The sequence below is a fragment of the Camellia sinensis genome, chromosome 6, assembly GCF_055761805.1.
Source record: "Camellia sinensis isolate YWXY chromosome 6, ASM5576180v1, whole genome shotgun sequence".
NCBI lineage: Eukaryota > Viridiplantae > Streptophyta > Magnoliopsida > Ericales > Theaceae > Camellia > Camellia sinensis.
In genome coordinates this window covers 132,511,031-132,583,119 of record NC_138966.1, presented here as the reverse complement: position 1 = coordinate 132,583,119, position 72,089 = coordinate 132,511,031, and the positions used below count along the sequence as shown (strand labels likewise).

The window sequence follows — 72,089 nt, the reverse complement described above, 5'->3', positions numbered from 1 at the left end:
CCATTTCTCATCACCTACAAATCAAACTTTTTGGGTCTTTTTACCATTGAAACTTAGAGGGTTTTTTCGTGACAAAAACCATGTTTTGAGGTCCAAAATAGGAGGGGTTGGCCTCCCCTCCTTGTGTCTTGTTTGCATGAGTAGATAGCCTAACATGTGAGCATGTTTTTCTACCTTTTTGTGACTTGATCTCAGCATGTTTTTGCTACTGATTTAGCATGATTTAGTTCTGTTTTGGGCTGTCTTGGTCATATGAGCCTTGTTTTGCATAGTTGTAGTGCAAATAGCTTCACTAGCTTAGCATTCTAGCCCCTCGGTCATGTTTTGCATGAGATGATTGCATGTTGTAGCATTATTTAACATGTGATTCCAGTGTGTATATCTCTGTCACATTCTCACGTACTTCACTCTTTCATTGCTTTTGAGAGTTGTGCTTTGAGCCTTGTTTGTAGCCTAACACATGAGCATGTTTTTCTTGCCTTTTATGCTTTAATCTCAGCATGTTTTAGCCTTTTTTTGGCATGTTGTAGCTATGTTTTGAGCTGGTTTGGTCAGTTGAGCTTGGTATTGCTTGCCTCCAGTGTAGTGCTCTTCACTAGCTTTAATGCTTTTTGGCTCTTAACATGTTGTGCATGTGTTGCTTGCATGTTTTAGCATTATTTTTCATGCCATTTCAGCACTGAAAAGTTTACAACCTCCCTCATTTCTTCATTTTTCCATTTGTTTTGAGGGTTGGCTAACCTTATAATTGTGTTTAAGCTTGAGATAGAGCTTGTGCTCAATGGCTTTAACCCTCTTTTGATAGTTCCTCCTAGCCAAATGCATGATCTCTCTCATGTCTTAAATCATCCTTTGGTTAACCCCTCTCTCAATAGAGGACAATCACCTTGGACTTAACCGATTAAAGAATGACTTGGTAATGCTAAAATGAGTAAATAAAATCGGACAAGTAAAACATGACCAAGATAAGCATGTTGTGTTTGCATGGCATGTGTTCAATCGGACGTTATATTGAACATAAGGTAGATTGGTCCATTTCATACTCGAAGTGATGAAATGAGCCAATTTCCTTTGTCTCCATTGCCTTTGATCATTCATAACAAGGTAGTGGTCTAGAGTCTTGTTTTTGTGCATTTATTGAAAGTGTACAACTTCGATCTTTGGCCATCATGCATTGAAAATGCTTGATTGGTGGTTTTGGATCCAAGAGTGCCTCTCATTTGATGTTTTGAGATGATAAGGAGGGGCACAGTATAAACATATCCTTGGAAAAGCCTTCATTTTCCTCTGTTTGTGCTCTATTGTAGTGTGGTGATTCAGCACACCAGTAGCTGGCAGTGGGTCACTGATGGCCGGCAGTGGCTTTATGCTTGGCCGGCATAGTACACTTTTGGCTGGCAGATGGCCGACAGCAACCATTTACGACCGGCAAGCCACTAGTGCAGTCCTCAGTATTGGTTTGGTAAGGTGGAGCAGAAAGTTCTTAGAGCAAGCTTAACCCTGCAAACAGAGCCTCTCAAGAGCAAGCCGGTGGGCTTTTCAGGGTGAAAATCGAGTGCATGCATCTTCTACTTTCCAAAGCAGAGCTAAGGCAGTGTAGTTTAGTGCTTTGCATGTTTTAGTTAGCATTTGTTTTGTAATCTAATTAATTAGTTTTCCAATTAGTTAAGTGTTGTATTAATTAGTAGCTTGCTAGTTATTCAATTGGCTTGCAATAATTAGTCTAACTAGTTTAATTAGATTAGTTTAATTAGCTTAGCTTATTTATTCAGATCCTCCTTCGTGAGGGCACAATGTTGTAATAAGCGTGCATGCGTGTGTGCATGTCTTCCAACCCCACGTCTTTCTCCCTTTTATTTACCAGCTTTCGCTGGTTAGATTAGGGCACGTTTCGATTAGCATACCTTTATGCTTGCATGTTTACATCATTCATTTGTCTTGCACGCACCGAGCTCGGTGCATCATTCAAACTGCATCGCAATTTCAATACACATATTTGAATACGTGTTTCAAAGCATGTTATCAAATTGATGCATTCATATGCCATCTTAGATAGTCGAGCCTATTAATTGCATTATTGCATGTGTTGCATTAGGCATCTTGCATAGTTTGGATCATGCATATTTCTAACTGGAGTACACTGTAAGTTTTACGCTTTAGCATACTTGCATGAGTGTGAGTGATGCCATGTTCAGCATGCTTGCCATGAGGCTATTTGCTTAAGTGATTAACTTCATGAATGCCTGTGGATGAAGGCTTTATTGCTTGAATTGGAACAATTCGACGAATGTATGTTTTAAGCCCACTTTGCGAAGTGGCAAATCATTATGTTTTTAAACCCACTTGAGGGTGGCAAATCCACGCTTTAGCCCACTTGAGGGTGGCACCTTCAAACCATTTTCGAAAACAAGCATGAGTTGAATTCGTTTCAATTCTTGCGATTTTAGTCTGTACTTGCTTGTCTGCGTCACATAGTAAAGTTAGCTAATAACCGGAACAAGAACACATGGGGTTTATAAAACAACATATCATGTTAGTAGAGGCCGATCTTTGATCTGGCGAGCGGGGGTGCTCATTTCAGGACCTTCCCCTCTCGTACCCAAGTTCCTGAGACGAGGCAACTTTGGTGATGACGGACACGTGGCCTTTGGCACGAGTCAGCGTTTCCTAAATTTCCCAAAAATAAAATATTTAGGTGGCGACTCTGTAATCTAAAAAAGTAGTCCAATTTTGGCATTATTTGATTTAAAATTGATTTTCCAAAATGATTTGTCAGATTGGACTCTTTGGTGTTTATCAGTCTCACATTGGACTTTGTGAGATTAGATTCAGAACCGTGACAGGAGTCCGAACTATAGGACCAATTCGAGCTCTTCGAAAAAGGGCGCGAAGAAAGTCGAGTTTACAGTTTCTGGCGACTCTGCTGGGGATTTAGAGAACTTGACTCGAACTCATGATATGTTGTTTTATTTACACTTGTATGTTTCTTTGCATTTGCATTTGCATTGGTGCGCCTAAGTCACAGTGTTTGCCATCTGCTATTCCTGAACGGTTTGCGGAGGCTTGCTTGGAAAAACGTACCATAAGGCTGACTGGTTGCGGGCTCTGCCACGATGGGAACACAAACCTTGGATCTGGACTGCCGCCATACCGTTTGATCCTCCTTTCACTTCTCAGTGTTAGGAGTGAGAGGTATATTAGGTGGTCTTGCTGAGGCACCCTTTTTGACCAATTGACCTAGTTGCATATCAGAAGCCTTAGAGACTGTTCCAAACTAGGATAGGTTGCTCACCCGAATGCAGGATTGTTTGAAACCACATGCATGCATAGTGAACCCCTAGTTCCTGACGATACTAGGACAGGGAAACCCTACCCCACCATAAGGGTGTTTTGGCTCTCACTTGCTTGATACGTGCTTTTAGAGTGAAACTCTCCAGGAATGTATGTATCAGTTACAAGTTTAGGTATCAGTTTTGAGGCAGAAATTTGGGGCAGAATTCAGTAGAGAGCACAATCATTCAGCTATGCTCATATCTATTCTAGTGAAATCAGGCAGAGGTGCTGTCTGTTTTCTTTTTTGCTAGCTAGTCCAGGAACCATAGCTTCAGAAGGCTCCAATATCCCCCGGGTACATTAGACTTGTGCTGATAAACTTTGTCAGGTTGGAGATTTAATTCAAGGGCAGCTAGTGTTTCCTTCGCCGGTGGCAGGGCAAAGAAGAGCCAAGCAGGGCTCATCGATTCCACTATTCCAGCATTTACCAACTAGATCACCTTTGTTTAGAGCACGAGCATTTACCTCTATCATGGCGCAACCTCTGACAAATCTAGAGGATTTGCTGCAGCAAGATATGGCTAGGCAAGCTGAGATATTGCAGAAGCTGATCTTCAACTTTACGGACCTCAATGACATTGGGGTTCAAATCAAGGATGCCATCCGACAAGGGCACATTATGGAAAGTAATAAGCTTATGAGGAAGAATGTCGTTCGTACTTCCGATGCTGCTACCGGTGGTAGCGCAGTTTTAAAATGCTCAGAAGAAGTAAACACTACAACCATACCCATCCAAAATCTTCCTCCCGATAATAGCCAAAGAACAACCCCTTCAACTCGACACCAAGCCCGAAATTTCCATCCTCTTTACATGAGTCTCTCTCAAGCTTTGAAAATGTTACGAGAAAAAGGGTACCTAGAACTCCTAGAACCCCAACCCCTTCCAAATCCTCTTCCACCAAGATATGACCCAGCTAAATACTGTGCTTATCATCAACAGCACGGTCATGATACAAACCATTGCATCCGCCTCCGTCATAAGATTCAGGATCTTATTGACGAAGAGATCATAGCTCCACCAAAGGGATCTCAGGCCACCACTGACCCGTCACCTCCACATCTTAATCTAATCCATACATTGCCATCTACCTATGACCCCAGCATATACATCATCTCAGCCCATTTACCAAGCCTGATGTGTTCATTCCAGTCAGCATGGACTTATGCATGATGGATGCACTTGAACCCCAATCATCTCAAACCCGTGAACCCACTACTTCTGAGCTGATGAAAATGATTGAAGATCTTTAGAGAACTATGGCAGATTTAGCCTTTGGAATTTTGGCTCCATTATCGACCACATCACAGGCTAGAAATTTCAATCCAAAAGGCTCCTCAATCTTGGGGCGAGCTGCAATTGAAAAGGGCCAACCTGAAGGCATCTCAGATTTGGGCAATGACATTTCGACAATAACCAGGCTCCACTCTGATATAGCGACCCAATCCCTTGGCCAAGCTGAAGCAAGTGGTAGGAACAAAACTGGGACAAGTATTGATCCTTATGCACAACTTCGGTGGTCTATCAAGGCATTGAAGGACAAAGGGCTGAACAGACAGCAAGTGCTTACAGTTGTTGCAAAAACTATGGAGTACACTTTTATCGCTCAAGATGAGAGCATTCTGAATCAGGGGGCAAACAATGGAAAGGGATGCTTTACCAGAAATACCCATCCTAATTCCGGTTCCAAGCCTATGGATACCCGACCAACACCTGCTACTCCATTTGCCAATGTTTCTAAACCTAGTGCTTCCTCTTCCCCCAAACGAACCTTCACCCAACTCCATATGAGCCTAACATGTGCATTAAAGGTACTGATGGAGAAAGGGTATCTCAAACCGCTCAAACCTCGGCCTCTCCCGAATCCCCTTCTAGCTAAGCATGATGCTACCAAGTACTGTGTCTTCCATCAATAAACCGGTCATGACACTGATAGTTGTTTTCGTCTTCGCCAAAAAATACAAGATCTGATTAACAAAGAGGTCATCATCACGCCAGGCTCTGCAAAGTCTATCGGCACTGGATCAGTGAACTTGGGGGATAATATGACTATGTGATCGGGGGATGAACCACCAGCTGATGGCGCTCATTTTACTCCAGATTTGGGGATGGCATGCACTTTTTTGAGCAATGTGCAAATGCTGTTTACTTTATTTTCTGACTTGGGTATTGGGTCAGTCTTGTTATGTTGTATTGAGTCAGTCTTTTTTTACTGAGTTAGTCAAGTCTGTCTTGTTGTATCGAGTCAGTCCTGTTGTGTTAGAGTCGGGTGATTTCGAGGGTGTTACCTCATGCATCACTATCTTATTTTGTGTTTGTCTTTTACACTCTTTCTTTTGAGTCTGTTTCTACCATTGAGCCAGTTGCACCAGAAGATCTGAATGAAATGGCAGTGCTTTTCACCTACTTTTCTGTACCTTGAAATCATTGCATTGACCTAAGTTTTCAAAACTTTTCGAACGTTATGGTGAAAGAATTCCTCGGGATTTGAAAAAATTTGATCAATTGAGAGAAAGAGAGGCATGCTAAGCCCTTAATGAATGAGATCATGTTTGTTAATGTGAGTACTGAGAAGGATCCTGTCTTGATCCAGATTGGTTCTACATTGTCTTCAGCGCGAGCGACTAGTAGTTTTCTTAAAACATTTCAAAAAACGTTTTGTGCGGTCCTGCAAAGACATGCGTGGAATCGCTTTCGGGATTGTGCAGCATACGATCACTCTCAGCCTCAAGACTCGACCCCTTTTTCTTTCAAATCTTGAACTTTGATATAGAATGTTCAAATGATCAACCAGAACATAAGGCTTGTATGGCCAGATCAAAAGCAACCCTCGAACTAGGGGCAAGAAGGTCAGATCAGGAAGGGAAGATGTCATCGAAGGAAGCTTGCAAAGCTAGATCAGAAGTAGCCCTTGGACTAAGGGAAAAAATGTCAGATGTGCTCAAAGAGTCAAAGATGGGTCATTTCGCCAGCCAATGAAGACTGGCAAGAAAGCCAAATTTCAGCAGCTGGAAGAAGAAAATTTATTATTGAAGGACAATCGAGTTCCTATCCACAACACTAGAGGCAAATTCAGACCCGATTGGATGGACTCCTACATCATCAAGACTATTTAGTTAGCAACAGCAGTCATTCTCCAGGATTCAGATGGCTTCGAGATCTCAAAATCGATCAACCTGGACAAGTTAAACCTTTTTTATCCTTGGGAGGCTCGCTGGGCTGAAAACCCAGAAAGGCGACCCAAGCAAAAGTTAGAGCAGAGAAAAAGAAGAAAAAGAACAAAAAAGGAAAAAATGAAGAAAATGAAAAGAAGAAAAGAAAAAAAATGAAGAGAAAAAGAAATGAGAAGGAAAAAAAAAAGAGCTCGCAAGGTTGAAAACCCGAAAGGGCGGCCTTGGCAAAAGTTAGAGCACAAAAGGAGAGTGTCAACACCCGAGTGAACCTTAACCCAGAACTATATACGACCTAATTCCCATCTTTTGGATACGTAGGCAACTTCATGAAGTCCGGCCCCAATCATTTTTAGCCTGGTTGGCTCATCCATGTTGATTGGTTTATCCTTGTTCAAACTCGACTATCTTATCCATGTGCAAATTGGCTTGTCTTCGTTCAAATTCGGAATGTCTTATTCCGTTAGAAGATTCAGCTGCAAGACAACTCAAGTTCATATCTGAGGTTGTGCATCTCAAGAGTTAATTCCATGTTGGTCGAGCAGTGGCCATTTGCAAAAATAGTTTTTGAGAATTTTTAATGAGGTTGACTAATTCTCTTGAAAATTATTCCTTTTTTTTTTCAAAATTGGACCATTTCTTGGATCCAAAGAAGGAAATTTTTAGTGCTCACAACCTGACTTGCATGATTTCAAATCAGAAAATCGAACAAGTATGTTAATCTAACTCTCATGTTGGTCAAAATTGTTTTAGTAGAAAGCCAAAAAAACAAAAAATGGTCAAAATAATGAACTAGGGGCACAGTTGAGTCAGGTTTTCTGTCTTTTTCCCGTTGTCAACATACTTGCCAGAAAGGGCACCGTACTTGCTAGAAAAGGGCACAACTGAAGCTAACAGCAAAGGGCCAAAAGCTCTCTCATCCTCCAAGCAGTGAGGTATCAAGCCAAGTGCGAAGCACGAACTGGAAATGGAGCTGGATATTCGTTTCCCTCATCTGGGATGATCACGCTCAAATTGGCGTCTGACCCGGAATGGAGACGTAGAAAACGCAATGTGTGGAACCAATCAATTGAATACTTGGCCGGTAGGCCATGTTGTAGTTCATCTCGGTCAAGTTAAGCCATGGGCGTCATCAACTGATGACAGTTGCAGATATGCCGTACATCCAGTCGTAGCGTAACCCCTCTGTGGGAGAGCTCACTAGTTGTGAGCGTAAGAATGAGAATCTAGTAGAATACTAGGGGCAAGAGTCCATAACTTTCCGTTTATCCATCAACCACCCAGGGAAGAGATAAAAAAAAAAAAAAAAAAAGAAAAAAAAAAAAAAAAAAGAGAGAGAAATTGAAGAATAAAGAGATGTGCACTGAGAGAAAAAGTAAGGAAAGGGCTTTTTAAGAGAAAAAGAGATTGAGTGCCAGAGTGATATGAGAATCACAAATGAGAAAGGGTGGGAAACAATATCCGGAGAAACAGGCTCCTCGTGGATCGAGAGGTCTCCCACCGATGGATAGCAAAAGGTCCAAATGTTGTGTTTGTTGTTTTTGTTTGTCTCGATTCTTGTTTTGAGACGTTTCGAGTGTTACTAGATGTGTTTAGGTTGTTTTACCTTTGTTTTCCTTTGTTGAATCGCTTTGACTTTGGTCAATCATAGACTCAATACCCGATCGAGAACTCATTTCTCATTTCAATTTCAAAATGAATTGTTTTGTGCTCAGAGTGCTATGCCGTTGTCCACATATGTACAAAACATAATTCCTTCTTTCATAAACTGCGGGGTTCAACCCAGGTCATTGTGTGAACAATCAAACTAGGACCTATCTAAAGCTATATAGGTTCCGGACTGCAAAGCAAAAGAAAAGAGTTAAAATTTGGAGCATCTTAGCGTGTTTCAACTTCGGTAAGCTCCAAAACTGCATTCCAGGTGCACCCTCTCAGGCCTCGCCTTTCTCTAGAGTATGAGTGTATCTCGACCCCAAGTTTAAGCTTGCTTCAAGTCAGAATGGCAATCCAAGCAGCACCCGTGGTTTTCACATGCGGATGTTACCCCTCGCCAATATGAACAAGGTGTGTCCATTTTGAGCTGAGCATGTTGCAAAGTCCTCCGAGAGGTAAGTCGAAGGCACCGAAGTACATATTTGCCTCCCTTCTATTGCATAGAATGTGCACTTTCATATACACTTCTGTTGCATGCGTGTCGTGCATCGTTATGATTCATGCATAGAATATGCTTATGTTTCATGCATAGAACATGCTTTCATTCTCGCATAGAATGTGTCGTTGTCTTTATATCTTGGTTGTTTTTCTTGCATGAAATATATACTCATACTATATCACACTTGTTAAGTGTCTTTCTTTACATACACGATATTGTATGTACGGTTCATTTAGAGAAATTCTAGGTAAAACCATTCCTCTCCCTTACCACTTTGCTTCGGTTAGAAACATTCGAGTACGCCCGGTGTTTATACCACCTTGCCCTAGTTAGAAACATTCGGGTACTCCCGGTGTTTATACCACCTTGCTTTGGTTAGAAACATTGGGCCATGCTTCGATGTTTATACCTTTCCCACGGTCAGAAGTATTTGGAACGTTTTCCGATGCTTATACCACCCTGTTTTGGTTAGAAACATTGAGGCATGCTCCGATGTTTATACCGCCCTCCGACATTTACACTCATGCTTTCTTGCACATCGCACTTTCTTGTGCAGTTTACACTCGCGCTTTCTTGCGCATCGCACTATCTTGTGCATTCGTTCTCATTCGCACTGTCTTGTGCACTTTGTGGTTGTGTGCCACTCGCACTGTCTTGTGCACTTTATGGTTGTGTGCCACTTGCACTGTCTCGTGCACTTACACTTTGTATCACATTCGCACTCTCTTGTGCACCCTCCTGGTCTAGGAGACCTTAAAATCCTGCATTTACACTCGCGCTTTCTTGCGCATCGCACTTTTTTGTGCAGTTTGCACTCACGCTTTCTTGCGCATCGCACTTTTTTGTACAGTTTGCACTCGCTCTTTCTTGCGCATCCCACTTTTTTGTGCAGTTTACACTCACGCTTTCTTGAGCATCGCACTATCTTGTGTAGTTTACACTCGCGCTTTCTTGCGCATTGCCCTTTTTTGTGCAGTTTACACTCATGCTTTCTTGCGCATCTCACTTTCTTGTGCATTTGAATTTACACTCACGCTTTCTTGCGCATCGCACTATTTTGTGCACCTTGCATCGCACTGTCTTGTGCATTGTAATTCAATCGCACTGTCTTGTGCACCCCGCATCGCATTGTCTTATGCATTTCACTTTCATTCGCACTGTCTTGTGCACCCTGTATCGCACTGTCTTATGCATACTTGCATCGTACTATTTTGTGCATTTAACACATATCGCACTATTTTGTGCACACATGTATAGCATTATTTTGTGCATTCACCCTCACTCGCACTGTCTTGTGCGCATTATATTTTTGTATCATTCGCACTGTCTTGTGCATTGCAATTCAATCGCGCTGTTTTGCGCATCGCACTGTCTTGTGCATTCATATCTGTTTTGTGCATTCACTCTGCATCGCACTGTCTTGTGCACTCTCTGGTCTAGGAGACCTTAAATCCTCTAGAGGTGCAATTCCTTTGGTGTTTGTCATGCCCGAACAACTTCCGGTGGTCTGGTATAGCCACCTGCCAGTGTTTGTAGTGAGTTCCTAGGAGATCAACTGAGACGGTGAAAACTAGAGTTCGAATGGCCGATGCCTAGAACGCAAAAGTTCGGAATTTTTGAGACTAAAGTTTGGTTTAAATACCTAGGAGTGTATCCTTGGCTTGAAATCTATATGGCAGCCTGTAGACATGCCCAAACGCCCCGAGCTCCGCGCGCGAACATGGCGCGAAATCTGGTTTTTTCATTAGCTTACTACAGTTCGGACTCAATGTTACGGTTCTAAATCTAATCTTACAATATGTGATGTAAGACCGATAAATCACCAAAGAGTCCAAATTCGGCAAATCGTTTTGGAAAACTGATTTTTATATAGAAGTACCAAACATGGACTGCTTTGCCAGATACAGAGTCGCCACCTAAATATTTTATTTTGGGGGAAATTTAGGAAACCCTGACTCGTGCCTAAGGCCACATGTCCGTTATCACCAAAGTTGCCTCGGCTCGGGAACTTGGGTATGAGAGGGGAAGGTCATACAATGAGTACCCCCGCTCGCCTAATCAAAGGTTCGGCCTTTACTAACATGATATTTTGTTTTTGAAACCACATGCATTCTTATTCTGCTTATTAGCCTAGAATTACTATGTGATGTGCACAACACACAAGTATAGACTAAATCGCCTAAGTTGGAACAAAACATCTCATGTTTGTTTGAAAATGGTTTGAAAGTGCTACTCGCAAGTAGGCTAAATCAGGGATTTGATGAAATCTTCCAATTCAACCAATCCAACCTTCACCCACAAGCATTCAGGCAGTTATATCAAATAAGCAGCTAGCCTCATGGCAAGCATGCTTTCATGGCAATCAATAACACACATGCAGTATACTAAAGCGTAAACACTCACAGTGTACTCTAAGCCAAAACAAAAAACTAGTTAGAAATCATGCATGATCCTAGTTCATGTTAAGATGGCTAATGCAACACATGCAAAAATGTAACTCAGATAGGCTCGGCTATTCTAAGATGTCATGTGAAATGCAACTTGATAACATGCTGTTGAACACGTATTCAAGTAATTTTTTTGAAATACAATGCAGTTAGTATGATGCGCCGAGCCCGGTGCGTGCAAAATTGATGAATGGATGCACACATGCAAGCATAAGGTATGCTAATCGAAATATGACCTAGAACTAACCATCGTAAGCGGTTAAGTAAAAGGGAGAAAGATGTGGGGTTGGAAGACATTCACACACTCACGCACACTAATTACAAAATTCGCCCTCTCGACGGAGGGTCCAAATAAATAATACAAACCAACGAATTAACTAACTAGCCTTGCTAATTAATTATTACAAAATCCTTAACTAATTAAACAAATTAATTAAGTTACAAAACCGACTAAGTAAGAAAAGAAATAAGCTAAAACAAGCTGCCATAGCTCTGCCTCGGAATGATGAATGATGCCTGCTCGGTTGGCTTCGCTCGGAAATCCGTTGCCATGCCTCATGTTGCCTCTGTTTGCACTGTTTTAGACTTCTGAAAACTAAGCCAACTTCTGAAACACTTCTGATCCACCTCATAGACATTCTGAGAGGTCATCGACCAAGAGGTAAGGCCATCGGCCAAGAGATGAAGGTCATCGACCATTTTTGAGGCTTTGGCCACATATTGTTAGCCGATCGGCACACCAGATAGCCGATTGACCATCTCTTCCTGCAAACTGCTCCTTTTGCTGTAGCAGAGTACAAATAGAGGCATGGCAATACATTTGCAAGAAAATGTTGTGCAACTAAACCCCTTATCATGTTTGAAACTCAAAGGAGTGTAGTGCTCAGCTCTCAAGCCATCAATCACGTATTTCGATGCATGATGGCCAAAGAGGCCGAGTCGCACAGTTCAATGTGAATGAAATGCACAAAAACACCTAAATGCCTTAACCTCTATCATGCATGCTCAAAAGGGTCGGCGACCGAGGATTGAGGCACGTTTCATCACTTCAAGTATGAAACGTACCTCGTTCCTCGTGTTTGGTTTGACACCCAAACCAAACACAATGCAATGCATGCCAAATGCAATGCAACCTAAACATGCAAACAACATGACATGCAACAAGTATGCAACAATGTTATGTAATGCAACTAGCATGCAACAACATGCAATTTACCAAATATGCAACAACATGCAAAATGGAACAAGCATGCAACAACATGCAAAAGATGGACTTAAACCAAAATGGACAGACCTCAGCCATGCCCAAATTAGTGGCCAAAACACCGAAACTAAGGCACCAAAATGCAAAACAAACATGCACACGTATTGGTCCAAGAATTAAGGCATAAAGAGGACAACTCTCAAGAGCACTTAAAGAGCAAAAAGCATGCAAGTGTGACAACACTACATGCTCTGAAATGATGTTAGGAATGATGCCACATCAACCAAACAAAGCAAGTATAGCATATCAAGTGGCTCGAAGCTCAAGGTTAGCAAAGGCACTTGCACTAAGGCTATGCAAAACATGAAGCAAATGTCCTAAGCAAACCAAAACAGTCCTAAAACATACCAAAGTGAGTCTAAAACATGCATGGACCAAAGCCAAAACAAGTCAACATGAAAGGCATAAGGCACGATGCAAGTAAGGCCAACAAAGGGGTATTACACTACACCTATTACAACCGAACATGGCATGGCTTAACCAATAAAAATCAGAGTTATGGCATGTCAAAATAAGCCCTAAAACCCACTCAAATGGCAGCCCAAAGACCTAAGCATGATGGCATGCACAAAGGCCCACTCTTAAGGCATAAAACACAAACCTCCCAATGCATGGAAAAGTTGACAAATGTGAGTGCAAGACCACACCATGTGGATTGAAATCACATATGCGATGATGCCAAATCATGAGAATAGTCTAAGCAATGCATGCTAGTGACTTGGACACCCAAAGCTAACAAGCTAGATTGAACCACGGCTATACAAAACATGGCATATGTGATCAAGACAACACAAATCAGAGCTTAAGCATGGTAAAACAAGGCTAAAAGCTCCTTTGAGTTGAGACAAAAGCATGCTAGAATGATATGTTAAAGCATGATGCATGTTAGGCTATTTCATGGAATTGGACTACAAGTGCATAGAGCATGCAAAGGGTGACCAAACCAAACCCTAACAGAGGTATGACATGGAAAAATATCACCAAAAACATGCTGAAATGGACACAAAACAAGCTAGAATGATATGCTACTTCATGAAGCATACAAGACTAGTTTGTGTGATTTACACTGCAAGTGTATTAGGCATGTATGGAGTGACAAAACCAAGTAAAAACAGTAGCATGCCATAGCAAAATAACCCCAAACACAAGCTAAGATATGGCCAACATAAGCTTAACAAACATGCTCACACATGAGGCTAATGAAGCAAGTATTGAAGACATAAGGAGAGGGGATGACCCTCTCCTATTTGGGACCTCAGAACACCATTTCTGCCACTGAAATTCCTCTGAGTTTCAGTGGTGAGAAGATTAAAACAAGGTGGTCCCAATGGCTCAAAAAGAAGGCACAAAAGCAAGGCCAAACAAGGCTTAAGAAGGGGTAGACAACCCCCAACACAAAAGTGAACTTAAACAAACATTTTAAAGACCAAAATCAGAACTTTTTGCAGTAGGAAGTTAGTCTTAAATAGCATGCAAAAGGGTCCAAAAGCTTAAGCCAAAACAAGGGATTAAAAGGTAGTTAACTCACCCTTGAAGAACGCCTTCAAGAACACAACTCCAGCACCTTTTCTGAGCTTAAACCACTACAAAAACTCTAAAACCAACTCCTAAGGACCTCAGCAACCAAAGGACGGCGTTCTAGTAGGTGTTTGTGTGCAATAGTGTGAAGATTTTACACTTTTGAGCACAAAACGAGGGTAAATGAAGAGAGAGAGGTAAAATATATAGAGAGAGAGATATAGAACTTGTATATCAATTTCTCAGAACCTCTGGAAAGGGAGAGGGGCCTCCCTTCTTATAGAATTTCAATTCCCAAGCTTGTTGAACAAGCTTGAGTCTTGATGCAATCCCTTCATACACGTGTATGGAGGATGAGAATTGTGCTCACCAGCTGTCACAGCTGGCAGAAAAATATCTGCAAAAGCAGGTGGAAAGGTCTCGGCCAAGAAATATGGCCAATCGACCAAAAAGAGTGCCGATCGGCCAACACTTATGGCCGATAGCAAGAAAACAAGGCCGATGGCACAAGGCCTTAGCCGATGGGTTGTAGGGATGGCCAACAAGCCACCCTCTTCTCTCAGAAGCAAAACACAAGTCCTTGGCCCGCAACCAAACACAAAACAAACAAGTACAGAGATCCTAATGCAAGGCGCAGCCGAGACCTTTGGGAACTCAAAACGAACACGAGCATGGATGATCATCGAGTGTTCAAACGATGATGTCCAAGTCTTGAGGACGGTCAAAAATGGGGTGTCTACAGTTGCCCCTCTTTGATAGATCTCGAAAGTCATAAGATGACGGGAGTGAATGTCAAAGCCCAAAGACGACCCATTTTTGACAAGGCCGAAGACTTAGACAAGCATACAAGATAACAAAGATATGCGCCCGCAGGCAGGTGCATGATGCAAATGTCATGCACAATGCCGAACATAACTTATGATCATGCAAACAGAGCTGTAATGAAGCATTTATGCAAAATAAATACAACAGTTTAAGCAAGCGTATAAGAAAGAACAGTTCTACACATTTCAATAGAAAGGATGTAAGAAAATTAAGCAATTCTCACTGCGTCTCACAGGAGAGTGCACAAGATAGTGCGAGTAGAGAGTGAATGCACCAAAACAATGTGATGCAATGCACTAACGAGTGCAGGTAAGGTGCGCGTGAAAGTGCGAACAATGCAATGCACTAACAAGTGCAGGTAAGATGCACACGAAAGTACGAACAATGCAATGCGCCAACAAGTGCAGGTAAGGTGTGGAAGATAGCGCGATGCAATGCACTAACAAGTGCTACAAGCATTTTCTATGCAAGGTGAGAGCATGTAATAAATTGTACAGGATAGTGTGATGCGCAAGAATGCACGAGTATAAACTACACAAAACAGTGCAGTGCGCAAGAAAGCGCAAGTGTAAACTGCACAAAACAGTGCGATGCACAAAAGAGCGCGAGTGTAAACTGCACAAAACCGTGCGATGCGCAAGAAAGCGCGAGTGTTAACTGCATAAAACAGTGCGATGTGCTAAACAAAAAGTACCGTTGATGCAAAGGGCGACATATTCCAAACATGCTGGAATCGTGTGAGGAAGGGGACACTCAAACCACGCTGAAATCGTGAGAAGAGGTCCAAAACAACCAATCAGGAGCGTGCTCGATGCAACCTGAGATAAATTCCAAACACGCTGAAAATCGTGTGAGAAATGAACAAACTCTAATCACACTGAAATCGTGAGAAGAGGTAAACAAATTCTAAACACGCTGAAATTGTGTGAGGAAGGAACAAACTCTAACCACGCTGAAATCGTGAGAAGAGGTGAAAAATCGCTCGGGCTTGCGCTTTACGCGTCCTAAGATACAACCCACCCAGGGCCGCGCTTTACGCGTCCTGAGATAAATTCCAAGCACACTGAAAATCGTGTGAGGAAGGAACAAACTCTAACCATGCTGAAATCGTGAGAAGAGGTGAGGCAAATTCCAAACATGCGGAAATCGTGTGAGGAAGGAACAAACTCTAACCACGCTGAAATCGTGAGAAGAGGATAGGGAAGTTCCAAACAAGCTAAAATCGTGTGAGGAAGGGCACACTCTAACCACGCTGAAATCGTGAGAAGAGGAAAACAAGTTCCAAACACGCCGAAATCGTGTGAGGAAGGGAGCAAACTCTAACCACGCTAAAATTGTGAGAAGAGGTAAACAAATTCCAAACACGCTGAAAATCGTGTGAGGAAAGGGACACTCAAACCATTCCAAAATTGTGAGAAGAGGACCGAAATCGTGAGAAGAGGCCCGAAAACAATCCGCCCAGGTGCGTGCTCGATGCATCCTGAGACAAAACACGGCTAGGGCCGCGCTTCACGCGTCCTGAGAAAGTCCCGAGGAACAACGATCCTAAATGCTGCTCAGCGTAAAAGGATAAAAGACTCAAGATAGCACAAGATGCAAATAAATGCAATAAGCGTGATGATATGATACATGTTACAAGCAATGTAGAGCATGATGTTTAGGGAATGCAATAAACAAACAAAGTGGCGCTTTAGAAAACACCTCATGGGGTGAGTGGAGGTGAACCGCTCTACTCTGACGGGGATCTCCCCTTTGTGTTCTTCGAACACTTACCTTCAACTCACAATTCAAAGGTTCTGAAATACTGACAAGGAGTAACCTCTGCATGTAGAAACCACAAATGTCGTTTTCCTTCCTGATCATATTCACAACTTTCCCTATTCTCGAACGGGGTGACAGGCTACGTTAGTTCAATATCCAGAATTGAGGCGCATACACATGCTATCTCAATCTATGGGGCTGCCATACAGATTTCAAGCCGAGGATACACCCCTGGGTATTTAAACCAGACTTTAGTCTCGGAAATTCCAAACCTTTGTGTTCTAGGCATCAACCATTCGAACTCTGGTTTCCACCATCGTAGTTGGTCTCCAAGGAACTCATTGCAAACACAGCCAAGATAACTCTGGCGGGGAATGATACTCAAGGAGAGCACTTTTGATTGCTATTTTGGCATTGAAACTGTCAATACAGTATTCGGTTTACTTTGAACACACAGCTTGTACAGCAAACTGCTCACTCTGAACGCACAGCTCGTAATATAGCACTCTGTTCATTTTAAACACACGGCTCATACAAGACACTGCACATTCTGACCATACAACTCATAACACAGTACTCTGCTCACTTTGAACATACAACTCATGCATCACACTGCTCATTCTGAACACACAGCCCATAACACAGTACTCGGTTTATTTGGCACACAGCTCGTACAGCACACTGCTCACTCTGAACACACAGCTCATAACACAGTATTCGGTTTATTTAGCACACAGCTCGTATAACATACTGCTCACTCTGAACACACAGCTCATACAACACACTGCTCATTCTGAACACACAGCCCATAACACAGTACTCGGTTTATTTGGCACACAGCTTGTACAGCACACTGCTCACTCTGAACACACATCTCATAACACAATATTCGATTTATTTTGAACACACGGCTCATAACATAGAACACTGCTCAATCTGAACACGCAGTTCATAACACAGTATTCGGTTTACAGCTCATTCTGAACGTACGGAATGCAATGACGGAACTTGCAGAAGTTGAAACACACTTAGATGCTCGACATTTTCCCTCTTTTCTTTTGCTTTGCAGTCTCGAACCTATGTAGCTTCAGATAGGTCCTAGTTCTACTGTTCTCATATGACCTGGGTTGAACCCTACGGTTTTATTAAAGAACAAATCTTGTTTTGCACAAATGTGGAGAATGGCACAGCACTCTGAGCACAAAACAATTTTTTGAAATTGAGAGGAGTTCTCAACTGGGTATCGAGCCTACAACTAACCACGGTCAAAATGACTCAACAACGGAAAACAAAAGGTAAACAACCTAAACACATCGAGTAACACTCGAAATGACTCAAAACAAGAATTGAGACAAACAAAACAAAACAAAATATATGACATTCAGACGTATTCCAATGGTGAGATACCTCTTGGTTGACAGGGAGCCCAGTTTCTTCGGGTATTGTTTCCACCATTTTCTCATTTGTGATCTCACATCACTCGACCCTCAGGCTCTATTTTTCTGAAAAAAGCCCTTTTCTCACTTTTACTCTCAATGCACTTCTCTCTATTCTTCAATCTCTCATTTTTTTTTATCCCTCCCCTGGGCGGTTGATGGATAAACAGGAAGTTGCAGGCTCTTGCCTCTAGCATTCTACTAGATTCTTCCTCTTCTGCTCACAACAGTGAGATTTTCTGACAGAGGGGTTGTGGTGCAATTGGATGTGCAGCAAATCTACAGCTGACATCGGTTGATGACGTCCTTGGCCAGTTCAGATGTGACCAGACCTTCTCGAATAAGGGAGTGGAATATCCTGATCCATTCTAATTCGTGCTTCGCACTTGGCTTGATACCTCGTTGCTTGGAGGATGAAAGAGCTTTTAGCACTTTGTTGTTAGCTTCAGCTCTGCCCTTTTTGGCGAATACAGTGCCCTTTCTGGCAAGTATGTTAACAATGGGGAAAAGACAGAACACCTAACTCAACTGTGCCCCTAGTTCATCATTTTGACCATTTTTTGTTTTTGAGCTTCTGCTAAAACAATTTTAATCAATATGAGAGTTAGATTAACATGCTTGTTCAACTTTCTGATTCAAAATCATGCAAGTCAGATTATGAGCACTGAAAATTTTCCTTTTGTTGGGTCCAAGAAATGGTCCAGTTTTGGAAAAATGGAATAAATTTTCGAGAAAATTAGTCAACTTCATTAAAAATTCTCAAAACTGTTTTTGCAAATGGCCACTGCTCAACGAGCACGAAACGTACTCTCGAGATGCACAACCTCAGATCCAAAACAAAGGAAAATTGCCTCTTGTCTAAATGGCACTGCATGGCAATGGAAAGTTGCCCCTTGTCTGAATAGCACCGCAGCACACTGTAGCCAGTTCTTATAGTGAAGATCACAACCGAACTCTTAGATACAAAAATGACGAAGATGACCAGAACAATCACATGGACACTGTTGATTTGGAAGTGTTTATGGCTGGACTTCAGAATGAAGTTGCCTACGTATCCCAAACATGGGAATCAAGCCTTACGTAGTTCGAGGTTAAGGTACACTCGGGTATTAATCTCTCCTTTTACGCTCTAACTTTTGCCAAGGCCGCCCTTCCGGGTTTTCAACCTTGCAAGCTTTGTTTTTCTTTTCTTTCCATTTCTTTTCTTCTTTTCATTTCTTTTCTTCTTTTTTTTTCATCTTTCATTTTCTTCATTTTTTGCATTTTTTCTTTTTTGTTATTTTTCTTCTTTTTTTTGCTCTAACTTTTGCCTAAGTCGCCCTTCCGGGTTTTCGGCCCAGTAAGCCTCTCAAGGGTAAGAGTGTAGCTTTGTCCATGTTAATCGGTTTGAGATCTCGAAGCCATCTGAATCCAAGAGAATGGTTACTGTTTGCTGATGATGTAGAAGTCCATCCAATAGGGGGCTGAAGTTTCCCCTAGTGTTGTGGATAGGAACTCGGTTGTCCTTCAGCAATACTTTCTTCTTTCCTCCCTTCTGGGATTTGGCATTCTTGCCAGTCTTCATTAACTTAAGAAATGTCCTAATTTTTTACTCTTCAAGCACATTTAACATTCTTCGCCCCTAGTTCAAGGCCTGCTTCTTATCTAGCTTTGCAAGCTTCTTTTGATGACATCTGATCCTCTTGCCCCTAGTCCAAGGGTTGCTTCTGATCTAGCCCTACAAGCCTCACATTGTGGTTGACCGTTGAACATTCTGAATCCAAGTTCAAGGTTTGAAGGCAAAGGGGTTGAGTCTTGAGGCTGAGATCGATCCTAGGCTGCACAATCTCAAGAGCGATTCCACACAGGTCTTCGCAGAACCGCGCAAAACATTTTTTGAAATCTTTTAAGGAAGCGACTAGTCGCTCGCGTAGAAGACAATGCAAAACCAATCTAGATCAAGCTAGGATCCTTCTCAATACTCACATAAACAAGCATGATCTCATTCATTAAGGGCTTAGCACGCCTTTCTTTCTCTCAGTTGATCAAATTTTTGCAAATCCCGAGGAATTCCTTCCTCTTTGTTTTCACCACAGTGTTAGAAAAAAGTTTTGAAAAACTTAGGTCGATGCAATGACTTCAAGGCACAGAAAAGTAGGCGAACAGCACTTTCATTTCATTCAAATTTTCTGGCACAACTGGCTCAAAGCAGGAACAAGCACAAAAACATGAAAACCCACCGTTGTTTTATTCAAATCTTTTGGTGCAACTGGCTCCATGGCAGAAACAGACTCAAAAGAAAGCGAAAAGACAAACACAACAACAAACAAGTGATGTCCGAGGTAACACCCCCGAAATCACCCCAACTCTAACAAAACAGGACTGACTCGATACAGCAAGACAGACCCGACTAACTCAGTACAAAAAGACTGACTCTATATAACACAACAAGACGGACCCAATACCCAAGTTAGAAAGTACAAAAACTAGCATTCGCAAATGCTCAAAATAGTGCGTGCCATACGCCACATCTGGAGTAAACTGAGCGCCAACCGCAGGTGGCTCATTCCCTGATCACAAACTCATATTATCCCCCAAGTTCACTGATCCAACGACGATAGACTTTGCTGATCTTGGTGCAATGATGACCTCGTTGTCAATCAAATCTTGTACTTCGTAGCAAAGACGAAAGCAATTATCGGTGCCATGATCGGTTTGTTGATGGTACGCACAGTACTGGGCAGCATCATGCTTAGCTGGAAGAGGATTCGGGAGAGGCCAAGGCTCAAGGGGTTTGAGATGACCTTGTCCAACAAGGATTTGAAGAGCCTTGGATAAAGGCATGTAGAGAGCATGAAAGACCCTGTGACCTCGGGGTTGATACTTCGAGGTTTGTGGATTTTTGCTAGATGCACTAGCAAAAGGGTCGGCAGGTGCTGACTTGGTTTGCTGATCTCTTCCGAGTGCAAGATTAGAGTTGAAAGGAACGTTTCTGGTACAATGGCCCTTTTCTCGGTTTCCTTCTTGATTCGAACTACTCTCATTCTGAGTGGCGAAAATGTCCTCCACAGTTTTTGCAACCACTGCGAGCACTTGTTGTTTGTTCAGTCCGTCAGCTTTCAAAGCCTCAACAGTCCATAGAAGGTGTTTATAGGGATCAATGTCAGCCCCCACCTTGTTCTTTCCACTTGCCTCAGCTTGGTCAAAGGTTTGGGTCGCTGCATCAATGCAAAACTCGGTTGTTGCCGACACGCCATTGCCCAAATTTGGGATGGCTTCAGGTTGGCTGAGTTCAATTACAATTCGCCCCAGGAGTGAGGGGTCTTCTGGCGTGAAATTTCTGGCATATGACGTGGTCGATGGCGGAGCCGATATTCCAAAGGCTAGATCAGCCACAATTCTATGGAGATCGCCGATCATTCCCATCAGCTCAAGAGTAGTGGGCTCACAGGTTTAAGATGATTGGGGTTCCAAGACTGGATGTGTGGTAAGTGCCCTAGATAGGTGTTGCCTTTCAGCATCGGTCTCACCCTGCATGGTGATTCCCTGGTTTAATGCCTCTGTCATAACCACAATTTCTTCTGAACTCTGCGTCATCATGAGTCTGCTCAATTGAACAGAGGTGATATGACTGGTGACTAATGGATCAGATGAACCGGTGAGCCTTGATTGGCCTTTCTGTGCCTTGCCTTAGCGAAGGAATACTGGCTACTCTGAACTGAATCTCTGACCTAACAAAGTTTATCAGCACAAGTCCAATGTACCGGGGGGATATTTGGAGCCTTCTAAAGCTACGGTTCCAAGACTACCAAGTAAAAAAGAAAACAGGCAGCATCTCAGCCCAATTTCACCAAAACCAATATAAGCATAGCTGAATGACTGTACTCTCTACTGAATTCTGCCCCAAATTCTGCCCGTAAACTGATACTCTCAGGTAAAACTGATCCTTCACAATACTGATGCCCTCAGGCCTGATACCCAGACTTGCAAACTGATACATGCAACTTGTAGAGACACACTCTGACAGTAAATATCATGCAAGTAAGAGCCAAAACACCCCTATGGTGGGGTAGGGTTTCCCTATCCTATTTTGTCAGGAGCTAGGGTTTTACTATGCACATAGCGGTTTCAAACAACCTATAATCGAGTAAACAACCTATCTTAGTTTGGAATGGTCACAACAGTTTCCGATATGCACTAGGTCGAATAGTCAAAAAAAGGTGCCTCGGTAAAAACTGAGGTTTGTGTTCCCATCGTGGTAGAGCCCGCAACTGGTCAGCCTTATGGCACGCTTCTCAAAGCTTGTCTCCAGTAAGCCGTTCAGGAATAGCATACGACAAGCACGGTGTCCTAGGCGCACCAATGCAAATGCAATGCAAAGAGACACATAAGTGTAATCAAAACAAGATATCATGAGTTCGAGTCAAGTTCTCTAAATCCCCAGCAGAGTCGCCAGAAACTGTAGACGAGCCCGAACGTCCAGAGCTCCGCGCGCGAACATGGCGCGAAATCCGGTTTGTTCATTAACTTACTACAGTTTGGACTCAATGTCACGGTTCTGAATCTAATCTTACAATGTGCGATGTAAGACCGATAAATCACCAAAGAGTTCAAATCCGGCAAATCGTTTTGGAAAACTGATTTTTATAAAGAAATGCCAAACATGGACTGCTTTGCGAGATACAGAGTCGCCAACTAAATATTTTATTTTGGGGGAAATTTAGGAAACCCTGACTCATGCCTAAGGCCACGTGTCCGTCATCACCAAAGTTGCCTCGGCTCGGGAACTTGGGTACGAGAGAGGAAGGTCATGCAATGAGTGCCCCCGCTCGCCCGATCAAAGGATCGGCCTTTACTAACATGATATTTTGTTTTTGAAAACACATGCGTTCTTATTCCGGTTATTAGCCTAGAATTACTATGTGATGCGCACAACACACAAGTATAGACTAGATCCCCTAAGTTGGAACAAAACGTCTCACGTTTGTTTGAAAATGGTTTGAAGGTGCTACTCGCAAGTAGGCTAAATCAGGGATTTGATGAATTGTTCCAATTCAACCAATCCAACCTTCACCCACAGGCATTCAGACATTTATATCAAATAAGCAGTTAGCCTCATGGAAAGCATGCTTTCATGGCAATCAATAACACACATGCAGTATGCTAAAGCGTAAACACTCACAGTGTACTCCAAGCCAAAACAAAGAACTAGTTAGAAATCATGCATGATCATAGTTCATGTTAAGATGGCTAATGCAACACATGCGAAAATGCAACTCAGATAGGCTCGGCTATTCTAATATGTCATGTGAAATGCAACTTGATAACATGTTGTTGAACACGTATTCAAGTAAATGTATTGAAATACAATGCAGTTAGTATGATACGCCGAGCCCGGTGCATGCAAAATTGATGAATGGATGCACACATGCAAGCATAAGGTATGCTAATCGAAATATGACCTAGAACTAACCATCGTAAGCAGTTAAGTAAAAGGGAGAAAGACGTGGGGTTGGAAGACATTCACACACTCACGCACACTTATTACAAAATTCGCCCTCTCGGCAGAGGGTCCGAATAAATAATACAAACCAACGAATTAACTAACTATCCTAGCTAATTAATTATTACAAAACCCTTAACTAATTAAACAAATTAATTAAGTTACAAAACCAACTAAGAAAGAAAAGAAAGAAGCTAAAACAAGCTGCAATAGCTCTGCCTCGGAATGATGAATGATGCATGCTCGGTTGGCTTCGCTCGGAAATCCGTTGCCATGCCTCATGTTGCCTCTGTTTGTACTGTTTTAGACTTCTGAAAACTGTGCCAACTTCTGAAACACTTCTGATCCACCTCATAGACATTCTGAGAGGTCATCGGCCAAGAGGTAAGGCCATCGACCAAGAGATGAAGGTCATCGACCATTTTTGAGACTATCGGCCACATATTGTTAGCCGATCGGCACACCAGATAGCCGATCGGCCATCTCTTCCTGCAAACTGCTCCTTTTGCTGCAGCAGAGTACAAACAGAGGCATGGCAATACATTTGCAAGAAAATGTTGTGCAACTACACCCCTTATCATGTTTGGAACTCAAAGGAGTGTAGTGCTCGGCTCTCGAGCCATCAATCACGCATTTTGATGCATGATGGCCGAGGAGGCCGAGTCGCACAATTCAATGTGAATGAAATGCACAAAAACACCTAAATGCTTTAACCTCTATCATGCATGCTCAAGAGGGTCGGCGACCGAGGATTGAGCCACGTTTCACCACTTCAAGTATGAAACGTCCCTCGTTCCTCGTGTTTGGTTTGACACCCAAACCAAACACAATGCAATGCATGCCAAATGCAATGCAACCTAAACATGCAAACAACATGACATGCAACAAGTATGCAACAATGTTATGTAATGCAATTAGCATGCAACAACATGCAATTTACCAAACATGCAACAACATGCATAATGGAACAAGCATGCAACAACATGCAAAAGATGGACTTAAACCAAAATGGAGAGACCTCAGCCATGCCCAAATCAGTGGCCAAAACACCAAAACTAAGGCACCAAAATGCAAAACAAACATGCACACATATTGGTCCAAGAATTAAGGCATAAAGAGGACAACTCTCAAGAGCACTTAAAGAGCAAAAAGCATGCAAGTGTGACAACACTACATGCTCTGAAATGATGTTAGGAATGATGCCAAATCAACCAAACAAAGCAAGTATAGCATATCAAGAGGCTCGAAGCTCAAGGTTAGCAAAGGCACTTGCACTAAGGCTATGCAAAACATGAAGCAAATGGCCAAAGCAAACCAAAATAGTCCTAAAGCACACCAAAGTGAGTCTAAAACATGCATGGACCAAAGCCAAAACAAGTCAACATGAAAGGCATAAGGCATGATTCAAGTAAGGCCAACAAACGGGTATTACACTACACCTATTACAACCGAACATGGCATGACTTAACCAATAAAAATCAGAGTTATGGCATGTCAGACTAAGCCCCAAAACCCACTGAAATGGCAGCCCAAAGACCTAAGCATGATGGCATGCACAAAGGCCCACTCTTAAGGCATAAAACACAAACCTCCCAATGCATGGAAAAGTTGACAAATGTGAGTGCAAGACCACACTATATGGACTGAAATCACATATGAGATGATGCCAAATCATGAGAATAGGCTAAGCAATGCATGCTAGTGACTTGGACACCCAAAGCTAACAAGCTAGATTGAACCACGACTATACAAAACATGGCATATGTGATCAAGACAACACAAATCAGAGCTTAAGCATGGTAAAACAAGGCTAAAAGCTTCTTTGAGTTGAGCCAAGAGCATGCTAGAATGACATGTTAAAGCATGATGCATGTTAGGCTATTTCATGGAATTGCACTACAAGTGCATAGAGCATGCAAAGGGTGACCAAACCAAACCCTAACAGAGGTAAGACATGGCAAAACATCACCAAAAACATGCTAAAATGGACATAAAACAAGCTAGAATGACATGCTACTTCATGAAGCATACAAGACTAGTTTGTGTGATTTACACTAAAAGTGTATTAGGCATGTATGGAGTGACAAAACCAAGTAAAAACAGTAGCATGCCACAGCAAAATAACCCCAAATACAAGCTAAGATATGGCCAACATAAGCTTAACAAGCATGCTCACACATGAGGCTAATGAAGCAAGTATTGAAGAGATAAGGAGAGGGGATGACCCTCTCCTATTTGGGACCTCAAAACACCACTTCCACCACTGAAATTTCTCTGAGTTTCAGTGGTGAGAAGATTAAAATAAGGTGGTCCCAAAGGCTCAAAAAGAAGGCACAAAAGCAAGGCCAAACAAGGCCTAAGAGGGGGTAGACAACCCCCAACACAAAAGTGACCTTAAACAAATATTTTAAGGACCAAAAATTAGAACTTTTTACAGTAGGAAGTTATTCTTAAAACAGCATGCAAAAGGGTCCAAAAGCTTAAGCCAAAACAAGGGATTAAAAGGTAGTTAACTCACCCTTGAAGAACACCTTCAAGAACACAACTCCAGCACCTTTTCTAAGCTTAAACCACTCCAAAAACTCTAAAACCAACTCCTAAGGACCTCAACAACCAAAGGATGGCGTTCTAGTAGGTGTTTGTGTGCAATAGTGTGAAGATTTTACACTTTTGAGTACAAACAAGGGTAAATGAAGAGAGAGAGAGGTAAAATATAGAAAGAGAGAGAGATATAGAACTTATATATCAATTTCTCAGAACCTCTAGAAAGGGAGAGGGGCCTCCCTTCTTATAGAATTTCAATTCTCAAGCTTGTTGAACAAGCTTGAGTCTGGATGCAATCCCTCCATACACGTGTATGGAGGATGAGAATTGTGCTCACCAACTGTCACAGCTGGCAGAAAAATATTTGCAAAAGCAGGTGGAAAGGTCTCGGCCAAGAAATATGGCCGATCGACCAAAACGAGTGCCGATCGGCCAACACTTATGGCCGATAGCAAGAGAACAAGGCCGATGGCACAAGGCCTTAGCCGATGGGTTGTAGGGACGGCCAACAAGCCACCCTCTTCCCTTATAAGCAAAACAGAAGTCCTTGGTCCACAACCAAGCACAAAACAAACAATTTGAGAGATCCTAAGGCAAGGTGCGCAACCGAGACCTTCAGGAACTCAAAACGAACACGAGCATGGATGATCATCGAGTGTTCAAACGATGACATCCAAGTCTTGAGGACGGTCAAAAATGGGGTGTCTACACAGCCCCATAGGTTGAGGTAGCGTGTATGCGCCTCAATTCTGGATACTGAACCAACCTAGTCTGTCATCCTGTTGGAGAATAGGGAAAGTTGCGAACATAGCCAGGGAGAAAAGTAGTACTTGCGGTTTGGAAGCACAATCAAAAGTGGAAGATCCCCAACAACATAAGGTGAGTCATCACCAATTGCCCCTGTAAGGTACTTTCGAGAGCATCACTTTCTAGCTGCATCATCGTATCTATCATAAGTATTGCATAACATCTATCGCATGCATTTACTACATTATCCATTTTATCATCATGCACCCTTTCCATGTTAAGCTTAGTCTGGCATGTGCTCATGCATTTCCTTCGTTGAAGCATGGTTCTGTGATAATGTCTACGCGCCTATTCCACTAAGAGAATTGTGGTCTAAGGGTGTCGGCACCTTTTCTATTTTAGACGTGGTCTGTTTTGTGTCCATGCCTTGTCTAGGTAAAATGTGGTTTGGCCGCGCGCCTTATTCATTGCATTCATTGCATCGATTGCATTGTACTCTGCTTTGTTGCATTTAGCATTTAGAATCATGACCTTTCCCGAGCAGATCACTCCTCACTTATATCATGCCACCCAATTACTTGTAATCTTTCTACAGAACACATAGTTCTGCATGTGCACACGACTGTTCCACTAAGAGAATTGTGGTCTGAGGATTCCGGCACCTTTTCTATGTTAAACGTAGTTTGATTTTGCATCTCCATCCCTTTATGATATTTGTGTGGTTTTGCACTGCTTGTGGTTTGATGATTCAATTACATTGTATATCATTGTATTGTCTTGTTACATTGTGTTTCATTTTACATTCTACCCTTGAACTACGCTGGTTTGATTCCTTGCAAAGGGATACGTAGGCAACCTTCGGGTTCAACCATTTGTTTCTGTATCTTCATTTTATTTGTTTGTCCAAGTCTTCGGCCTTGTCAAAAATGGGTCATCTTTAGGCTTTGACATTCACTCACATCATTTTATGACTCTGAGCTCTGTCAAGAGGGGGCAACTGTAGACACCCCATTTTTAACCGCCCTTAAGACTTGGGCGCCACTGATTGTTTGCTTGGTGATGAAAGTTGTGCAGTGCAAAGGTTCGATTTCTTCAGCAAGAGGAGCTTCAAATCCCAACCTTACACCCCATTTTGGACCAAAACCATTTTGACCAAAATGATTTTGAGACCTTAAAACCCTCTCTTTCAAAATATTTTTGAAAAAAGTTTCTACGATGTTCCGACGCTCGCATTTTTTTAAATGTTGCGTTTTTCGGTAAACCGAGCAAGGACAAAGTGGAAATGAATGGAAGAGAGGTGAAATCTTTGAAAATTCTTTCAAAACACCTTATTTAAAGGTTTGGAGTTGAAGAAAATGGGAGAGAAGAGAAGAAAACTAGTTGAGGAGAAGTTTGGCATGAATCCGGGTAGGATCCAAACTGAGTAGTCCTCACTAAAATGAGCATAACGTTTTTCAAACTTGGAATTTTGATGTGAGGCTACCACCATTGGAAATAAGACTTCCAGGGCTTCAATTTAGGCTCAAGAATGACCTACAAAGGAGTCCAGATGAAGGAGATATGTCCATTTAAAGTTTGGCCCAAAAAGTAGATTTTTCTAGCCAACCAAAGGTGGAGGTTCCTGGCCATGGATGGGCTTTTCTGGCCATGTGCCGGCCATGAATGGCCTTTGCTGGCCCCCTTCCGTCCAGTAGTGACCCTTGCCAGCCAGAAATGGACATGTGCCGGCCATCAATGATGGCTTGCCGACCATTGATGGAAAAAGTCAAATTTTTACAGATATTTGTGTTCCAACTGTTCCAACTATCCCTTTTGGTTTTATTTTTGACCTGAGCTTGCATTCTTCTATATATAGAGAGCCTTCTCTATTGTTTTCAAGGTTAGAACATTTGAGGAAGAAAATTTTGGGAGCCTCTCTCGGTACAATTCTCTCTCTCTTGAACCTTTGTGCATAAGTGCATACAAGTGTAGATACACTTCTCCTTTGCCTATACATCCTTGACCAAAGTTGGTTATCTTTGAGCTGAGGTTCTAGAAGGTCTTCTTGGAGCTCTTGAAAGTGATTTTTCTTGGTTTTGTTTCCTAAAATTCTGTTGTGCTTCAAGAGGTATAAGTCTCTCCCTTTATAAGCTTGTTTTTCATACTTGCTTTGCCATCTTTTTCCACCATCTCAAGGCTGGTTTTGGTATGTAAAAAGTTTTGTTTTTCAGTCCTAAAAGTGGTGGTTTGATCCTTTGTGAACCCCCCTTTTTGCTCTTTAGCTTGTTAAGCTTTTTGTACCATTTCTCATCACCTTCAAATCAAACTTTTTGGGCCTTTTTACCACTGAAACTCAGAGGTTTTTTAGTGACAAAAACCATGTTTTGAGGTCCAAAATAGGAGGGGTTGGCCTCCCCTCCTTGTGTCTTGTTTGCATGAGTAAATAGCCTAACATGTGAGCATGTTTTTCTACCTTTTTGTGACTTGATCTCAGCATGTTTTTGCTACTGATTTAGCATGATTTAGTTCTGTTTTGGGCTGTCTTGGTCATATGAGCCTTGTTTTGCATAGTTGTAATGCAAATAACATCACTAGCTTGGCATTCTAGCCCCTCTGACATGTTTTGCATGAGATGATTGCATGTTGTAGCATTATTTAACATGTGATTTCAGTGTGTATAGCTCTGTCACACTCTCACTTACTTCACTCTTTCATTGCTTTTGAGAGTTGTGCTTTGAGCCTTGTTTGTAGCCTAACACATGAGCATGTTTTTCTTGCCTTTTATGCTTTAATCTCAGCATGTTTTAGCCTTTGTTTTGGCATGTTGTAGCTCTGTTTTGAGCTGGTTTGGTCAGTTGAACTTGGTATTGCATGCCTTTAGTGTAGTGCTCTTTACTAGCTTTAATGCTTTTTGGCTCTTAACATGTTGTGCATGTGTTGCTTGAATGTTTTAGCATTATTTTTAATGTCATTTCAGCACTGAAAAGTCTACAACCTCCCTCATTTCTTCATTTGTTTTGAGGGTTGGTTAACCTTATAATTGTGTTTAAGCTTGAGATAGAGCTTGTGCTCAATGGCTTTAACCCTCTTTTGAGGGTTCCTCCTAGCCAAAGGCATGATCTCTCTCATGTCTTAAATCATCCTTTGGTTGACCCCTCTCTCAATAGAGGACAATCACCTTAGACTTAACCGGTTAAAGAATGACTTGGTGATGCTAAAATGAGTAAATAAAATCAGACAAGTAAAACATGACCAAGATAAGCATGTTGTGTTTGCATTGCATGTGTTCAATCGGACGTTATATTGAACACAAGGTAGATTGGTCCATTTCATACTTGAAGTGATGAAATGAGCCAATTTCCTTTGTCTCCATTGCCTTTGATCATTCATGACAAGGTAGTGGTCTAGAGTCTCGTTTTTGTGCATTTATTGAAAGTGTACAACTTGGATCTTTGGCCATCATGCATTGAAAATGCTTGATTGGTGGTTTTGGATCCAAGAGTGCCTCTCATTTGATGTTTTGAGATGATAAGAAGGGGCACAGTACAAACATATCCTTGGAAAACCCTATATTTTCCTCTGTTTGTGCTCTATTGCAGTGTGGTTATTCAGCACACTAGTAGTTGGCAGTGGGTCACTAATGGCTGGCAGTGGCTTCATCCTTGGCCAACATAGTACACTTTTGGTCGGCAGATGGCCGACAGCAACCATTCATGGCCGACAGGCCACTGGTGTAGTCCTCAGTATTGGTTTGGTAAGGTGGAGCAGAAAGTTCTTAGAGCAAGCTTAACCCTGCAAACAAAGCCTCTCAAGAGAAAACCGGTGGGCTTTTCGGGGCGAAAACCGAGTGCATGCATCTTCTACTTTCCAAAGCAAAGCTGAGGCAGTGTAGTTTAGTGCTTGCATGTTTTAGTTAGCATTTGTTTTGTAATCTAATTAATTAGTTTGCTAATTAGTTAAGTGTTGTAATAATCAGTAGTTTGCTAGTTATTCAATTGGTTTTCAATAATTAGTCTAATTAGTTTAATTAGCTTAGCTTAATGTAGCTTATTTTATTTATTCGGACCCTCCTTCGTGAGGGCACAATGTTGTAATAAGCGTGCATGCGTGTGTGCATGTCTTCCAACCCCACGTTTTTCTCCCTTTTATTTACCCGCTTTCGATGGTTAGATTAGGGCACGTTTCGATTAGCATACCTTTATGCTTGCATGTTTGCATCATTCATTTGTCTTACATGCACCAGACTCGGCGCATCATTCAAACTACATCACAATTTCAATACACTTATTTGAATACGTGTTTCAAAGCATGTTATCAAATTGATGCATTCATATGCCATCTTAGATAGCCGAGCCTATTAATTGCATTATTGCATGTGTTGCGTTAGGCATCTTGCATAGTTAGGATCATGTATATTTCTAACTAGCTTTTGTTTTGGCTCGGAGTACACTGTAAGTTTTACGCTTTATCATACTTGCATGATTGTAAGTGATGCCATGTTTAGCATGCTTGCCATGAGGCTATTTGCTTAAGTGATTAACTGCATGAATGCTTGTGGATGAAGGCTTTATTGCTTGAATTGGAACAATTCGATGAATGTATGTTTTAAGCCCACTTTGCGAAGTGGTAAATCATCATGTTTTTAAGCCCACTTGAGGGTGGCACCTTCAAACCATTTTTGAAAACAAACATGAGTTGAATTCGTTCTAATTCTTGCGATTTTAGTCTATACTTGCTTGTGTGCATCACATAGTAAAGTTAGCTAATAACCGAAACAAGAACACATGGGGTTTATAAAACAACATATCATGTTAGTAGAGGCCGATCTTCGATCGGGCGAGCAGGGGTGCTCATTTCAGGACCTTCCTCTCTCGTACCCAATTCCCGAGCCAAGGCAACTTTGGTGATAACGGACACATGGCCTTTGGCACGAGTCAGGGTTTCCTAAATTTTCCAAAAACAAAAATATTTAGGTGGCAACTCTGTAATCTGGCAAAGCAATCCAATTTTGGCATTATTTGATTTAAAATCAATTTTCCAAATTGATTTGTCGGATTAGACTCTTTAGTGTTTATCAGTCTCACATTGCACTTTGTGAGATTAGATTCAAAACTGTGATAGGAGTCCAAACTGTAGGACCAATTCGAGCTCTCCAAAAGGGGGCGCGAAAAAGTCGAGTCTACAATATCATAAGTGAATGTTCACATTTGGCAGAGAAGAATAACATTCACAACTTTTATGAATAAGAACAAATGTGAATATTCACACCTGTTATTGTTATCCGTAATGATGTCATGTAGACAATGTGAACATTCATGCACAAAATATGTGTACTATAGAACAATCAGGTTCAAACAATCACATAAAAATAACATAACAACACCAAAGGTAGATCAAAATTCACAAGTGGCTTTTTACCATTAATAGATGTTGTATCATTGATTTACAATCAATTTTTGTGTCAAAATGTCAAAGCAATTGGTATTAACATTCATATCGAGTGTTGGTTAGTTTGTAGGTAGACCACCCCCCACCTATAGGTTTTAATGACGCTCTGAGTTCTTATGATTCAAAAAACTATGTACTAACAAGTCTCGTAGTCCACGCCATTCAAAACTGGTGAGGCTGCCAACAATTTCTTCATGGTATATGTGCGCCCGCATGATGTAACATGCTGCCGGTCCGCAGTCCACCCTGTAAATGAAAAATGGTTTTGATTAGCACTTGACATGTATGTTTGCATAAAGGTTATGGAGGATTTGTAAAAAATGTAGTGAGGCTTACGAATCGTCGCCCTGCCAAGGACAAACATAAACTGATATGATTGGTTATGACGAATATTGGACTGTTAACTTAGTGCATAGCGGTGATGACTCGCCAATAACGCGCACAACGCTCTCGATGTACTTCCTTTGTGTAGGGAATTTCACATTAGGCACCAACAAACATATGTATGTGTATATTCATTTTTGGAATTTAACACATGATAACAAGTCATATTTGTGTACAAAAAGAGCCACTTACAACTTCCTATGCTTGGTCGATATGCGGTTCATGTATTCCTGTCCTTGGGCGCAATGAGTTGTAATGCCTCCATAAATTGTCTTTAGCATCATACACAACTATCGTCCAGTGGAAGTCATGGTGCAATGGGAATAGTAGGTAACTCTCTCCTTGGTAGTTTTTCATATGTGCGTCAATGTGTTTACTTCTTTTGCGAGGATGGCACTCTCGTATCACTTTCTATACACATTGGACAAAAAATTAATGGACTGTGAAGTTTCAAATTCACATTAGCAAAAATGGAATGATAGATTTTATCAAACACATGCTCGTGAAGATGAATGACGCTTCATCTGAAGTTGGGTTGACCACCTCTTGTTGTTCATGTAATAATTCAGCATATGCATCTATGAGCTGCACAAACATTGGGTCGTATTATATTATTTGTGGTGGGTGAACAATGTGTGTCTGTGGCTATGGATATGTGTGTGTGTCTCTGTGTCTATATGCATGAAGAGTGAATCATCTTCGGAATGGCATACACTACTGTGTATCGATTCCTCCTTGGTGAGGTTCACAATGTCATCAAAATACAGGTGTGTAGACTTCGAGTCTCCTTTCCACACAAGCAGCCTGTGCATTTTAAACAAACTAATGTGAATATTAACATTGCACAGTTTTGAACAAATCAAATAATAAGCACAGTGGTGAATATTGACAATTATGGAATGTGAATGTTGACATTAGGTGTTTGTACGGTCACTTACTCATCGCCTCCACTCTTTTGTAAAGCCTAGACCTTTTGCTTGTCTTGTTTGGACATCTTGCTCCAGACTTTGAACTTGTTGGTCAAGGTCAATAATTTTTTTGGGTGCTTCACTGGTGGGTGTTTGTCCACATTTTCAACCATTTCGACTGTATGGGGCTATTTTTGGCCAGGTAAGTCTGGGTACTGAAAGTCAAGCAAGCGATGCTCTTTTCGATCTTTCTCCTTTATACGCTTCACCCTAGAAAGTGGGCTGAGATTGTGTTGCATTGGGGCAGGGGGTTGCTTCTGCGCCTCAGCCTATGTGACAATGTGGACTGACTGGTCATCATAAAGGTCTTGAAGAATTGTTTTCTCGCATTCTAAGTCGATGACCAGCTGCGTTAAGCGCTTAATTTCTTCATCCTTCTGTTCCATGCACTTTTTTATTTCAGTATTCATGTTGGGTGGGCATGACTGGTTGAACAATTTATGTTCAAGATCAGCTATGACTCTTGCCCTTAACTCCCATGAGAATTGAAGGTGTTTGTACTTTGCTTCCCATTGCCTTATGATGCCCCAAGCCTTCCGATTTTCTTTGACAAGTACATCGATGATATCTGGTTGGCTTGTGTTTGCTATGACAATAGCTCTCTCATCATATGGGCTGCTAAACGGAATGTGAATGTCCTCATTACTGTCATTTAGCTCAACTTCATCCCCAAAAAATTGGGAGTTACTGCCATTGTGTTGTTCTTCCTTGATGTTAAAGAGATTGGGAGATATGGTGGCTGGTTCATAAATTTCGGGCTCCACCTTCAATGTTGTATACCTGAACTTTTGTAATTCTGTTGGGGTTGCGAAGAGTTCGCTGGCATTAACCTGAATGAAGAAGTTATGTTACTTAACGTACATATTTGGGTGGTGTCATAATGTGAATGTTTTGATCAATAGTTGAAGGTCATACCTCATTAAAACCAATATCAGCCAAATATGTGGTTTTCATCTTCTTTTGTAAAGTAGTCTGATCCCACTTGACACAGCGAGGAATGGCATTGGGCTTGTGAGGTTCTAGGATGGTTGTGTGCTCACACAACCAATACTTTAACAAAACAACAAAGACATATGTTATTTAGCATTTGCATAGTAATGTCAACATATGTGAACATTAATAACAGTGACACTGTTGTGAACATTCACAGTAGTATATCATGAGTGAATATGAACATTCACATCAGTGAAACAGATGTGAATGTTCACAATTGGCATAGATGAACAACACTGAAGGACATGTGAATGTTATTATTTGAGAACATGGGTACTTACCATCAATAACATGACACAGCCAGTGACTTTTGATGGCTTTTTGTCGTTTTGGGAAATGGAGGATGTCAACGTTGTTCTAATTTGTTTGGCCCAATCATATTCTTGCATGTTTTCCAATGGGACCATATGTGCGTAGTAGCCCCATCCTATTGTCTCACCGCTTGTCGAGAAAAAAAGTTTTTGGCAAGCATACATGCAAACTAGTCGGGCGACTTCTTCATTGTCATCTTTCTTTTTGCCTTTCAATGCCTCGGTCAAAAAGGTGCGTGTTCATTTTGAAGTCAACTGGCTGACATTTTTGCATCTTTTGTTTATAATTCCAGTCTTTGGTTTCGCACCATATGATATGTCCATTGGCTTGGTGCCACAGTCCACACCAAAAATCAGTTTGATGTCGTTGTCGTGTATGTTCATCTTCTTCTCCCCAATGTAGAAGGCATCTTTTGAAGCTTTGTACATTTGTAGGACATGCACAACAACATCATCGTACTTCATGCATTTGTCAAGGTCGATCTCATTGTTTCTCAATGCATCTAATAAATGCCAAAAAGGTGTTTGTCGCAGGCAGCCAAGTTGTGCTTGTGTGAATTTGGTGCTTTTTATTAATTTCACCAGTCCAGTCATGCTAGATCTGTAGTTGACACGCCGCATGTCAACATTGCTACTAGTATTTGCTTGTGGGCTTTCTTCCTTGACATGGTACTCATCTCTTTTTCTCTTTGAGGTTTTCTTCTGTGCAAGATCTGCAACAATTGAGCATTTAAAAAAAATTAAATCAAGGCTCATGTGATTAGCATAGTGGAACAGATGTGAACATTCACAGCATTGCCATGATGTGAATGTTTACAGTTGTGTGCATGGGTGTGAATGTCCACAGTTTTGTGTCTGGATGTGAATATCCACATTTGTACATGGATGTGGATGTTGACTGTGTCAGCACAAACACAATGTGCATATTGTGTGAGTGTGTAAAAATCAATGTATGTTTATACAACCATGAACAGCATTTAAGAACATGTGGATGTTAACACAAACATATAAAAGGATGTTATGAACATTTACAGTCCTAATTTGTATGGCAATGCACATTCTTACTACAATCATGCAATGCCAATATTATAATACAACCTCAAAATGGAAATACAATTTGAAACATGGGATAAAAAAAAGTGATATATTTCATCTAAAGGCAGTGGTTAATATTCACAAGTGTCTAATTAATTTACACATGTAATGAATGTTCACAACATAATTATGTATCACAACAACATCTAACACAAGGAATTTTAAATGTGAATGTTCACTACGGTTAATAACAACAATTTGATAGAGGGGGGGAAGGATAGTGTTAATAGTTGCAGGGACTGTATTTCATGCGACTTTCATGTAAAATAATCAAGAATTGAAGGTTCAAATTATTAGATCACCATTAACAATCAACAATACCAACCAGGCAAACATTCACAGAAGGGGAAAAAAATATCTACAATATTACAAAATAATGATTGGCCAAACATTTTCAATCCATGTGAATGTTCACAGCTTTCAACAACAACAACAACAACAACAACAACAACAGAAACAATTTGGTTTGGCCAACATTCTTCCAAACCATTTGAATGTTCATAGGTGTGAACATAACATAATGGCAACTGTGATGTTTTTGATTGGAAAAAACAATCTAATTAGGAATTACGATTAAGGGGTTCAGATTAAAGGTTAGGGTATGAACAATATGGACTCCTATATATTGTATGAATGAAAACAGGAGATATTTGTGAAAGTTCACAATGTTGTTTGTTCAAAAAGAGATTTAGGGTTTAAATACATGAATGAGTAGATTACTTACGTTTTTTGCCCATTTCGATGGTTGCGTGGTCACAATTTGTCGTCGAAGGTGATTTTGACGAAGATAGACCTTACGGATGTTCAACAATGGTGATTCCACGATTTCGGCGACCGACGGCGTAGGAATGACAAGGAAGTTGATGAGACGATGAAACAGAGACAATCTTATGGGCGTTGAACTGATATGGAATACAGCTTTGGATTTCTGGAGTGGTAGAGACACTGTGCGTGATTTCCTGCACAATAAGAGAGGGGAAGAGAGATGGTTATTAGATTCAAAGAAAGGATAGGCGCGTGTTTGTTTTAGGGTTTTTTTTGTCTTTTAGTATGAAATGGACTTAATGAAATATTATAAAACGCTATGGGTCTTATGGAATAACACTTTTAGATAATGGATTTACTGAAAAAGCACCCATACAAAAATAATTTATAAACTTATATCACTATTTACATCATTCTCATACCCTCCTCTCTCTCTCTCTCTCTCCATCGGCGTCTCACACAAACACACGAGCACCACCACTGTCCATTGTCCCTCCGATCACCACCGATATCGTACGAACTAGAAGTTCAATTTCGATTTTGAGCCACGGATTTGATTTTCTTTGTGAGTTTCTAGGACTGATCGGAGGAAGATTCACTCAGGTCTCTGTCTACACTCTCTTTCTCAATCTATATGTATGCGTATCTAGGTCACGTATGTGATGCATTTGTATACATATGTATTGGCTGTGAACGAATCTTAAGGGCTACGATGTTGAATTGGCTGCGAACGAAGCTTTTTTCAAAACTCTATCTACAAGTTTTGTTCTCTCAAATTCACATGATCGATCGATCGATCGATTGCTCAAATTTATCGGAACTAAACTCAGAATTTGTCCAAATATGATTAGGTTTCTGTTGATTTATTCACAATTTGACTAGTTTTGATTGAATTTCTTCAAATGATTTATGTTGAAAATAATAATAATCCCATGCTAGGATTTCTCTATTTGCTAGATCTGATTTAGACTAAGGTGTCTTACCTTCGTTGTCTTTTGTTTCTCTTCAACTTCATTAGCCTCACACATATGATTGGAAACGACACATAATTACTAGATACAAGGAAATATATTGTTCTTTGGTAAATATCAACCCATACTTTAAGGCATGGTCCTGATGATTACTACAGTTCTAGTGAATACACCAAATTAATAGAAGATAGGTTAAAGTAATATAAGGATTTTGTGCAGTATATATGAAAATGCTGAAAGCATTGTGAGGTGCATTTTTCCTGGACCGATGCCCCTATTATTAATAGGATGGTTGTAGTTATTGCTGTGAGTGCTATTTTAATTGGAATGCGCATCATGGTAGTTACTAATTTGGAGCCCATTTACTTGCTGATGCAGGAAATTTCAAGAGAAAATAGCTTGTGCATTTCATAAAAATGGTTAGATCTTTATGATACTTGAGGTAACCTTACTCGTCTATATTTCTCTATGTGTATGCACATATATTTAATTGTGTGGATGAGTAATATATCATGTATATATATGTGTGTGTGTTTCTGAAGATGAATTGTTGTGTTGTGTCTGTTTAATTGACTTGATCTACATTTTGAATTTATGAAGATGGTTTGAATTGATTTTGGCTTAGTGCTGTAATTTGTTATATTTTTCCCTAATTAGTTGAAAGTTATGAGTAGAAATTGGGATGACTATTGAATTGTGCTTCAATTTGTATTTTGATTGAAGCGATTATGAATAAAAAAGAGATTGCGTTATTGCTTTATTAATTCTATGTAGTTTATTAAATTACAGCACTACCAAAAAAAACATATGTAAATAGGATGAAGAAGAAAATTGAGATAAATGAAAATTTCTAGTTTGATTTATATGAGTTGCCTCTAATATTGTCAGTTAATTCCCCCCTTAATTTTGTGTAGTGAAAATTTCTAGTTCACTGATAATATTAGTTAACTGTTTCAAAATTGAGGATATAGTGAATATGATTGGTTGTTATTTCTGCTGCCTATTTTTTTAGACAAGGTTGCAACCACAGACTGCTGGTGTCCCTTGGCATGTTTTGAAACAAACACGGTACGTTTGCAGAGGATATTTATTGATTTCTTTTAACTTTAAAGAAGTGCAAGACTGAGAGGCACAAAGTATCACTATGTGCCTTTGTAACCATCTTATTTTTTGATAATCTGATTGGCATTCAACAATCATGCTATGCTTCTTAAATACTTCCCTGCATATCTAACTCTAATTCAATGGGTAAATCCTCTTTGTTTTTTGTTTCCATATATCTTTTCTATTAAATATTCAATCCAAGTTGAACTAATTAAAGCTGTAGTATCAATTCAAAAGATCGATACAACACAATGGAATTTGAAAGGGAAATAAAATATTTATGTGAAGAGGAGAACAAAAAAATGCTAGCGAGGGATATGGATTTTTTTTTTTTTTTTTTTAAAGTGTACATGTAGTCAGGATGAATGTAGTGTTTTAATTCAAGTAAATTTTGATTCAAATCATTTGTTATTTTATATTCAAATCACTTGCATGTTTGTCTTTGAGACTTCCCAATTTGTCTTGACTCTTGATCGAATATACTCCTCTTCACTGAGAATTGTAGGACCATGAAACGAGATAGAAGACTATCATTATGGATTTAACGTCTGTAAACTGTACAAGTATTCTTTCCACTTTCAAAAGATTTTTATCATCTTCAAATACGAACCTACCATTTGAAAGAACAGCACATCTGATCCCTGTAACACACAGTGTAGCCTACTCTCCCGACGCACAAATAACCTAATCTTTAACTGGTTTGAATGTACTAACATTCTTTTTTTGTGTTACTTTGTATGGGGAAATATTACAGGAGAAATAAGAATATGCAATCAGGAGATGAATATTTTTAGAATTCTGAACAAATTAAAGAATATATATATTTTTTTTCAATTGGTGCCAATGGTCACAGAGCTTGTGATTGCAGAATTAATGTACCTGCAATGGATGGGTCCCAAAGAGCCGATATATATTTATATAAATTCTACTGGAACAACTCGTGATGATGGTGAAACTATGAGTCTTCCATTGATTTCCATCAATTGTGCTCACTCATGCCTCTTTTCTTAATGATGTCATACATACTGAAATGTTGTTGAAAAATAGTTAGCAATATGATTGTAGTTGCAAGTCTTCTCTGGTTGGATGAAATCATGGAATTATGTTGTTATCTACATGAGGCTATCTAAACTTAATACTTGTTCCACATATTCTGGCTACATGGGATGAACAAATGAACAATCTGTCTCAGCAGAAGCACATGCATTACATTCTCAATTTAATGAAAACTAGATATTTGTTGGTGTATGTTCTATTTTAAACATATTTTAGTTAAACATATTTGTCGATAATTTCATAGCCTAATGAGGCTACATGAACTTCTTTATGTTTATAAAACAAATTTTGAAACTTAGGATTTTCATTGCCGTGGTGGTGTTTTTAATTACTAGAAGAGAGTTCCCCTAATCTAATGTGGAAAACATTTTGCTGCCTTTAGTATCATACAATTACAAACTATGCTTACATTCGTTGCTTAGATGTATCTGTGTCTTGAGCTATTCATTAATTTTCTCAGATTTCAGTATTCTCTATATTGATTCTTATGGTTGTTATTTCGTGGCTTCACATTCTTATTATTTTAGGTTGGAATGGAGAGTGAGGGCTTTGCAATTTATGATGCTATGATGCAATTAAAGAATGAGGTAAATTTCTACTCTGGGAATTCTGAATTTCTCCAAACCTTTTGTTCTAATTGTAGAAATATGGCGTCCCGCTTCCATATTGTTAATCTGATAAGAACACATGTACGTTTCACATTACACCCAAACTGGATGCATGTGAATTTGAATCCAGACTTGAATACTTCAAGTTGCCATCTCTATGCTTAATACAAGATGCATCACCGATGTATACTATATTTTTGCCTGATCTTCATAGGATTCTATAATAAAGCTAGTTCCATTGTGGAGATGATGGCCCAACAATGAATTTGTGAATGTATCCAAACTGAATGCAAGATGGAATCATGACTTGAATATGGCTATTTTTCAGCTCTGTTTTTAATATGAGATATATGTCATGGCTGCATAAATGTGTTCGCCAATGATTTTTATGATCAAGCAAGTTCCATTAGATAAATAATTGCTTCATTGTTGGAATAATATATAATCTACTCCTCATGACAACCTTCCAACTTCCACGAGTGAAAATAGTATTAGACTAATTGATTTACGATTTGTAGTTATACTTTTTGGATGTTTAAAGTCATATTTTAAAGATTAGTGAATCTTATGATTTGGATACTTTTTAAGGTTTGTATGTTTGACGTTGTTATCAGCTTGATATGATAGAAGTTGAGAATGAAAGTTAGTATGCAGGTTGTTTGGTGTATGGGTATTAGATTTTTTTGCCTACTTCATAGTTGCTGCTTCTGCTAGGTTTGTTAACAAGTTGCATTTTATAAGCTACTGTCTATATACTGTTAGGTAAGGTTATATTCCTGTATATATATTATATATTAAAAATAACCTTTTACGACATATAAAATTATGTCATGAAAAGTGTAATGATTTATGACATACAAGAAAATGTCGTAAAAGATTATATACGACATACAAAATTTGTCATAAATATATTAAAAATGACTTTCTACGGCATACAAAATTATGTCGTGAAAAATGATGATTTATGACATGCAAGAAAATGCCATAAAATATTATATATGGCATATGAAGTATGCCATAAATATATTAAAAATAACCTTCTACAACATGCAAAATTATACCATGGAAAGTATGATGATTTATGGCATGACAAAAATGTCGTAAAAACTTATATACGACATACAAAGTATGCCATTAATGTTTAATTTATTATTTTTTACAACTTTACCTGCATGTCATAAAAGATGCTCAACTTTCCACAGCATGTCATATAACGGCATTTGTGTGCATGCCATGAAAGAATTTTTACGGCATGTATTGCAAGCCATAAATATTCAATTTTGTTATAGTGTGTTAAGAAATAGTTAAAACATAAACCAGACAAAATAAAATATCCTGATAAGTTATCATCTTTTTTTTTGAGAGGGGGGGGGGGGCTATATTAAACCAACATGGAAGGAAAAAAAAAAACAAAAACAAAAAAAAGGAAAGAAAAAAAAAATATTGCTAGAAACTCTAAAGACATTTAATAAAAAATGAGTATATTGTATTGACACCTCCTGAAATTTTTATTTAATACCAATCTCCCTCTCACATTTGAAAAATTATATTCTCATTCTTGAGGTTTGTAATCTCATTATAAATTGCCTCTTGAATTGTTGATGCCATGCCTTAAAATTTTTTAAATGACCATTTTGCCCTTCTTTCCTATCATTTCTTCTTCTTATCATCATGACTATATTCTACAATTTTTTATTATTAAATTCTACCTGAACATATTCTTATTGAGGGAAGATATACAAATATAAATTTTATGTCGAATTTTTAAACATAATGATATACTTTAATAGTGACCTTTCACTTTAAAACAAAGCACTCATAAACATGATTTATATTTACGACAATATCACTATCACAATATTTTTATAATACTTTTTGTATAAATCTTTATATATGAATATAATTTTTTATTTTTTTTATTTCCACCATTATATCTAAATTAGATCAATTTAATATAGATATATTTAAAAAATATAAAATTTGTACAAAAATTTTTATAAAAATCAATTGAATAAAATAAAATAAGATAATATATTGAATTTTTTTATTTTTCTTTTATTTGGTGAATTTAAAAAAAAAATCACAAGATATTATACTTCTTTAGTATATCTAGATTAGGTGTATCTAAAAAATAACAAATAAAATTGCTTAAAATATTAAAAAAATCAATAAAAATATAAAAAAAAACACAAAAAATAAAAAAAAATATGTGAGTTATATCAAAGAAGATGATTGTTATTTCCTTTAAAATGACATGAATAAAATATCTGTATTATTTTATTATTTTATGTGTATAAAGGGTAAAGGGCAAATATGTCATTTTAATTTGACAGTGGAGTAAGTGCAATTTTTTAAATGTGAGGGAAAAATCAATATTAAATAGAAATCTTAGGAGGTGTCAGTATAATTAATCCTTAAAAAAAAAAAAAAAACCGACAACAGTCTCATCTAATGCTCCAACAATTTGATGCAAGCTACAATTGGTAGTTAAATAGGCACTATATATTTGGGTAAATTACAATGGGAGAGGCTCTTCTCTAATTAGATATCCTAATTAGAGGTTGTTATTGGGCCTTCGTGAGTCCACCACAAAATGAGAGTACAATTTCAGTTGTTGGAAATAATGAACTATGTGGAGGTATTGTAAAATTAGGCCTTCCTCCGTGTCCATCCTTCAAATCAAGCAAGAATAATCTATCTCACGGGATGAAAGTGATCATACTGGTGGTTGGTCTTGTGATATTTTTATCTTTGTTTGTTAGCTTCTTCATATTTCTTTAATGACATCATGTTTCAAAAAAAGAAGGCCTCTTGCAAGCCTCAATCATGCATCAATTTTTGAGGGTTCTTTATGCAGAGCTTCTCAAAGCCAGCAATGGATTATCAAAGGCTAATCTAATTGGTGTTGGAAGCTATGCTTCAGTTTACAATGGGAATCTTGATCAAGTTCAAATGGTTATGGCAGTGAAAGTGCTCAATCTTCAAACCAGAGGAGCTTCTAGGAGCTTCATGACAGAATCCAAAGTACTGAGAGCAATAAGGCATCGAAATCTATTGAAAATTTTGAGAGTTTGTTCTAGTGTGGATTTCAATGGTGATGAATTCAAAGCTTTGGTATATGAATTTATGGCCAATGGAAGCTTAGGCAAATGGCTACATCAAGTTGGAGTGGAAACCATGGGCAACCAGAAGAACCTAGAAATCTTAAACTAATCTAGAGATTGGATATTTCCATTGATGTCGCTTCTGCACTTGAGTATCTTCATTGTGGTACAATTATTCATGGTGATTTAAAGCCAAGCAATGTTCTTTTGGATGATGCGATGACGACCTATATTGGAGATTTCCGGTTAACAGAAATTATCTCTACGATTTCAAGTGACGTGGCACAAGATCAAAGCAATTCAGTTGTGATAAGGGGAACCATAGGCTATGTTGCTCCAAGTACAAAATCTTTTCAATGTCCTTGGAGTAGAAAAACTAATAACTTGCAATAGGAAAAGTAATTATATATAGATATATATATATATATATATATCTACGCACATGAATACATTTCAGCATAAACATGCAAACCATGGCTTCTACAAAATAGTGGGCACCTACATATTTGTAAGAAATATTTTGGGCAAATTGTGATAATAGCCCTCGTATTTTAATTTTTGTATCATTTTAGTTCCTATAATTTTAATTTACTCGATTTTGACTCTGAATTTATGATTTTGTTTCAATTTGGTTCAATTGATTACAACTCTCAGCATTTTTTTTTTAATTTATGAAAAATATGCATATAAGTGGCATTTGTCATTTTTATAAACTTATAAATTTATTAAATTCAGTGAGTTAAAATCAACTAATTCAATGATTATTCTATCAAAAACACTAATGACATTATCAATTGGATCAAATTGATACAAAATTTAAAGTTAAGAGTCAAAATTGAGCCAATTGAAAATGGAGGGATCAAAATGATGTAAGGAGTAAAATCTAGGAACCACCGGTATAATTTGCCGGGCTATTTTTATGCGGATTCCATGCCATTTATGAATGCTCCCAATGTGTGCTTCCACCTCTTCACTGTTAGCAAACCAAATACTGAGTTTACTTTGTTTAATGTGGTCATGCTTAGTCTTGGTATAAATATTACCATTGTAGTGCACATCGTTTAATGTGGCCATGCTTAAACTTGGCTATGGAAAACTTGAGTTAATCCTCTATGCGTTCTCTGGGTTTTTTTTTTTTTTTAAAAAAAAAAATTCTTTATGTAATTTTAGTATGAAATTTTAGTTTGATCAAAATAGTTCATGGTATTTACTAGTAGAAAGAATTAATTTACTAGTTTGCAACCAAAGCATTTTCTAAAATCTTACTCAATGCTTGGAAACTTTTATAGTTGATTCTAGCATAATATCTCATGCAAGACTAATTTTGTTTGCTTCAATAAATAAAAAAAAAATACAATTAAATTATGTTATTCTCAACAATTATCTCACTTAGTCACTTGGAAACACAAACAATATTGAGAGGAATAGAATTAAGGACATCACAGTACTAAAAAGTTCGTTGAGTTTCATTTAAAAAAATCAGGTGAAATTACAAGTACACTTTTTGAGATTTATTTAAAATACATATTGTTCCCTGTGATTTGAAAAATTATAAATATCCCATTTTCAGAATTTTTTATTTAAAATAATTAATCAAAAAAATGAAATTCCTAATTACTCTCCTATACAATGATAAAATTATTTGAATTATTAACAGAAATAAATTTATGATACTATTAAAAATTATTAATTGACTTGATGATTTATTAATAAAAAGAGTCATTTGTTATAAAATTAGAAATTTCGAGGGACAAAATGTAAATTTCAAAACCAAAGGGTTATATCATATTGTAAGTAAATTTCAATAGGTGTATTTATATTTTATCCAACAAAGTATTAAATGCATATTCTCTATATGATTTTTTTAAAGCTAGTCTTTGTCCTTTTACGTCAATACATAGGGGTTACTTTGTTTTTTTTTTTTTTTATGAGTGTGATATCTAGAAAAAATATCACGTAAACCCTACACTTTAGTTTTAAACAAACCAAATTAGTCCATTATTTGTTGTTAGAATTTTGAATGAAAAAAGATCATGTGCAAGATTAGAGAGATCAAAGTGGATTTCAAAAGAAAGTAGGAGACTATTGATGTATTAAATAAATTTCACTTTAATCTCTCTAATTTTTGCATGTGGTTTTTTCTATTTAAAATTTTAATGGCGCATAATGGAAAGATTACATTATAATAAAATTGAAAATATATGAATTAAATTATTTAAAATGACAATTCATTTAAATTAAAAGGACTAATAGTATAATTCACTAAAAAATAAGTTCTTTCAATGTTTCATGGAAAAGAATTGCAGCAAAGTTTTTTAGAATACTAGTCTGTTGGAGTAGTGACAGTAGTTTTTTTGCAAGAAGATATTAGCGTAATATTCAAGTTTGTCCCACTAGTTATTTTCACTGCAGTCTAGTAATAAGGTGTAAGGAGGGATCGGGATTGGGGCTGCTGTGACAGCACTCATGCGGTCAAACCCGTGGGGATTATTTCAATTATATTTTGATAATTTAAATCATTCATATTATAAAATTTATTGAGTATATTATCTATATAAAAAAATAAAATTAATCAGATAAAGTATCCATGATCAAGATGAATAATAACCTTAAAAACTTATTAAAATCATTCTTACTGTTTATTTTTTAAAATATAAATGTAGTCTTGTTGTGAATTACAGATGTCTAATTAATTTGAATTTTTTCATAGATAATCTACTCAACAAACCTTACATTATAAACGTTTCGGATCATTAAAATAAATTTAAGACATGCCTTCATGGACTTACCACACGATACTACCACACGATACTACACTTATATTTCACAACACCAATCTCATTCCCGAAGGGATCATGTTAAAATAAATTTTATAATGGGGGGTTTACGTATAACCTGCCTTAGTTGTGATTTTACATTATCTCAAATAAATGTTGGTTATGAATAAAATGACTGATTGATACCTATCAATCTTCTTTTCTTTTTTTTCTTTTTTAGGTTAAGTTTGAATTATCGATTTAAGTAAGGACTTAGAAATGGAACAAAAAGACGAATGAAATAAAGAAAAAAATTATAACTTATATTTTATTTATATTTCTTTCATCTTTTTCTTTTCTTTTTTTTCTTTAATTTTTATCCAAATCTATTATCTAAATACAATTTTAGAATAACAATAATATCACATCATTATTAACTAATGGTATCACAATCTAATAATAAAACACTACAGAAGGAGGAAATCCCCATTATATAAATGTTAACTATTTTATTTTATTCACTTTACAAACTAACACATCAACATAATAGAATACACTATATCTAAATGATAATTTATGATTGGATGATTAATGATAATGTGAAATCACCCATATATTGAAGGCATTGGTCTTGGTCCACTTAAGATTTTAGATCTTTTGAACCATTCAAGAGGTCTTTTGTTGCGTCTCATTATGTATTTAGTTTCTATATTCATAATATTACTCTTTTTATGGGTTAAAGGTTGATAATAATAGCTTATTTTATTTAGGTCTTTTGGGCTCTATTTCTACTAAGGTGTTTATAGGTTAAATATTGACTATCGACAACAATAACTTGTTGGGAAATCCTATGAGGAATATGTACTATATGCACCCTACTATAAATTTGTGTAATTTTATTACAAAATTTTGTAATATCAATTACGAAATACGTAACCTTACTACAAATTAGTTTGCCATTGATTGGTACAGGTCAATCAAAAATTTATAAAAACAGGAAAAAGGACCAAGCTTTATAGTTATGTTCTATGACTTGAATGGTTCAAGGACTTCTTTAGAGTGAATCGATAGAGGGAAACAAACTGAAATAATTGAAATTATTATTGATTACAAGAATCAGAAAACGATTACCGAACTACTGAATTAAAACTACTAATGAGAATAAACTACTCTAGAGAAGAGAAATTTACTCCTAATTGAACTAGTTTAGATAAAATTGATGCGTTAAAGTTCGGTGGATGCAAGTTTTGTGAAGACTATATGGCCTTATGAAGAGATGGAGTTTATGGGAGTGGATTCAGACGGTAGTGCAGGTGGACTTTTGTGCATTTGGAGGCCAGAGGTCTTTAAGCTTAGTGACTGTTGTTGCAGTAAGAATTTTATTCTTCTATCAGGTATATCTGGTCTTTCTTTTGAGTGTACCATAGTCAATATTTATGCCCCAAATGAGGTTGTAGGTAGGAGAAAGTTATGGGAAGTTTTGATTAATTTTTTCCCCCATTATCCAAACCCTTGGTGTGTGTGTGGGGGGGGGGGGGGGATTTTAATGAAATCATATTCATTAGTGAGAGGAGAGGGTGCTCTAGGAGGGAGAGGGGGATGAAGGATTTTAATGAGTTTATTGACAAATTGGAATTATCAGATATGCCTTTGTTAGGTAGACAGTTCACCTGGTGTAATGCATTGGATGGGGAGAGATGGAGTATGATAGATAGATTCCTGCTGGATTCTAGGTGGCTAGAAAAGTTCTCCTTTAAGTAATGGGGTTTACCTAGAACTTTATCAGATCACTGCCCTATTCTGTTGAGGGATGATGTAAGGGATTGGGGTCCCAAACCCTTCAAGTTCTTAAACCCCTGGCTTTCACACCCCTACCTTTCTGCCTGCAGTTAAACAAATTTGGAAAAATAATCAAGTGTCAGGTTGGGCTAGGTTTAAACTCATGAGGAAACTGAATGAGTTAAGATCTCATTTCAGGGTGTGGAACAAGGAGGTGTTTGGCAATATTGACTCTCTTTAAAAGTCTGCTGAGGAGCAGTTACATGATTGGGATTTGAAGGCAGAGTCTGGGTCTCTGGATGATGAAGGCATTAGAAGTAGAAGAGAAGTTAGAAGTCTAGTGTGGAAATTAAGCAGAGATAAGGCAAGGTTGTGGTCCAGGGTGCTGTGGGCTCGAAATGGTGATAAAGATACTAGGTTTTTCCACATTATAGCTTACAGGAGACAGAGAAAGAACTTGTTAGACTCAGTGTGTGTGGAAGGGGTGTGCTTTGAGGACCTTGCTCAGATTAAACAGGCTGTGGTGAGGCATTTTAGTAAGTAGTTTATGGAGAGTTGGTCTGTGAGGCCAAAGTGTAGATGTCCCCGAATGCCCCGGGAGGAACGAGCTCCCGTTCCGTTCATTTTGGGGTCACTACAGCTCAGGACTCTCAAATTTGTCACGGTTCTAAGTCTGAACCAAAGAGTCCAAATCCGGCAAATCGTTTTGAGAAAAAAAAAACAGATTTTTTGAAAGAAGTGCCAAACATGGACTACTTTGCCAGATACAGAGTCGCCACCTAAATGTTTTTTAATGGGAAATTTAGGAAACCCTGACTCAGTGCCAAAGGCCACGTGTCCGTCATCACCAAAGTTGCCTCGGCTCGGGAACTTGGGTACGATTGGGGAAGGTCACTTCGTGAGCACCCCCGTTCTCCCGATCAAAGATCGGCCTCTACTAACCATGATATCTATTTTTGAAAACATTGTGTGTTCTTATTCCGGTTATTAGCCTAGGTTACTATGTGATGCGCACAGCATACAAGTATAGACTGGGTCGCCTGAATTAGAACAAAACATTTCATGCTTGTTTATTTGAAAGATGGTTTGCTACTCGCAAGTAGGCTTAAAATGCAGATTTTGCCACCCTCGGGTGGGTTTAGAAAAGATGGTTTTGCCACTATCTAGTGGGCTTAAAACTCACAGTCAATGATTTGCTCCAATCCAAATAACTCAACCTTCACCCACAGGCATTCAGGCAGTTTATATCACATAAGCATATTGCCTCATGGTAAGCATGCTATCATGGCATTCACTCACACGCATGCAAGGATGCTAAAGCATAAAGCTCACCGGGTACTCCAAGCCGAAACAAAAACTCATTAGAAATCATGCATGAATCCTAAGTATACAGAAATGCCTAATGCAACACATGCAAAAATGCAAACTATAGCAGACTCGGCTATTCTAAACATGGCATATGGGATGCTACAACTAACATGTATTCAATTTGGAATTGAAAGTACAATGCAGTTAGTATGATGCGCCGAGCCCGGTGCATGCAAAACAGATGAATGATGCAAACATGCTGTCATACTGTATGCTAATTGAAACATGCCCTAATCTAACCATCATAAGCAGGTAAAATAAAAGGGAAGGAAGACGTGAGATTGGAAGACATACAACACACACACGCACACTTATTACAATTATGCCCTCGCGCAGAGGGTCCGAATAAATATACAATCCCGAATGAAAGAATATTACAGTTCAAATATTACAGTCCGAATAATATACAAATTCCTAATTAATTAACAAATTAACTAAGAAAACTGTAAAACTGGCGTGCAAGCCAGGGACTGCCTTGCTTCTGATGAATGATGCATGTCTAGGTTGCCTTGCGCGGAAATCCACCGGGATGCCCCAATTAGCCTCTGTTTAGCAGTTATTCTTGGAAAGCGTGCCAGACTTCGAAAAGTTGCTGATTCTTCATTTTGCTGCAACAGAGAGCAGGAAAGGGGCATAGCAATGTATTTTCACAAATATATGCATACCTCGATCCTCGTGCCACCAATCACGCATATCGAGGCATGATGATCGAGGAGTCGAATTGCACAATTTAATATGGGATGAATGCACATATAAACACAACAAGAACCTAACTCCATCATGGATGATTCGGAGTGTCGGTGACTAGGGAATTGAGACACGTTCCGTCACTCGGAGTATGAAACGCACCTCGTTTCCTACGCCCGGGCTAACGCATATTCCGAACACAATGCAATATGCATGACATGCATGAATGCAACTAAGATACAGCCTAGCATGCACAATGCTATGCAAATGAGATGCCTCGAAGCGCGTGCACACGGGCACGCAAACTGAGGAAATGCATGAATGCGATCTAAGATACAGCCTAGCATGCACTATGCTGCGAAAATGAGATACCTCGAAATGCGTGCACACGGGCACGCAAACCGAGAAAATGACATATGCAATGCAAATGACATGGAAATATGATATGGGCTTACACTAACATGAGAGAGACTCAGCCACACTCACATAAGAGGCCGATGGATGAAAATGAAGTGCCTCGAAATGCGTACACACGGGCACGCAAACCGAGGCAAAGGCATATGCAATGCAATGGCATGGAAATGGCATATAGAATGCAACATGGACTTATAATAACATGAGAGAGCCTCAGCCGCACTCACATAAGAGGCCGGTGGATGAAAATGAAGTGCCTCGAAATGCGTGCACACGGGCACGCAAACCGAGGCAATGGCATATGCAATGCAATAGGGCTAAAATGGCATATAGAATGCAACATGGACTTACACTAACATGAGAGAGCCTCAGCCACACTCACATAAGAGGCCGGTGGATGAAAATGAAGTGCCTTAAAATGCGTGCACACGGGCACGCAAACCGAGGCAATGGCGTATGCAATGCAATAGGGCTAAAATGACATATAAAATGCAACATGGACTTACACTAACATGAGAGAGCCTCAGCCACACTCACATAAGAGGCCGGTGGATGAAAATGAAGTGCCTCGAAATGCTTGCACACGGGCACGCAAACTGAGGCGATGACATACGCAATGCAAATGATATGAAATGCGATATGCAAACATGCTAGTGGAATTTAAGCACTGAAATGTGGGGGAAAACAGCCCCGAAACGAGGCGAAAGCACACCCGATGCATGGAATAGTCCCGAAATATGAATTTTGGCACCCAAAATGGCCTATAGCTATACCAAATATGCACAATATGAACATGCAATGAAAATATAGAAGCAAGGAAATCCCAAGATAAGCATTTTTCCAATTCAAAACATGGCCAAATAGCAAGCAAAAACAGTGCAAAACTAGCATGCAAGAAATGGCCCTAAACATGGGATTAAGAAGCAACTCGCAGCTCCTGTCCTCAAACAGGTTAGGGCCCTTCAACAAAGTTGAAGAGGGGCCCAAAATATGATGTTTTCCAGAACTGTAAAAACCCCAAAAACAAACACAGGTATGGCTGCACTCCCATGCAAGAAAAAGGGGCCAAAAAGTGGCCAAAGAGGCAAGTGGTATATGCAAAGCCCAAACTGAAAAATTCCCTTCTACAACATTGAAGAGGGACCAAAAATATGACTATTTATAGAACTGTAAAAACTCCAAAACAGTATACAAACATGCTAGAAATGCAATGCAAAATGAGGCTCAAAAGTGGCTATAACACAAAGTATGCAAAATATTCATCAAACAGCCAAAGACCCTTAATGAAACATGTTAAGAAGGTCAAGATAAGACTATTTCTAGGCCTGTAAAAAGACCAAAAACAGAAGCATGATAGGCTGCCAAAGCATGCAAGAAAATGGCATTCAAGGAGGATACTGAAGCAAGTGCAATATGGATGGCTCAAACCGGGTTGAGCCCTTAATGAAACAAGAAAATGAGCTCCAAAAAATGACCTTTTCAGTTTTGGTCGGAGCTCAAATCAATAAGCATGTATGGCTTACAAAAGGTGCAAGAAATGGACCAAAAAAGGGGGAAATGCTACTCACCCTTGAAGACCAATGCTTTTGTTGCTTCTTGGACCAACTTTGATGACTTTAAGCTACTGGAATTCCTCCCCTTGCTGCTGGAATGGAGGGGTGGTGGTAGAGCTTGATAATGATGAAGAAATGAGGTGTAGAACTTGGATATTTTTTAGAGAATGAGAGAGATAGAGGGAGAGTTGTATGTAAAGCTTCAAAGCAATTTTGTTCCAACCCCTCCTACAAGTGTTGGAAGCTGGCTATAAGGAACAAAAAGAGGGTGTAAAGGTGGGGGAAAAAGGAGGCAATCTTTCCCCCACAAAATATCCCCCGGATTGAGATATTTTCTAGGGAAAACAGCTATACAGCTGTAAAGGGTGCAGAGAGAGGAACATGGCCGGCCCATTATTGGACTTGGATGTGGCCGGCCGGCCACCCCCCCTAGCCGGCCGGCCAAGGGTCAAAAAGGCCAAGTGGCTTTAGTGGCCGGCCACCACATATTGGTGGCCTCCCAGGTCTCCTCTTCACAACCCTGTGGTTCGAATTTGGAAACTCTAAAACAGGAGAGAGAACAAGCCATTTTGAGGAGGGGTTCAAAAGGTTCAAATGGAATTAATGGCCGGCCATAAACTTTTAGGGTCCTCCCATGTGTGTACATCACAAATATGTGGTTCAAAGTTCAAGAAAGTGGCCCAAGGGTGTTCAACATTGGCTCGGAAGGAGGGGTTCAAAAGGGTCAAGAAACATTAGTGGCCGGCCATGAACTTTTAGGGTCCTCCCATGTGTGTACATCACAAATATGTGGTTTGGGTTTGAAGAAAATGGCTCCAAGGTGTTCAACATTGGCCCGAAAGTGCGAAAAACGGGTATCGGAGGGCGAAAATGGAATATAATTGGTTTCCAAGATAATTGCTGGCCTCCCACCCTCCAGTGACCTTCCTGGTGAAAAAACAGAGGTACCTGCCAAAAATGAACGAAAACCGATGCAAAACGAATGCTCGGAGGCCAAAACACGCAGTTCGGGGTCCCGAAAACGGGCTGTTAAGCACCGAAAGTGGCGTTCGGCCACGAAGTGGGTTCTCAGACCCCAGTGTCCCTCAAAAGGGAGTAAATAAGATGCATGCCAAAAACCGGAGCAAACGGAGGTGGTTAAGCGGTCCCGAACCGAGGCACACGGCCAACGGCTCCGAAAAATCGGAAACCGGGCTCCAAACGGGCAAAACTGGCCTACGACCACGAAACGTGGCCTACGGCCACTGAGAGATGATCTACGAGACCTCTCCCTCCCTTCGAGAAGAGAAAACAGAGAAAACAGAGCCTGGTTCGCAAACCGAGGCAAAGCACAAAAGAGTCCGGAAGTCCAGAAGCAAGGCTCACAGCCGAGACTCTGAAACTTCTGAACGAACACAATATGCAACATCACCGAGCGCTCAATCGGTGACGTCTGAGTCTTAAGGTCGGTCAAAAATGGGGTGTCTACACAAAGCTTTCAGGCCCTTTCAATTTTATTAACTCAGAGGCAGCGGCTAACTTGGAAGCAGTGTTCTCGGAAGATGAGATTTGGGTAGCTCTTCAAGATTGTGACGGCAACAAGGCCCCCGGTCCGGATGGTTTTAATTTGGCATGCATAAAAAAGTGTTGGCCTGTCATGAAAGGTGAGATTGTTCAAATGTTTCATGATTTTCACACAAATGCTAAGCTATCATCTGGGATCAATAGCTCCTTCATTGTACTTATTCCTAAGAGGGATAGTCCTTCAGGATTGGGAGATTATAGGCCAATTAGCTTGGTCAGCTCCATCTACAAGATCTTGGCCAAGGTGTTGTCTAAAAGAATGAAACAGGTTCTCTCAGCCGTGATTAGTGAGGTGCAGTCTGCGTTTGTAAGTGGTAAGCATATTTTTGATGGAGTGTTGATTGCCAATGAGGTTGTGGATGGGTGGCATAGAGCTAGGAAGAAGTGCATTATCTTGAAGTTGGATTTCGAGAAAGCCTATGATTCATTAAGTTGGGAATTTTTGCTATCAATGTTGGGTAGTTTTGGCTTTGGGGCTAGGTGTATTAGGTGGATGAAGACTTGTATTACAACAACTATGGTGTCTATATTAGTTAATGGTTCACCCACGGAGGAGTTTCAACCACAAAAGGGGTTAAGGCAAGATGACCCTCTATCTCCATTTTTGTTCATTATAGCAGCTGAAGGCCTTAATCGTTTGTTGGGTAGGGCTATCGAGAAGGGCCTGTTTAAGGGAGCATCAGTAGGCTCTGATCAGCTGGGCATCTCTCATCTTCAATTTGCAGATGATACCACCATTTTTTGTGAAGGAGGCATGGAGGAAGTCTTGAATATTAAAAGAGTTTTGAGGTGATCTCTGGTTTAAGAATAAATTTCCACAAAAGTGTGGTTTGTGGGGTGGGTTATCATGAAGACTAGACTAAGGAGTTTGCTAAGGTGTTGAATTGTCTGCCTAATAAATTGCCTATTAATTTTTTAGGCTTGCCTTTAGGGGCCAATCCTAGTAGAAAGAGCACTTGGGCTCCAGTAGTGGCGAAATTTCAAAAGAAGCTCTCTTCTTTGAAAAGGAGATTCTTGTCTTATGCTGGTAGACTGACTTTGATCAAATCAGCTTTGTCTAATTTGCCTATCTACTTTCTGTCAATCTTTAAAATGCCAAAGGGGGTCGTAAAATCTATTTCTAAGATTCAAGCCAATTTTTTGTGGGGAAGTTCTGCTGCCAGCAGAAAAGTGCACATGGTTAAGTGGATGGAGGTCACAAAAGGTAAGAATCAAGGAGGCTTGGGAGTTAGGGACTTAGGTGTGGTAAATGAATGCTTGTTGCTAAAGTGGTGGTAGAGATATGGCAGTGAGGATAAAGCTCTGTGGAAAGCAGTGATCTGCTCTAGGTATGGAAAAATTGGCGAGGGATGGTCATCTTTATTGAATCAGACAGTAGGGGTCTCATTGGTTTGGAAGGATATCTCACAACTTTCTATGGTTAATCAGCAAATGGGTGAATTTTTTAGCGAACAGGTTAAAATAATAGTTAGCAATGGGAGGAGGATAAAGTTTTGGTATGATCCTTGGTTAGATGGCAGAGTCTTGAAGAATGAATTTCCTATATTGTTTAGTTTATCCACAGAGAATGAGGATTCTTTGCAGCAGCTCAGTGCAAAGATTGGTGCCTCAGGTGGGTGGCAGCTTCATTTCAAAAGGAATCTCTTAGCTTAGGAAGAAGAGGATTTGCAGAGGCTGTTAGGCATGCTGTTATTAACTCCAAGGCTCAAAGATGGTGTTGATGACTCCTACTCCTGGTTAGCAAAGAAGACAGGACAGTTTTCAGTTGCCTCTGTGTGGAGGTGGAAGGCTGCAGCTGGTGGGAATGGTTTGGTAGTCCCAGCAGGGGTCTGGGTGAGATTGGCCCCTCCAAAGATGCAGTTTTTCTGTTGGTTGGCTTGGCGTGGCAGAGTCAAAACCTCATCCTACCTTTAAAGAATTGGGGCTCTTCATTTGAGTGCTAGTAATCTGTGTGTTTTTTGCCAAGCTGAGATGGAAACTGTTGAACATGTGCCACCGCTGTGTCCTCTGGTATGGAAGTGTTGGTCTCACATGGTAGAGTGGTGGGACTAGGTTTGGGCTATTACAGCTTCTATAGAAGGCCTGTTGTAGTGGTGGTATGCTGGCAGGTCCAAATTCAAGTCTTGGGTTCTCAAAGTTTGGCAGATTATTCCCTCTATAGTTTTATGGTCAGTATGGAAGTTGCGAAACCAATGCTTATTTAAGGATGCTATTCCCGATCTCCAAGTTCTTTGTGAACAAGTTAAGGTGCAAGTAGCTTTGTGGTCCAAATGGCACTTGAAGATGGATTATTCAGTCCATGATTTAGTGTCCAATCTCTACCAGATCAAATTGCAATAAGGTTTAGAACTGCAGAGGTTTGTTGTTCAAAATGCAGGGTGCATGTGCTCTAGATTCAGGTGGGGTGAAGGCTTTTGTCTAATTTAAATCAGACCATGTTTGATTGGTTTGGATGGCTGGTCTAGAGTTGTTTGCAGTTTATCTAGTAAGTCTTGTTCTGCTCAGTTTTTGCTGTCTCTTAAGTAAGTGTTGTGTGTTGCTGGTTTTATATCTGGTGTGGGGTAGGGATAAGTTGGTCTGGTTTGAGCCTTCCATATTTTGTTGTTTGCTGCTAGTTTTATATCTGGTGTGTGGCAGACCTAAGTTGGTCTGGTTTTAGCCTACTGTTTGTCTGGTTGACTGCTGATTTCAGCAGGGCTAGGAGATGGGCTGCTCTGTGTGGGAGGAGGTTGGAGCTTAGTGTTGTGAAGATTTTGTTGAAAATGGTAGAAAAATTCTGGGTAAAACCAGAATTTTTTCTCAAGTTTGGTCTATTTTTTAGGTGGGCCCCGAGCGTCGATTTACTCGGGTCAAAGTGGTAACGCGTTCTATGCCGCGTTGTGATTCACGTGGTATATTTGGTTGCTCAAAACCATTACCGAGTGAATGGGAAATTGAAGCAAAAGTGTGCTCCATGGAAATGGAGTTTTAGTGGAAATTCCTTAAGGTTGTAAAATGGCTTGTCCCACATTGATTTGGTAGGAAGTTTTGAAAGGGTTTATAAGGCATGGGTTTGGTACTTGGGGTGTGCCCCAAGGGGTACCCAAGTGTTTTAGAGGGAGAGGTTATGGGCAAAATGGGCTAGACCCATTGGACCCAAAAATCACCACACACGCGCGCGCGCCGCCACCGCCGTCCGTCCGGTCAGTCGGGCGGGCTGGGCTTGGGCGCGGGTGCGTGGTTGGGTTGCGCTTGTTCGGCCCAATACTAATATTTTTGGGCCAAAAACATTTGAATTTATTTTCATTTTTTGGTAAAATAAAATCCATAATTCAAATTAACCGGAAATAATCTGGTTCGGTTTTTTCTGTACATCCAAACAGGGCCCTTCCGTTTTTTGAACCCAACAGCTCTAAATCTGTTTGAATTTCAAACCAAACAGTGCCTAAACAGTTTTGTATCTGTTTAATTCAAATTGAACAGGTACACTACCTGTTTAATTCTAAATGGAAAGCCACCAATCCATCTATAAATAGACTAAGCCCCCCCATTTGGAAAAATACTCCAATTTTCGTACTCCATCTTCTGCTATAAATTTATTCTTCATTTTGCATTAAGTTCTTGTTATAGAGAGTATAAACACTTAGTGTGTTTGACGAACGAATAAATTGTAATGCTGTTTTTATTCGTTGATAGATCATTTTATCTTGGGAGATAGACGTCCAGATTTTGAAAGCACCGTGGAGAGGACGAATCTGTCTTAAGGATACAATGTTAAACACTGGACTTGATCAAATAGTTATTCAAAAGAAATTAACCAAGTAAGTTGTTTAATTTTTATTCTGTTTTTTTTGTTTATTTAATCAGATTTTAATTTTGTTTTTGTAACAAAATAAAATCTGTTTTTATTTATTTATTTTTATTTCGAGTTTGATTTTTGTAATCAAACAAATTTTCTCCTTTTCTTTATTTCTTTATATTCTTGTTGTTGTTTTGTACACAACATAATTTAATCTATTTAAATACAGTGAAGATTGTCCAACAATCTTAAGACAGAATACTTTTTTTTTTTGGTATCTTCATTGTATTTAATTTTCTGTGTTTTCAAAGTAATATTCTGGATTGGAAAAACAAATAGTGATTTATGCTATTTGACAGATAGTAGTAATATAGTGTCTCCTTTCTTTGACAACTAGTAGTAATATACTGGTGTCATTAACAATTGCAGAATATTATTTGGTATTACAGAAAATTATTGTGATATTTTATTTTTCTAGTTTTAGTAACAAGGAAAATAAAATTATTTTGTTGTTATAATTTATTTTCTGGTTTTAGTAACTAGAAAATTAATTTGTGTTTTAATTTTTTCTGATTTTTGTAATTAGAGATTATGGCTACTACAACTGAAACTGCATCTGGCAGTGGTACTCCTATTGTAACACCTACATCGGTCCCTATCCAGAACCATGTTCATGTACCAATCAATCATGGAGAAAAACCGGAAAAATTTAACGGTACCGAGTTTAAGAGATGGCAGCAGAAGATGCTGTTCTATCTTACAACTCTTAATTTGGCCTGATTTCTCCATGAAGAGGCTCCAGCACTTAAAGAGGGTGAAAGTGATCGGCAAGTTGTTGCCGCTGTAGATGCTTGGAAACATTCAGATTTCCTGTGCAGAAACTACATCCTAAATGGCCTTGACAATATGCTGTATAATGTATACAGTCCTCTGAAAACAGCAAAAGAATTGTGGGATCTTTGGAGAAGAAATACAAGACAGAAGATGCCGGCACGAAGAAATTTGTCATCGGTAAATTTTTGGATTTTGTTATGGTAGACTCCCAAATGGTAATATCTCAAGTTCAAAGTTTTCAAATAATTTTGCATGATATTCATTCAGAAGGTGTGTCTCTTAGCGAGTCATTCCAAGTCGCTGCTTTAGTGGAAAAGTTACCACCGGCTTGGAAAGATTTCAAAAATTATTTAAAACATAAACGCAAAGAGATGACTATGGATGAATTGATTGTAAGATTAAGAATTGAAGAAGATAACCGGAAGGCTGAAAAGAGGAATGGGAAAAATCCCATTGAGTCCAAGGCTAATGTGGTTGAACAAGTTCATAAACCACATAACAAAAAGAGGAAGTTTACTGGAGATGGTCCTAAACAAGGCGATAGCAACAAGAAGTTCAAAGGAAAATGCTATAACTGTGGCAAAACTGGACATCGAGCTTCTGACTGCCGCCGCCCTAAGAAGAATCATGGAAGTACAAGTAAGAAGACCACTAATCAGGCCAATGTAACAGAATTGGATTACATCTCTGATGGAGTGAATGACATCAACCTTTCTGCTGTGGTGTCTGAGGCTAACTTGGTTGGAAATCCCAAAGAGTGGTGGGTTACATATGTGCGGACAAGAAGATGTTCACTACCTACAATGAGGCTGCAAATGGTGAACAACTTTTTATGGAAAATTCTTCTACTTCTACTGTGGCTGGACAAGGGAAAGTGATCTTAAAGATGACATCAGGAAAAGAACTGACCCTCAACAACGTATTGCATGTACCTGACATCCGGAAGAATTTAGTTTCTGGGTCTTTGTTAAGTAAAAATGGTTTTAGGCTTGTATTTGAGTCTGATAAATTTGTATTAACAAAGAGTGGTATGTATGTTGGTAAAGGATACATGAGTGATGGTCTCTTTAAGTTGAATGTAATGATAGTTATATCGAAAGTTGCTATGAATAAGAATAACACATCTTTTGTTTATATTCTTGAGTCAAATTTATGGCATGGTAGATTAGGACATGTGAATTTTGATGCTTTGCGTAGATTAATTGGTTTAGATCATATACCAAAGTTTGAAATTAATCCTAATCATAAATGTGAAATTTGTGTAGAAGCGAAACTAACTAAGGCTCCATTTAAATCGGTTGAAAGGAAAACCGAACCTCTAGAATTAATTCATATTGATGTATGTGATCTAAAATTTATTCAAACTAGAGGAGGCAAAAAATATTTCATAACATTTATTGATGATTGCACAAGATATTGTTATGTTTATTTATTTAGAAGTAAAGATGAAGCCTTAGAAATGTTTAAACTCTACAAAACAGAAGTTGAAAATCAACTTAGTAAAACCATTAAAATGGTTAGAAGTGATAGGGGTGGTGAATATGATGCACCATTAAATGAATTTTGTGCACAACATGGCATTATTCACCAAACTACAGCCCCTTATTCTCTACAGCAAAATGAAATTGCTGAAAGGAAGAATAGAACCCTAAAAGAAATGATGAATGCCATGTTACTAAGTTCAGGCTTACCACAGAACTTGTGGGGGTAAGCAATATTGTCTGCAAATTATGTTCTTAATAGAATACCCCACAAGAAAACCAAAAGCATTCCTTATGAATTGTGGAAAGGTCGGCCACCTTCCTACAAATACTTAAAAGTGTGGGGGTGTTTGGAAAAAGTTGAAGTACCTGTTCCTAAAAAGACTAAGATTGGACCAAAAACAGTAGATTGTGTGTTTATTGGTTATGCTCAGAATAATAGTGCATATCGGTTTCTGACTTATAAATCAGAAATACCTGATATAAATGTGAACACTATTATAGAGTCAATGAATGCTGTATTTTTTGAACATGTCTTTCCTTATAAGAAAGGACAGGAATTAAGTTCACAGAAAAGAACTTATGATTGTACACCAAGTCAAGAGACTAATGACAATCGAACACAAGAGACTAGTAATGGTCTCGACCAACAGGATTTAACTGATGATGAACCAAGACGAAGTAAGAGAGCGAGAACATCAAAATCCTTTGGTCCAGATTTTCTGACATACTTGTTAGAAAATGAACCTCAAAGCTTTAAGGCAGCAATGACAGGTCCTGAAGCACCTTTGTGGAAAGAGGCTGTTAATAATGAAATTGAATCCATTATGCAAAATCATACTTGGGAATTGGTGGATCTTCCACCAGGTTCTAAAACTCTTGGATATAAATGGATATTCAAGAGAAAAATGAAAGCAAATGATTCAATTGACAAGTATAGAGCAAGGCTTGTAGTTAAAGGTTACAGACAAAAGGAAGGACGGGATTATTTTGACACATATTCCCCTGTGACAAGAATAACATCCATTCGCATGCTTATTGCTATAACAGCGTTGTTTAATTTAGAAATACATCAAATGGATGTTAAGACAGCTTTCTTAAACGGTGATCTAAATGAAGAGATTTATATGGAACAACCCGAAGGGTTTGTAGTATCAGGGCAAGAAAAGAAAGTTTGTCGACTTGTAAAATCCCTTTATGGATTAAAACAAGCACCTAAGCAATGGCATGAAAAATTTGATCATGCAATGCTTACTAATGGGTTTAAGATAAACGAATGTGACAAATGCGTCTATGTTAAAAACACTGACCAAGGATATGTCATAGTTTGTCTTTATGTGGATGACATGCTTATCATTGGAAGCAGTCAAAACATGATCAAATCAACTAAGCAAATGCTTAACAAAAGATTTGATATGAAAGATATGGGGGTCACAGATGTTATATTAGGAATGAAAATTACTAAAACATCTGACAGATATGCATTATCTCAATCTCATTATATTGAGAAAATTCTTGATAAATTTATCAAGGATGATTTGAATTTAGCTAGAACACCTGTAGACATCAGCCTTTATTTATCAAAAAATAAAGGTGATGCAGTGTCTCAGTTAAAATACTCCCAAATCATTGGAAGCCTAATGTACCTAATGAATTGTACTAATCCTGATATAGCCTATGCTATCAGTAAATTGAGTAGGTACACTAGTAACCCTGGAGAAGACCATTGGAAAGCGATCATTCGGGTTCTTAGATATCTAAGATTTACTCGTGATCATGGTTTGAACTTTACTCGATATCCAGCAGTACTCGAAGGTTATTGTGATGCCAATTGGATATCGGATACTAAAGATTCAAAATCCACTAGTGGATATGTCTTTACTCTAGGAGGCGCTGCTGTTTCTTGGAAGTCCACGAAACAAACTTGCATCGCACGATCCACAATGGAATCTGAGTTCATTGCTTTAGACAAAGCAGGTGAAGAAGCAGAATGGCTTCGTCACTTCTTAGAAGACATTCTAATGTGGCCAAAACCTGTGCCAGCTATTTGCATTCATTGTGATAGTCAATCTGCAATAGGCAGGGCACATAATCACATGTATAACGGTAAGTCACGATATATTCATCGTCGACATAATACCGTAAGGCAATTGTTGTCAAACGGAATAATCTCAATAGATTATATAAAATCTAAAGAGAATATTGCGGATCCGTTAACAAAAGGTTTGACAAAAGAGCTAGTGTATAGTTCATCAAAGGGGATGGGATTAAAGCCTATTACATAAGAGTCGTCATAATGGTAACCCTACTTATATGACTGGAGATCCCAAGAACTAAGTTCAAAAGGACAACTAAGTTATGTATGGCTCGCCAGAAATCACCAAGGGATTAAAATTCCTACATGTTCCTATGGTGAGAGTGATATCTGCAACATATGTTGTCTGCAAGGGTATAAGGATAAGCTTTGCTTTTAATGATTACTTATATCTTGATTAAGACAAAAAAATAAGACGATTATAAGGAGATACTCACAATAAGAATCACCTATATGAGTGTTGAACTGGGGCCGGTTCTATGAGAATGAAAAAGGCTACATTCTCTAGAAATACTCATGAAAACCAGGTGCGTTCAAGGCCAAAATGAACACAACAGTGAGAACCACGATGTGTCAGAAGATATTTTGTGTGGAATCTATTGTCTTGGCTTACACAAACGGCTGAACAATTCAAGACATCGCGTCCATTGGTTAGCCAGTAAGTCCGATAGGTTATCACTAGGGAAGGTTCAAGGCCGAAAACTACGTATCCTGATGCAAGATATTTTCGACTTATACTCTTTCGTTAAAGTCTGCATATTGTTGCATTTCCATTGTCATCAAATTCCATTCATGTAGGGGATTGTTGGAAATAGTAGAAACATTCTGGGTAAAACCAGAATTTTTTCTCAAGTTTGGTCTATTTTTTAGGTGGGCCCCGAGCGTCGATTTACTCGGGTCAAAGTGGTAACGCGTTCTATGCCCCGTTGTGATGCACGTGATATATTTGGTTGCTCAAAACCATTACCGAGTGAATGGGAAATTGAAGCCAAAGTGTGCTCCATGGAAATGGAGTTTTGGTGGAAATTCCTTAAGGTTGTAAAATGGCTTGTCCCACATTGATTTGGTAGGAAGTTTTGAAAGGGTTTATAAGGCATGGGTTTGGTACTTGGGGTGTGTCCCAAGGGGTACCCAAGTGTTTTAGAGGGAGAGGTTATGGGCAAAATGGGCTAGACCCATTGGACTCAAAAATCACCACACACGCGCGCGCACCGCCACCGCCGTCCGTCCGGTCAGTCGGGCGGGCTGGGCTTGGGCGCGGGTGCGTGGTTGGGTTGCGCTTGTTCGGCCCAATACTAATATTTTTGGGCCAAAAACATTTGAATTTATTTTCATTTTTTGGTAAAATAAAATCCATAATTCAAATTAACCGGAAATAATCTGGTTCGGTTTTTTCTGTACATCCAAACAGGGCCCTTCCGTTTTTTGAACCCAACAGCTCTAAATCTGTTTGAATTTCAAACCAAACAGTGCCTAAACAGTTTTGTATCTGTTTAATTCAAATTGAACAGGTACACTACCTGTTTAATTCAAAATGGAAAGCCACCAATCCATCTATAAATAGACTAAGCCCCCCCATTTAGAAAAATACTCCAATTTTGTACTTCATCTTCTGCTATAAATTTATTCTTCATTTTGCATTAAGTTCTTGTTACAGAGAGTATAAACGCTTAGTGTGTTCGACGAACGAATAAATTGTAATGCTGCTTTTATTCGTTGATAGATCATTTTATCCTGGGAGATAGACGTCCAGATTTTGAAAGCACCGTGGAGAGGACGAATCTGTCTTAAGGACACAGTGTTAAACACTGGACTTGATCAGATAGTTATTCAAAAAAAATTAACCAAGTAAGTTGTTTAATTTTTATTCTGTTTTTTTTTGTTTATTTAATCAGATTTTAATTTTATTTTTGTAGCAAAATAAAATCTGTTTTTATTTATTTATTTTTATTTCGAGTTTAATTTTTGTAATCAAACAAATTCTCTCATTTTCTTTATTTCTTTATATTCTTGTTGTTGTTTTGTACACAACAGAATTTAATCTATTTAAATACAGTGAAGATTGTCCAACAGGTTTCAAATAGTCTGCTGCTGCAATTTAGCTACATGTAATGATGCTTTGTGATGGATGGGTGGGAATTGGTTTGGAGCTTTTGTCACTGTTGCTGCATGTTTTATTCTAGTTAGTGTTGTTCTTCAGACAGAACATCCCTGTTTTGCAGTTCTGTTGTTCTTCAGACAGAGCATCCTTGTTTTGCAGTTTCTTCATGCTGTCTTCAATACCACATGACGCTCTGTGATGGAAGGGTGTGTTTTCATCTGCTGCTGCATGTCTATTGTTGAAACTAGGTAGTTGGAGCATGTCTATCTGCTGCTGTTTTTGGAGTATAATTTTGCAGAGAGGAATTTAATCTGCTGCTGCATGTCTTTCTGCTGCTGCTGCTATCAATTAGGTGTTTTTTTTTTTTTTTTTTTTTTTTTTTTTTTGTTGGTTTCTCACCAACTAGGAGGTTGGAGCTTTTTCTAGCTCCAAGCTCCTCTTTATTGATGTTTGCCTATCATATGTAATTTATATGCGGTCCATCAATAAAGCTTTCTTTTGTCGATAAAAAAAAAAAAATTTGATGTGTTGGTTGACGCTGATTCCACATCTTTTCCACTTTCAACCTATTTATAAGCTCATATTTCAACAGTTAAACAACTGTTAGACAATTTCTCATTCTCCATGAGCCACGAACTAGCAACAGTAATAATATTCACTACGCTTTGAACCACCTCCTCCACAAAACAATAATAGTAATAACAAAATAGTAATAATAATAATAAATTTAACTGTGGTATCATATCAGATTAAATTTTTTAAAAAATTTTTATTTAAATTTAATAAAAAGTTGATAATACGTTGAAAATGGTCTAATAAGATCAGCTTTAGGATAATTTTTTAGAATGATAACTGAGTACTTTTTTTTCCTTCTCTTAATGGAGATTCCAATCCATCTACTTGAATTGATTGCTTTTTAATGTTGCAATAAATCAGGACCCAAAGACACGCTACAGTTGACCCATTCATGGTTCATATAGCAATTTTTCCCCCAAAGGTTGGGCTTACTTCCTGTCCTCATTTAGATATTATTCGAGCATGTAGGATTTATTATAGGTCTTATTTCGATAATTTGAACCATTTATGTTGTAAGAACCTTTGCGTATATCGTTCATGAAAGAAAATTAATTCGATTTGATAATTGCAGCTTATTCATTTTATATGTTTGTTTAAGAAAAAATGAACGGCAAATATATTTTTAAAAATAGATTATCAAATTTTTTTTTTTGAAAAATACAATAAAATAAAGAAATTGTGATTATCCGATCAATTTAATTTTTTTTCATGGATGACATACATAGAAAATATTATAAAATGAACGATTTGGATCATCAAAACAAGATCAGTAGTGGATCCCACAAGCCCAAATAATACTCTCCAGTCCAGATCTAGAGGCAAACCCAACCCATTTTTCAATAATATTAGAAATATTATAGTATACTAAGAAACGAAAAATTATCACACAAGTCCGACTCATATCCTACGTGTATGCCCTTATAATTCTATTGGTTATATATCCAATGCTTCCTATTTTTTCTCTTATATATTATATAAAACAACCACTATCATATCTTATGAGCACACAGCTTAATTAGAATTTTTGAAAGTAATGGTCCCACATGTGTAAAATTTCTAGCATATAATTGATTTTTCTTAGAAGATATGGACACACTAGTCTTTGGTCCTCCAACAGCCTATTGCCCTCTTAAATTTCATCCAGGTCTTTTTCTCTGTTTCAACTAGCTTTCTTTTTCTTTTTTTAAAATTTGAATGGTTCACATTCGCAATTTTCAGATTATAAATCGTATATACCACCTTTATATAAAAACTTTAAAAAAAGTCGATTCTCTGATCAATCACTTCCACATTATCTTCGTAAGCTATTCAAATTTGGTCTAAATATTCTAGAAGCTACTTTACTCATTTTCAATTGATTTTGAATTAGATGCTTGAACATTTAGAAAGCTATCTTCAAAACTCATTTCTAATGCAAAATGTATTTTTAGAAATTATGATAACAAACTGGACGAATTTGATATCTTGCAAGGAGAGGTCAGGAGTTCGAATCTTTCTGCCTGTGTTAGTGATATTCTACGTATATTTATTGAGACTTTCTTATTCTACTTTGAGAGTTTTTTTGCACTTAGTATATGTTGTATTTGATAGACTTTCTTGTAATGATAGTTTATTGAATTGGATTTTATTGTAATATCATATATGAATAAAATAATGAGTGATTCTATTTACACACCATCAATATTCTCAGTACACACCATTAACAAATTAAATTTATATTTCAATAATATCCTCCAATGAAATGACCATTAAGAACAACATAGGGTGTATTCTACCTATTTAAAAATTTCATATTTAAAAACACAAAATACTCTTCACACACTATTATCCCTATAGGGTTTAGGATTTTAACATATAAACATTGTATTTTTTCATCATCTTCACCATTAACATACATTCATGATATTATTCATTATCAATTACCTCACTTCATTTTCTTCTTCATTATACTTTTTTTTTTCAAACTCAAAACATTATTGCCTTTAAAGAGTTAGGGTTTAAGAATATTGAAATTAATTAATTTTGAAGATTTGCACACTATGGATGACACTGAGATGGTTGATTTTAATATAAACATTGAAAATGTTGATTTAAATATTGAAAACATTAGTTTATGACTTAGTTTTTTGGTTTTTTTTATTTATCTCGTTAATATGTTGGGAAGATGAGTTTGTTCGTCGTATTCGGATAATTAGAATTGAACTTTTACACAATGTTCGATTATTTACCAATATTAAATATTCATACATAAAAAATTAAACATTTTAAGTTAGTTCGATTAAAATAAATTAGACTTTTATTGATTGTTTAGATATAAATTTTTGAACACATTAAGTTGTTCGATTCTATATTCACGAACATGACTAATTTGATAGATTTGTTAAATTTTTTACAGAATTCTATACCCATTCAATGTAGCAACGTAGCAATGTTGAAATTGAAACACTTCATCGGTGATCTGAAATGACGAGACGATGATATGAGACGAGGTGAGAGTTCAACACCAACTATGGAAATCAACATCGGCGAAGATGGAGGCCAAATGAAACCTCTGCCAGCGATAGTATTTAGAATCTTTAAACTCATTTTCATTGAAACAAAACTGTAGCTTACACTTGGTTATATACTGTAAACAAAATATCTAATCCTAACTAACTCTCAACTAACTCACTGTATAACAAACTATCTAACCACCACAACTAATACCATTGTAGCATGCTAGCGGAACACTAGTCTTACAGAGCTGTGATGGAGAAGTTCTAGCAGACAAAGACAGCAGTTCAGGTTTTCTATGAGATGATGATGATGATGATGAAAGCTGGGGTGCTGTGGGATGGTGATGATGCGATAACTTCTTCAGGCCCCCTCAAGCTGATAGGACAAGGAAGCACTAATAGCTTGTCACGAAGGTAATGAAATCTGGAAGGAGAAAGAGGTTTAGTGAAAATATCAGCCACCTAATCAATGGTAGGAATATATTTAAGTTTGTGGGGAAGTGGTTCTGGAAATACTCTTTGGATTCAATAGGGCACTCGAGGTCCTCAGCTGGTAACCTGAAAAAGAATGAACACTCCGGTCGGGGGTGCCGGAATTAGCACTCCGACGGATAAGTCAGTATATACTCTCTCGATTGTTTGTATTTTAAGTTAAGCGTACTAGTTCTCACATACCTCTCTCTGACTGATGTTCTTCTATTTATATCTTTTCTTTCTTGGGCCTCGGGGCTGGGCCCACCTTCAATTCGCCGTATAACTATTTACTCGGCTCCTTTGGTAACCGCTCTTCACTCGGCCCCTTATTCAACTGGTTATTTGGCCGAATAGGGTAGGATTTGAATGTACAAGACGGGGCCGAATGCAATGTATATATTTCGACTCTCCATGTCCGATTGTTCGGCCTCTTTATGTCTCTCGATATTCGGCCCCCACAATTGCCCCCCAAACACTCCACTAACGATAGTTAGCTGGTGTGTTTGGTTTCGAACTCGAAAAGTCAGAGCCAAAATTCGGCGGCTAACCTCATTCCAACGCGGATCCCAGAGCACACGCCTTTCGGTCATCATTTCAACTTCTTGCCCCTTCGTACGCTTCCATTTATTGTGATTTAAAATTTTGTCGTCTTTTCGAATACATACACATTTTTGGATGCTTGAAGTTTTTGGACTGCCCTCTGACTCACCTCTGCAACTTCCTTTTATCCTTCATTGTCCTCTCCGTCTCTTGTAAGTTCTCTTCCTCTCTGCTTTGAATCCATTTTCCTGGTTTGTTTTTAGTTTAGCATACTCCTATAGGCTGACGAAAATGGCAAAGCATTTGAAAGACCTCTTCTCCGTGGATCGAGTCTCTGGCTTTCGACGCCATTTTTCTATCCTTGATGATGTCCGTCTGTCACTTGTGACAGATGGCACCCTTGATATGGAGAGGGCTTATGAAAGCACAATCGTCTTCCCTCTCTTATCAATTGCAGAGGGCAGAGTCCGTTTCCCCCTTCACCTATTTCTTAGGGTTGTCCTTCGCCGTTGGGGTCTAATTCCTTCCCAACCCAATGTCAACTTTTTTAGAATCGTAATGGGGATTATAGAGTTAAACTGTCACCTTAGGATTAACCTCGGCATACCTGCTATTCGGTATTGTTATGCCTTGGCCAAGTCTTCTGGCCGGCATGGGCGCTATTTCCTTAGGGCCAAGGACAGCAACCATCAATTACTGACTATGCTTTCCAGCTCTGGCAAGCGAGTCGATGATGTCATGGTCGTTGCCCAAGGTAACTGGGAATTTGGCGAAGGCGAGGACCGTCTAGATCTTATTCCTAGATGGAGGGGTGAACCAGGTGGCCATATAGCTCCTTGCATTTATTTTTCTTATATTTACAAGGATTTATTTTTGCGGTCTCATGGTTTTGCTTGCGTAGGAAACGATTTGAAGAAAGTTTTGATCTCAACCTACGACGCCGTTCTTACGAAAATTAAAGTCGCGCTCAAATAGTTCGGCCATCCAAGCCTTCAGAAGCAAGGGAGGGCGGCCCACATTCTCCTTCGATACGAGCCGACGTATACAACGTTTTCGGCGGCAGAAAACATCCCAATTCCGAGGGGTGAAGAGTTTCTTATGGCTCTTGTTTTCACCAAATTCAAAAACTTGCGACAAGTTGGTTTCGACGAATCCGACTCGAAGCAGGCGGAAGTAGCTGAGTAGGTCGCTGAAGAGTCAGATTAGTCCAAAGTCGAAGTAAACGAGGCTTTGAAGTTGGCCTTTGAGGAAGCCGGCCTCAATTCAGCCAACCCTCTGTCCACTTCGGGCCGAGGGGGCCTTCCCTTCGACGACATTTTTACTGGTTTAGAAGACCTTTCCGGCGCGTACCTCGAAGACATGGCCAGGTTGTCACTCACATAACTCGCCAAAAAGAAAAACGTGGAAAGAATGGCCGCGCGGTGGAGAGCAGAGGCCATTCGATCTGAAGTACCACCTGCCGCCGAAGCTAAGCCCTCCCTGCTTGTTATCGAGGAGGAGACGGCTCAAACCCAAAATGTCGAGTCGGAGACGATTGTGCAGGTGGATCAGGAGGCTGAGCGAAGGGCGAAGAAACGTCCTGCCAAGGTCGAGGCCGGTTCTGAAGAAAACCTGGCTGACAAACGGCCGCGCTTAGAGGAGTCGGATGTGGTTGTGCCTTTCGTCGTTCAACCAAAGATAAAAAAAATGCCGATCTCTTCTGACGCGTCGCCTATAAAAGATCCAGCCGTGGCGTTGAGCATGGCTTCGTTAGTCACATTGCCGACTGACAAGGTAACTTTCCGGGCGGAGCCGGATCTGTTGGCAATAGCATTAGCTGCTCAATCGGCTCTTCTGGTATATACCTTGATCTTGTCTTTCCCTTTCATGCATATATTGTTTTGGTTTTAATTTTCTATTTTATAGACGGTCGGAAGGATAGCCGAGATAGGCCGTTGCCAGCATGACGCCATCGAACGAATTGGCCGTTTACAATCGAAAGTTGAGGGCTAGAGGAGCAGGGCCGAGTTCAAAGCAGCGAGGGGCGAAGATGGAAGGTGCAAGAGCCGAGGCCGAGATGGAAAGGGCGAGAAATTCAGACCAGCTCAGATTGGCCGCCGAGGAGAGGGAAAACGCCAGCGAAGATGCGCTCAAGTTAGCCTGAGAGGCAATTGCCAAACTGGAGGCTGCCTTGGAAGAATCGAAGAAGGCGAAGGAAGTAGCCGACTCCGAGGCTTCCAAGGCGTATGAGGCTGGGCAAAGCGCTGCCCTCGCAAATTATGTGGAAGAAGTCCCCAAATTTGAAAATCGGGGATTCAAACACAACTGGCTCAAAGCCCTTGCTGCTGTGAATGTGACATTGGCTATGTCGATTCCATACGAGCAAGTGGACGTTGAGCCGCTGGAGTCTGGCTCCGAGGATTGATTAGGGCGACACTTTAGTTGTTTTTTTTTTTTATGGATTTTGAATGTATTGTTGCAGTTTTTCGTTTCGTAGTTTTTATGTGTAAAATGACTACAGTTTTTAAGTTTTTACTAGGCATTTCCATGCAAACTTGTAGCTTTTTGTTTAGTAGTTTTCATATGTAAAATGGCTACAGTCTGTGCCCAATTTACTAATGAAAATTTCCTTTGTACTTTGCTATTATTTGTGCTTAATTTTGCTATTGATGAATGGTATTGCTTTTTGCTACTTTGGATAAAACATTCGTGTACACTTGCCGATTAGATAACTAGGCAATTTAGTAATTTATCCTCGTCGAATAGCGGATCAGATTAATAAATCTGTCCTTGCCCCAGCCAATGTATGAACTTCGAAAGCCGAATATCATTAGTTCATGGAGTGGCTGCGGCATAGATCGATCGGCAACGAGCTTAGATATTTGGCCGATTAGATTAATAAATCTACCTTTGCCCAACCAATGTATGAACTCCGAAAGCCGAATATCATTATTTCATGGAGTGGCTGTGGCACAGATCGATCGGCATCGAGCTTAGATATTTGGCCGATCAGATTAATAAATCTGCCCTTACCCTGGCCAATGTATGAACTCCGAAAGCCAAATATCATTAGTTTGTGGCGTGGCTGAGGCGCACGTCGATCGATATTGGGCTTTTGGAGTTTAGCATTAATGAAATCGCCTCGGGGGCACTGCATGCGTTAGGAATAAATGGGGTGGGTTCTTCGCACCCGTAATTCCACTTATTGTGTTCAGACTCAATTTAAACCAGTTTGTTGCGGAATGTTAGATAAGTGTGAATGTCAAATAGACTGTTCTTCAACAGTAAGGGAGAGGGTAGGACGCTGGCTGAGCTGGAATCAACAATGAATCGCGGTGGCGAGCCTCCTTGTACGGGAGGTGGGGCATCTGCAGAACATGAGAGGCGCCGCTCTCCACGTCGACGGAGCAGGCCACCAAGGAAGGATAAGCACCAACGGGAGAGCTCCCCTCATTCGCGAAGTGAGGCTAGTGGGCTACTATGCCCATTGAGCTTTTCAGTTTTCGTCGGGAATAAACCGATGATAGAGGCAGATTCCATCATCCGTGATTTGAACGTGGTAGTCGAATTTGCACGACAGATTTTTCCGCCAGAAGTCCAGCAGTCGATGGTTGGTCAACCTGACTTCGAGGTGTTTCGAGAGGGCGTTCATGGGGTGGTGAAAGGGCTGTACACTGCTTATGAAATTGGCATATGCCTTCGTGCCACGCGACGTGAAATAGTGAAGAAGGATGAACGCATTTGAAACTTGGAAGCTCTCTAGGAAGTGGCTGAGCGCGAGCTAAGAAAGGTCAAAGTCGCTCAAACACAACCAGTTGGACAAGCTAACCCAATTGTGGAAGAAAGGGTAACCCAACGGCTTATCAGTCATGCAATTGTCGATCGTGATACGGTGAGCATGTTTGCGATAGAGGCCGCGAAGGGAAGGGCTTATGAAAAAGGCTTCCATGAAGGCCAGAAAGTCGGGATAGAGAAGACTAAGGAAAAGCTCGCCGATGAAGTTTGCCGATGTGAAAATCGTGGATTTAAGCATGGTTGGATCAAGGCACTTCAGGTTGCGGAGGCTCTCTGAGCAGCAGGCGTTGATTCGGCGTCACCGCTATACTAACGTGATCATTTCCCCTTTTCCACCTATGAAGTCGAGAAGAGTGAT

At 39.2% G+C, this 72,089-nt stretch overlaps 1 long non-coding RNA gene across 1 annotated transcript; it reads left to right on the top strand.

Annotated features, from left to right (window-relative positions):
- The first annotated feature begins 36,992 nt into the window (after nt 1-36,992).
- Nucleotides 36,993-44,072, top strand: LOC114311611 (uncharacterized). Its single transcript, XR_014333076.1, has 4 exons — nt 36,993-37,223; nt 37,970-38,033; nt 40,279-40,338; nt 43,217-44,072. It is a non-coding gene; the product is annotated as an uncharacterized LOC114311611 (long non-coding RNA).
- The last annotated feature ends 28,017 nt before the right edge of the window (nt 44,073-72,089 follow it).